We start from the raw sequence: 69,060 nt of genomic DNA, 5'->3' as shown, positions 1-69,060 counted from the left end.
ACAGGAGGCGTGGCCAAAGTGAATAAGGGGTCTTTGGAGGCAGCATGGCATGGTAGTTAAGAGAGTAGAATCTGCAGACAGCTCAGACCTGCATTCAAATCCCAGCTTTGACACTTACTAGTATCCTTAGCTTATACTTATCTCATTAATCTCCCTGAGGCTCCTAGGGCTGTTTTGACAATGAAATGAGAAACCGTGTTATGGGAATCCGTTATACTCACTCACAGAGGTGAGACACCAATGGGGATCAAAAGCCAGGAATGAAGGCCTTGGTGTACTTCGGGAAGTTTCACTTTTTCCTCAAATCCAGTAGACGGTGCTGTCAGTGGCAGCCTTTGCGCAGCGAGCTGCCATGCTGAGGCAGGAGGGCTGAGTCCTGAGGAACAGCACGGAGGTGTCGGGGCACTCGTTTGGCTGCCATGGAGGGGAGACCCTGGGGAGGAGGCTGTGTGACAGAGTAACCTTGCTTGGGGGGCAGCTTCTGCAGAAGACCCTCACTGTGCAGGAGCTGGGCAGGACACTTCTCAGCCCCCTCCGTCCCCATTCCCTCTTGAGTCATTCCCATCCACAAACCTGCCCCAAAGCCATGACCTGAGTCCTCTTCCGGCTGCTGCCCCCGCCCCCCCACCCTCCACCGCCCCGTGCTGCCCCTTGCACACTGGCGCCATTTCTCCCAGTCACCTTCTGACCCAATTCACTGATCTCGTGTCTCCATCTCCCACGGCCTCCACGTGGCCATGCCCAGGGACCTTCTCCTCCACCTTGTCCTCAGCACAATCTGCCACAGTTAACACTCCTCCACTCCTTTACTGGGATCTGTGAGCGCACCCTCTCCTGGCTTTCCTTCTCTCTGAAGGCTCCTCTACGCTGGTCAGGGTTGCTCCTCCATCCAGTCTCTAAATGTTGAGGGTCCCTAGAGCGCAGCCCTAGTCCCAGGGTTGTAAATTCCATCTGCAAGTTGATCATTTACAAAAGTCTGTGTTCACTCTTTTTTTAAGTTTCAGTCTGGTACCATCAGACATCTACTTGATGTCTGTGTGGGGGTGTCACACAGAATACAGCCAAAACCAAACTCTGAAGTCTGCCTGTTCCAGAATGTGCTCTTCCATCTTTCCCATCTTGAATGCCACCATCTATTGTGCCCCAAACCCCGGCACCATCTTTGATCTCATTCCCAAAGCAGATGCTGACATCTCTCGCTTCAAAACAGCTGTGGATTCCATCCACTCTCAGTCTCCACCACTACCGGAAATCACCACCATCTCTCATCTAAGCCACTTCACGCCTAGCTGGTCTCCAGGCTCCCACTCCTGCTCCCCTTAAATCTGCACGCCACACATCATTTTTAAAACATTAACCAAACCCAGCCCCTTCCTGTCTCACACCCTCTGCTAGCTTCCCATTGTTTTGAAATAATACCCACTAGCACCCAGGCCTGCATGATCTGGCCCCTGCCTAGCCCCTCAACAACATCTGAAACCACTCTCTCCCTTCCTCAAAATGCTCAGACGTATGGCATTTCTTTCTGTTCCTCAAATGTGCCAACGACTTCCTATTTCTGTGAATGACATCATCTTCTCTGTCACCCAAGCAGGAATGCTCCGCAGCATCTTGGTCCCATTCCTTTTTCCAGAAAGGCCCAAGTCCAGTCTGGCCCAAGTCCTGTGGACTTTCCTTCTGACCTTTTTACTCTTCGTCCCCATTCCTCAATGTCTCAGCCACAGGCTCCATCAGGCCTTGCCTCTCCAGCTTGACTTGTCACGACAGTCTTCTAACTGGTCTCTCTGCCTCCAGATCGATCCCTGACCCCTAAGCTTAACCCCAGTCCCTGGTAGCCTGGTATCTGATTGATATCTGAATCCTGCTCCACCCTCTGGAGACTGGGGCTCAGTCCTCGCCGGGTGTCTTCACATGCCCCTGTATCCTAGTGCCTGGTGTAGAACTGGTGCTTGGTACATATGTGTTGGATGAATGAGTCATGGGGAGGACTACTCAGTCTGTCCTGCTCAGAGGCACTAGCTGAGATCACAAGACGAAAGGCTATTTACCTGCCTGCCAGATGGCACACCCATGTGGGGTGTGGACAGAGCCGGACATGAATAGCCTGCCTGTCACCTGGGGTAGCTCTTCCTTCTCCAGGACTTAAGGGACTAAGGAGAAGAACAGGGCATGCCTGAGGCCCTGGGCAACTCACCTCCTGGCCTACCCAAGTGAACTGGCAGGAACTCACACCCCTGGAGCCTAGAGTATCCAGGCCAAGGAAGGGCAGGCATTTCAACGGACCAGCTCGAAGGGTACAGTATGAGACTCCCAGGAAGGCCCTGGGTGGGAGGATACACAAGCTTGAACAGACAGGCTTGCTGCTCCCTTTTGTTGAGCAGCTTCAAATCTCTGGACACGGTCAGGGTCCCTGATTCAGATTTAGCAAGTTTGCAGGAAAAATCACATTGAGCTACCAAAATTTTATTGCATAGTTAGTCTCTATGTCAGGCATGTGTATGCTAGCTCATTCAATTCTCCCAGCAACCCAGTAAGATGGGTTCTGTTGTATGTCTATTAGATTCTATTGTGTGCCTATTTTACAGATGAGGAAAGGGAGGCAAAAGGGAATTAAGTAATCTACTTAAAATCGCATATCTAGTAAGTGGTAGAGCTGGAATTTTTTCCTATCAAAACAGACAAACAAACAAACAACTTTTGATAATTACTGAGAAAGTCCAAAAAAAAAGCACACATTATGTGTCTATGCTGTGAAAGAGCCCACTGTCCTCACAAGTGTCAGTGTTAACAGTGATGGGAATGTAGTGTCTTCTTAGCAGCCAGCACAGTGCCTGTATAGGATTTGTGTACAATTGCCTTTTTTCCCAGGACCCTGGGATCATGACCTGAGCTGAAGGTAGGTGCTTAATGACCGAGCCACTCAGGAGCCCCTAAAAGTGATCATTCCTAAACCCATAACAATAGTTAACTATTGTTAATTTTACCTAATATCTCTCTGTATCTTTCTTCTGAACCATTTGAAAATATGATGCAAACATCATGTCATGTCACCTCCAAGTATTTCATTTAGCCTTCAGCGCCTAAAAGGAAATATTCACTTAATGGCCAAAAATTCTATTATCCCACCTAAGAAAAACTGTAATTCCCAAATAGCCTCTAATATTCTATCCAGATTCACATTTCCTCAGTTTCTCAAAAATACCTTTTGTAGCTTTTCTTTTCAAACCAGAATCTTGTCAAGATCCACAAATTGCAAGGATGCCTTGGTGGCTCAGTCGGTTGGTTAAGTGGCTGCCTTCAGCTCAGGTCATGACCCCGGCGTCCTGGGGTCAAGTGCTGCATTGGACTCCTTGTTCAACAGGGGGCCTACTTCTCCCTCTGCCTGCTGCTCCCCCTGCTTGTGCTCCCTTTCTCTCTGACAAAGAAATAAAATCTTAAAAAAAAAAAAAAAATTCACAAATTGCATCTTGTTATTACATTTCTTCAATCTTTTTAAAAAAGATTTTATTTTTATATAATCTCTACACCAAACATGGGGCTTCAATTCCCAACTCTGAGATCAAGAGTCCTATGCTCCACTGACTGAGCCAGCCAGGCTCCCCTACATTTCTTTCTTTGTTTTTTAAAGATTATTTATTTATTTGAGAGAGAACAGAGTGAGCAAGTACATGAGCAGGGGGAGGGAGGGAGAGGGAGTTACAGGCTCCCCACTGAGTGGGAAGCCTGATGCAGGGCACAGTTCCAGGACCCTGGGAGCATGACCTGAGTGAAGGGAGACACACTTGGCCGACTGAACCACCTAGGTGCTCCACCCCTACATTTCTTCAATCTTTTAAAATATAAAACCCTGTCTACACACATATCTTTTTCATGGCATTGGCCATTTGATGGTAACAGTCACTGTCTTGCAGACTGTCCCTGGATTATTTCCTCATGCTGTCATTTCACTTGTTCTTCTACTCCTTTAATTACTGTAAACTGGAACTTAGGGGTTTTTTTGTTTTTTTAAAGATTTTATTTATTTGATAGAGAGAGGGAGTGATCACAAGTAGGCAGAGAGGCAGGCAGAGAGAGGAGGAAGCAGGCTCTCCACAGAGCAGAGAGCTGATGCGGGGCTCGATCCCAGAACCCTGGGATCATGACCCGAGCCGAAGGCAGAGGCTTTAACCCACTGAGCCACCCAGGCGCCCCTGGAACTTAGTTTTAAAGGTAGATTCAGGTTAATGAATTTTAGAAAAGATATTTCCCGGCTGATGCTGAGTTTTATACCCCATTAGGAAACATAACGTCAGGTTGCCCCGCTGTTGGCAATACTAAGTTTGATCACTTGGTAGTGACAGCAGTAAAGTGCCTTTCCCTCTCTGCGACCAGCAGGGACCTTCGGGATGATACTGCAGTGTGTGGATATCCTGTCACTCTCCAATCTTTCATCTCATGGTTTTGGCATCCATTGGTGACCCTTGCCTGAACCAGCTATTACACTGGGCTTAGAAAAAGGTGATTTTCTAATTCTATCTTTTCTTTTCTGTTAGTTTTCTGACATTCTTCTGTAAAGAAAAATTTTTCTTTATCGATTAGGATTGAACAATAGTTTCTTCCAAAGAGGCAAGGTAAATTATTTTAATTGGTTCTGGAATTGTTCCATATTTGGGTGGCAGGTGCCCATTCAAGTTGGATCCTGGATCCTTCTTTTTCCTCTTTTTTAAAGGAGTTCCATTAAAAATTTTTTTTTTTTTTTTAATTTAGACAGAGAGCACGAGCATCAGGGAAGGGCAGGGGGTAGGGAGAGAGAGAATCTCAAGCGGATTCTGCACTGTGTGTGGAGCCTGACTCGGCTCAATCTTATGACCCTGAGATCATGACCTGAGCTGAAATCAAGAGTCAGACTCTCAACTGAGCCACACAGTTGCCCCAGCTCCTGAATCCTTCTGACAAATCCCAGTAGTCCGAGCACTTCCTTGCTTTCTGGGAAAAAAAGATGTCTCCAACACACCTATCTGTATTTTCTTTTCCTCTGCCCTGTGATCCAGCTATGGGAACTTGGATGTGAGAAGTCTGCCCCAGAGCTCTTTTGTTTAACTGCAGGGGCCAGTCTCAGCACTGACCTTGCTGTGTGACCTTGGGCCAGTTCCTTTCCCCTTTCTGAGCCAGACTTTCTCCATATGAAAAATGGGGGAGCCAAATCCTACCTTAACCCTGTATCTCTCTAAGGATGTGTTAGATACCAAGCCTTTCTACTTTCTATTACTTTGTCTCCTTCCCCATGCAAGGAGAGACGGGTGGCACAGAACTGTACTGGGCATTGGGGCCTTTGTGACATTTGGGACTTCTTCCTTTAGAGAAGATGCAGGGAGCCCTCTCCCACCCATCCTGGGGAAACTGGGTCTTGGGGTCCACCCTCCTGGCTGGAATTAGTCTACAGCCTCTTCTGGGCAAGGCTAGGTTGACCTTTGGGGTCATCCTCCGCTTGACCTAAGGTGGTTTCACAAGGGCAAGTGTTTAGGCTGCCATTTTGCTGTCACAATCAGCTTAGAATCAATTGACTTTGATGCATTTTTTTTTCTTGATTTTAAAATTTAGTTTTACTTTGTATCCAAGCTACAAATTTACATATTTAAATAATCAAATACTTCTATAAGGCTTGCTGTGAAAAATAACATTTCCTCACCTTCCTCTTTATACTGCTTCAAACTTTTTTAGCCAGTTCCTTTGGTATTTATCTCTGTATCTCTGAATAACTTCTGGTATTACTTCCCGATTTTTCGATTTTAAACAATATCTGGTTGGTTTTTCACAGTGGAAGAGGAAGATTGAGCCCTCTTTCCTCTTCTGTCCCTCCGTGTCACTCTTTCTGTCCTCTCATCCTCCCTTACGTCTCCGTGGTGTGGATGGTTACGTATGATCAACTTTCAGTGTTCGCCGTATTAGGTCTGTGTGTATACCATTCAATTTGAACCACACAGTGTACGAGGATTACTCTACATTTCCTATATAACTTTTGTTTTCCCAAGACTTAATAGTTGTCTTGATTTTTCACTTATTTAATTTCTTTCTTTTTTTAAAATTAGGTTTTTTATTTTAATTACAGTATAGTTAACATGCAGTATTATAGTAGTTCCAGTGGTACAATATAGTGGTTCAATAATTCTGTACATCACTCAGGGCTCATCCTGATGGGGTACTCTTTAATCCCCATAGCCTCTTTCACCCATCCCCCACCCACCTCCCCTCTGGTAACCGTCAGTTTGTTCAAGAGTTAGGGGTCTGTTTCTTGGTCTGTCTCCCTCTCTCTTTCTCTCTTTTTTCTTTGCCTTTGCTCATTTTCATAGGTTTCTTAAATTTTACCAACAGTGAAATCATATATTTGCTTTTCTCTGATTGACTTATTTGCTTAGTATTATATACTCTCTAGCTCCATTCATGTTGTTGCAAATGGCAAGACTTCAGGTTTTTTTACGGCTGAACAATATTCCATTGTGTTCCATTCCATCTTCTTATCCATCACCTTTTGATGGACACTTGGTCCTCTTCTATAGTTTGGTTACTGTCAATAATGGTGCAATAAACAAAGTTGCTTGTATCCCTTTGAATTAGTGTTTTTGCCTTTTTTGAGTAAATACGTAGTAGCGCAACTGCTGAATTTTAGGTTAGTTCTATCTTTAACTTTTTGAGGAAACTCCATGCAGTTTTCCAGAATGGCTACACCAGTTCACATTCCCACGAATGGTACATGAGTGTTCGTTCCTTCATTTACTTAATTTTCTATGAAATTATCATAATTTAATCGTATACTCTCCAAAAATGATCTAAATTGCCTCTCAGTACATCCAGGCATATTAGATATCTATCAAGTTTGTCTTGCGGAGTTGTCTTTCAGAACTTTTGGGCCTGATCCAATGTAAATGTTTTGTTTAACTCCTAGAGTTTCTGTGCGCTACCCTCCTGGCAATCCCGGTTCCCTCTCCCGAACTGAATTTCAGTTTCCCCTGTCCCAGGTCTTCTCTTATTTTTAGTCAACTTCAGTTTGGTAGAACATTACTTCCTGAAGCTTTCTGAGAAAGGAACATTTTTGAGATATTGAATGTCTGAGAATATCTTAACAACACCCTCCTGTATTTGATAATTTGGCTTAGTAAAGATTCTAGGGTGGAAATCATTTTCCCATAGACTTTTGAGGGCATTGCTCCATTATCTTCTGCTTTCCGGGGTTGCTAAGAAGTCCAAAGTCACTGTGATTCCTGGGTTTCTGTATTTTTTTTTTTTTCCTTTTTGGAAATTTGGAATTTGTGGAATCCTTGTCTTTATTTTTCTGAAACCTCAACCATGATATCCCCTGGTTTGAAACTATTTTATGCCTTTTCCTTGGTACTCATTGGGCCCTTTCAGTTTGGAAATGTATGTCCTTGAGTTCTGGAAATGGCACTGAGTTATTTCACTGATGATTTCTTCCCCCTGATTTTCTCTGTTCTCTGTTTCTTAAACTCTGATATTTGGCTGTTGGGCTTCCCAGATCGGTTTTAATTCTCTTTTCTTTTCTTTTAAATTTTTCTTTTTATCCTTGTGGGAAATTTATCTTTCTGAGATATTAAAAAAAAACTTTATCTTCCGTCTACTGACTTTAGTGTCTTCCTTTGTACTTTTAATCTTCAATAGCTGTGTTTCTCTTCTAACAGCACCTATATCTTTATAGCATCCTATTCTTGTTTCCTGGGTACAGGAGCAGGAGCATCTTTTATATCCCTAAAGCTATTCATGCCCATTTGCTTTCCTCCATGGTGCTTTTTTGAGGTCTGGTTATTTGTTTAGTTCATTCTCTTTTATGCTGGAGGCTTTCTTCAGATGTTCCATGATCTTTGATTGTCTAAAAAACCAAATGGAAGCTGTGATCCATGAGTAGGGCTTATCGAGGGCTTCCCTGTAGCATTATCTGTCCAGTGGGGAACCCCCAATGTTAGTATATTTAGATCATTCCTCCTGGTATGGTCATGTTCCCCAAAGAAGGATCTTTCCATGTATTATCTTGAGGGAAAGACCCTACCTTCTAGCATTCTGGGAACTGGGAGGGAGAGAAGGTTGGGACTCTCAGCTTTAGTACCAGCCCATGCCCTTTACTATGCCTGGGGATAAACTTCCAGTCCTCTCAGAGAGGGAGGTGTACTTGGGGAGGGAGAGGAAGTGGGAATATCCAACTGTTTCATAAACCGACCTGCAACCAATCCTCTTCTTTTAGCCCCACCTTTACGCCCACCCAGTTGCCTAATAACCCAGTTCCTGAGCCTGTTCTGCCATGTAAATAGGTAGCTTCTCAGCTTTTCTAGCTGTGGCTTTAGGATTTAGCTTTCTGGGGTCTGCTGTGGGATCTACCACTAGTCTATATGCTCTACAGCTTCCAAAATTCTGCTGCTGTTTTCTCTTCTGTCCTCTTTGTCCTTATAGTTTACATAAAAAAAAGTCATTTGAGAGAGGAAGCAAAGCTATATGTGTGTTCTAGCCATCCTTACCAAGAAATCTTTTTTTAAATTGAGCTATAATTCACACACCACAATATTCAAGCTTATAAAATTGTACAACTCAGTGGTTTTCCATATATTCACAAAGTTGTATAACCATCAACACTATCTAATTCCAGAATATTTTCATCACCCCAAAAGGAAACCCTGTACCCGTTAACAAGCATTCTCTATACCCCCTCCCCTGCCCCCTCCCCACCCCCAGCCCCTGGCAGCTACTAATCTCCTTTCTGTCTCTATGGATTTGCCTATTCTAGACATTTCGCAGAAATAGAATCATACAATATGTAGCCTTTTATGTCTGGCTTATTTCATTTAGCATAATGTTTTCCAAATTCAAACATTTTGTGGCATGAATCAGTACTTCATTGTTTTTAAAAAACAACAGTTCTGTTGAGATTTTCACTCCTCTTTATGGCTAAGTAATATTCTATTTTGTAGACATGCCACATTTTATTCACTCAGTCATCAGCTGATGGCTATTGGGCTGTTTTCACTTTGGGGCTACCAGGAATAATGGCGCTATGAACATTTGTATACAAGTTTTTGTGTGGGGGTGTATGTTTTCATTTCTCTTCTGTAGATATCTAGGAGCAGAATTAGTGGGTCACATGGTAACTCAGTGTTTACCTTTTTGAGGAATTATCAAATTGTTTTTCTTTTCTTTTTTTTTAAAGATTTTTAAAATTTATTTGTCAGAGAGAGAGAGAGCAAGAGCGAGCACAGGCAGACAGAGTGGAAGGCAGAGGCAGAGGGAGAAGCAGGCTCCCTGCGGAGCAAGGAGCCCGATGTGGGACTCCATCCCAGGACGCTGGGATCATGACCTGAGCTGAAGGCAGCTGCTTAACCAACTGAGCCACCCAGGCATCCCTCAAATTGTTCTTCAAAGTTGTTGAACTATATTATTTTTTAAAAGTGAACTCTATCCCCAGCATGGTGCTCGAACTCACGGCCCTGAGATCAAGAGTCTCATGCTCTACGGACTGAGCCAGCCAGGCACTTGGCTGCACCATTTTACATTCCCACCAGCAATAATGACAGTTCCATTTTTTCCACATCTTGGTAATATGTGTTATTATCTTTTTGATGATAGCCATCATAGTGGGTATGAAGTGGCCCTTCACTGAAGCCTTGATTTGCTTTTTCCTGGTGACTAGCAATGGGGAGCATCTTCCCACGCACTTATTGACCATTTCCACATCTTTGGAGAAAAATCTGAAATCCTTTGCCCGTTTGGAATTAGGTTGTCTTGTGACTCTTGAGTTCTAACACCTCTTTCTATATTCTGGACATTAGATCCTTTTCAGATATATAACTTGTAAGTATTTTCTCCTATTTTATGTGCTGACTTTTCACTTTCTTAATAGTGAACTTTGAAGCACACACACTATTTTTCTTTGGCACTTGTCTTTTAAGAAACATCTTTCAAGGGGTGCCTGGGTGGCTCAGTAGGTTAAGTGGCTGCCTTCAGCTCAGGTCATGATCCCAGGGTCCTGGAATAGAGCACCGCATCGGGCTCTCTGCTCAGCGGGGAGCCTGCTTCTCCCTCTCCCTCTGCCTGCTGCTCTGCCTACTTGTGCTCTCTCTCCATTTCTCTAAAAAATAAATAAAATCTTTAAAAAAAAAAAAGAAATGAAACAAGATGGGATCTGGAGGGAGAAAAACCATAAGTAACTCTTAATCTCATAAAACAAACTGAGGGTTGCTGGGGGCGGAGGAGGAGAGGGGGGTGGGGTTATGGACATTGGGGAGGGTATGTGCTATGGTGAGTGCTGTGAAGTGTGTAAACCTGGCGATTCACATACCTGTACCTCTGGGGATAAAAATGTATTATGTGTTTATAAAAAAATATTTTTTTAATTTTAAAAAAAGAAAATAAAAAAAAGAAATGTCTTTCAAAAGTCTTACTTTAAAAATAGCTTTATTGAGTTATAATTGACACGTACTAAATTTTACATATTAGTGTGCACAATCTGGCAAGCTTTGACATATGCATACATCATGAAAATAGCTCTACAATCCAGATAATGCCCCACGGTTTCTTTCTGCCCCTTAGTCCTCCTTCCTTTTTGTCCCTTCCTGTGCCATCCGACCTCCATCCTCATCTCTTTTCTTACTGTATATTAGTTTGCATTTCCTAGAATTTTATCTAAATGGGATCACATAGTATATACTCTTCTGTTCTGGCTTCTTTCGTATAGCACAATTATTTTGAGATTCATCCAGGTAGTATGAGTATCAATAGTTCATTCCTTCTTATTGCTAAGCAGTATTCCATTGTATGGATAAACCACAGTTTATCTAGTCACCTGTGGATGGACATTTGGGTTGTTTCCAGTTTGGGGCTGTTATGAACATTTGTGCTGAAGTTTGTTTGGATACATGATTTCACTGGTCTTGGTTATCTAGAAAATACCTGTTAAATATTTGAGTAACAGTTTCATTTCTTGAGCATCTCTGGTAGTACCAGGCTCTGGGCTAAATGCTTATTTAATCTAACATCTCTGCAAGGTTAGTGTTAATAGTCCTTCCTTTCCAAAGACTATAACCAGTACAGACAGGTCAAGGGGCTGACTCAGGTCATGGGACTAGGGTCTTTCTGACTTGGGATTTGAGCTCGGGTCTGGTGCTTTGAAGGACATGTCTGCTTTTTCCCCCTCCCCTCAAAATATGTACACTATCTCCCTTTATTCTTGAAATCTAAGACTCATTGAATCTTCAAACCACAAAGTTTTTTTTTTTTAATTTTTTGAAAAAGATTTAATTTACTCATTCACGAGAGGCAGAAAGAGAGAGGCAGAGGCAGAGAGAGAAGCAGACTCCTCTTGCAGCAGGAGCCTGATGCAGGACTCAATCCCAGGACCCTGGGGCCACCACCCGAGCTGAATACAGATGCCCAACCAACTGAGCCACCCAGGTGCCCAGACCACAACGTTTTTAAATTAAAAACTACTATATATTACTAAAAAAAATTAATGTAAATTTTGAAATACACAAAAGACATAAAGATTAATAAAACAAATATGGTAGGTAAGCCACAAGATAGTAAGAAATGAAACCTTGCCAACGTAGTTAAATCTCCCTTGGGTACGCTTCCCGGGCCCTCTGTAGAGGCCCCCACTGCCCTGAATTTGAACCACATGGTTTGGACTTCATGCGTAAGAGTAGAGTGGTTAAAACCAGGGATTCCCCACTTCTTGGATGCCTGATCCTGAGCAAGCACAGAGCCTCTCAAAGCTGCAGTATCCCTACCTATAAATGTCCCTACCTATATATAAAATATAACAGGCTTCAAAGGGTCGCTGTAGAGATTCAATGAAACAAACCATGTAAAACAATTAATACGGTGCCTGGCACAAAGGAAAGTTTAGTAAGTGGCAGCAAATGTCAGTACCAGAGCCTTAGAACCGTGGACGTGGGTTCATAAAATCCTCAAGTTAGAAGGGAGCATGGGGAACATGGAGCCCATCACCCCCCTACACGTCTGCACCCACTCATCAGTGGGGGAGCAGGGGAGACAAAGGCATTTTCTGTTTCAAAGTGATTTCCTGTCTAGGGAGTGAATGTTTGCCTATTTCTCACAATATCCAAAGTGCCTTGTGAATCCACAGGTCTGCCCAGAAACAAGTGATGAGGGCCCTGAGCAGCCAATGAAAGTATGCTGGCCTTTCTACCTGTCTGGGGAGCCCCCGCCTCCCCATCCTGCCCTGTTTAAGGCAGCTTTGCCCAAGTGGGGGGTATTTCCAGCTTTGTGGTTTTCACTTCCACTTTTACCAGGTGGGCGGAGTAGGCTCCGGTGGACAAATCAGATTCCTCCTCAGCTCCAGCTTCAAGAGGTAAGCTAGGCATTCAGGGTCCCAGACACCCAGGCACCGGTGGAGGCAGCAGCAGCAGCAGCAAGAGCAGCAGGAAGTGTGGGGAAGTCCAGAGGCCAGAACCATGGAAGACCAGCGCGACCTCATCTCCAACCATGAGCAGCTGCCCATGCTGGGCCAGCGCCCCAGTGCCCCAGAGAGGTACGTGTGAGCTGCAGGAGAGAGCACACAAATCCTGGACCACACAGACAGGCCTGGGTGCTGCAGGGGGAGCACTGGACAGGGAGCCATAAGGGGATGGGTCCAGGCCCTGACTCTGGGTGGTTTTCAGCAAGTCTCTGGCCTGCTCTGGGCTTCTGTCCTCCCTCCTGTAAAATGGGGGCGCTTCTCCAGGGCAGTCGTTTTAAATTTCTTTGCATGATACACTTTTGTTCTCAAAATCTCAAGACAGCCGCAAATTCTCCCCCTAGACTATCACACAGTATCAGCGGCTTCACAAACCGCCTGAAGGTGAACTGTGAATCCTGGGTTTGAAACCTTGGACTAGATTTGGAAAATGTTATGGATCCAGAGTTTCTCAAAGAGGATGGTAGAAGCTGCTCATCACAGTGGAGTTTCTCCCTAATCACCACGGATAGGTGTATGGGTTTTTATCAGGGAAGTGTAGTTGCCGGTGTTTGTAGAGTAGATGGACATGTCTGCCATTACCGGAGAGATGCTGGGGGGAGGCAGGAAAAGACAAGGGTGGGGGAGGGCTTCTGGCTAAATTTTTAGAAGGGATTGAAGGTTGACATGGGTCATGCCCTGCCTGTGTCCCTCTCCCTTGTAGCAAGGGGCCAGCACAACCATCCAGGGGACCCCAGGACCCCTTTCCCAGCCCCAGCATTGTTTCATCCAGGTGTTTCCCTGAAAAAGAAAGAAAAGAAGGAAGAAAAGAAGAAAGAAGAAAGAAAGAAAAGAAAAGAAAAGAAAGAAAGAAAGTTAGAATGCAGCTACCCCATAGCCCTACTCTCCCCAGTCTTCAAAAAGTAATTTGCAGATTGGGGCAATTGGCTGTCTCAGTCTGTAGAGCAAGACTCTTAATCTCAGGGTTGTGAGTTTGAGCCCCATGTTGGATGTAGAGATGACTTCAACATCTTAAAAAAAAAAAAAAAGTAGTTTACAAATTATAGGGACTCAGAGCTGTGATGTCAGCTGTTGCCAGGCAGAAAGGGCTTTGGGAGAGACACTCAGAGATATCATGAGGAACTGCATTCTAGGGGACAGGGGTGACCAGATATAGACCTTAGAGCATGCCTGTGAAAATCCCAAAGAATTCCAGGGCTAGGAGGGCTGACTCTCCTGTGAGGGCTAGATTCTGGTCTAAGTTCTGCTGTTGTCATATGGGACTTAGACAATTGCTACTTCTTATTGGGTCTCAGTAATAATAAAAGAAATGATGATACTAGACATGCTAATGCTAATAGTTCCCTTTCACTGACCACCTGTCCCCAGTCCTCAGCCAGGGTAATTTCTATGATGAGTTACGTGCTAAATCCAACCCTAACTCTTATTTTTTTAATTTTTTTTAAAGATTTTATTTATTTATTTGAGAGAGAGACAGTGAGAGAGAACATGAGCGAGGAGGTCAGAGGGAGAAGCAGACTCCCCATGGAGTTGGGAGCCCGATGTGGGACTCGATCCCGGGACTCCAGGATCATGACCTGAGCTGAAGGCAGTTGTCCAACCAACTGAGCCACCCAGGCGCCCCAACCCTAACTCTTATAAGTCCAGTACTTTTATTAGCTCCTTTTTACGTAAGAGAAAATTGAGACGTTGTTAGGCTTTATTAGTTAGCAGCTTGCCGAGTTATGACAGCTAGTGAGTATTGGAGTCAGAATTTGAATCCAGGACTAGCCTGATTTCAAAGTGTGAGCTGGCTCTACCGTCTGGCCTCCTTGTAGAGGCAGGACTTTCAGAGAGGGCTGGGAGGGCCACCCAGTAAGTTGCAGACCTTGTGCAAGCTCAGTGTACAGAGAGGGTGCCCCCTCCTCAAATCCTTGCCTGGTTTCCCTTTCCTTCAGGGACTGCTTCTAAAAATGGCCCCAGCCCTGTGTGCTAGGTCCATTCCAGCTTGAGCCTGTTCCTCAGACCCCTTTGTGAACTCTTCTGCCTCACAACATTTGTATCATGGTTCCTGCTAGCTCTGGTTGGCTCCTGACTTCAGCCAATTATTATTATTATTTTTCATTCAAGAAGGAGGCAATGGAAAGAAGGAAATGAAGAGAGTGGTGGCAAGAGTTGGCAGTCAGCCAGAACCAGGGTATCCACATTCAAGAGGCAAAAAGAGGAAGAAAACCAGATGCTAAAGTTAACTATTAACTCCTCTGAGAATACTCAGTGCTAATTGTCCCTAGGTATGGAGCCAAGAGCTTTACTCTCATGATTTTTTTTTTTTTTTTTTTTTTTTTTTTTTTTTTTGTCTTGAGACTTTATTTATTTGAGAGAGAGAGAGTGCTCGACAGAGAGAAAAGGAGAGCAGGCTCAGGGAACCTACGACAACATGGGACTCAATCCCACTACCCTGGGATCATGATCTGAGCCAAAGACAGAGCCTTAACCTGCTGAGCCACCCAGGCGCTCCTACTCTCATGATCTTATTTTATGTAGCAATTCTTTAAGTAGCTATTCCTACCTCAAGTTCCTCAGAGGGGTTGACTTGCCCCTGTTCCCTGAACTAAGGGGGTGGCAGAGCCAGGATTCCACGCCAGGTCTCATCTCCAACATGACCGTGTAGATTCTTTGGCCTTCTGAGAAACTGAGGTTCAGAGAAGGTACAGTGGAAGGAAGAACTGGGACTGGATTGCGTGTGGGGTTGTGGAAGGGGTGAGCATGGAGACGAGCTGGAGATCTTGAACCAGGCAAGACCCATCCTTGGGTGGACGTTCACAGAAGCCAGGCCACCCCTGTTTCTGGAAAAGGCCAAGAAGCAGTACTTGTTTTCCACTCCTGTCTGGTCTCCTCCTTTTCCCCACATGGGGTTTTTGCTTTCTCCTAACAGAACAGCAATCTTTTGGGCTGGACCTTGGCCCAGAACATAGAGAGGACTGGCAAGCAAAGAGCCAATGAAAATGAACTATATATGTGATGTCATCAGTTACTAGGCAGAAGGGTCTCCTGGAGTTTCCTAAACTGTCCTTGTTGGTTCCCAGAGTAAGCAGGGTACAGTGACAGACTGACAGTTTCTAGTGGGGTTCTGGTAGTCCCACCCCAGTGAGGTGGGAGAAAATGGGCCAGGAGCTCTCAGGGTCCTGAGGCAGAATCCTTACATTCCCTAAACTGTGACATGTTCATGTGCTCCCAAAACCAAGCCCAACAGCTCCAAGGACTATCTGAGGTCTGGCCACCCAGCCCTGTGCAGCCAATTCGTTTAGAGAATGTGAGACACTCTCCCAGTCACACAGGCTCAGGCACCGTACTCCTACTGAAATCTACCCTGGTGGATAGTGCCATCTGAAATACGTAGGTGGTCACAGATCTTACCTCAAAGAAGAAACCACCAAATCCTAGAATTGTGCAGGTGAGAGGCACCCACATGGCAAGCCCAGACAATGGCAGAGACTTGCTCAAAGCCAAGGAGAGTGTGGGGCAGAGGATGTGTCCCCAGAGGGGGTGGTCTGACTCTGCTCCTGTCTGACTTCCTCCACTGGCCCCAGCCTGCTCCTAAAATGTCAAGGCTTCGGGGGGTGCCTGGGTGGCTCAGTGGGTTAAGCCACTGCCTTCAGCTCAGGTCATGGTCTCAGGGTCTTGCGATGGAGCCCCACATCGGGCTCTCTGCTCAGCAGGGAGCCTGCTTCCTCCTCTCTCTCTGGGCCTGCCTCTCTGCCTACTTGTGATCTCTCTCTGTCAAATAAATAATAAAAAAGCTTTAAATAAATAAATAAAATGTCAAGGCTTCACTTCTCGTTTTCAGGTGGGCCACATGCTCTGCTGTCCAAGGCCCACTTCCTTCCCTTTTCTCTGATTTCACTGCAGGGGTTGGGTAGGTAGGGGGGGTGTGTTAGGGGTAGCTGAGGGGGTGGCGGAGCTGACGGAAATGGGGGGCATTCCTCTGCTCTCAGTCAGTCCTTGGGCCAGCCACCTCTGTGGACCCTGCCCTGACCTATCTCCTTCCCCCCAACAGCAAGTGCAGCCGAGGAGCTCTGTACACAGGCTTTTCTGTCCTGGTGGCTCTGCTCCTGGCTGGCCAGGCCACCACCGCCTACTTCCTGTACCAGCAGCAGGGCCGGCTGGACAAGCTGACCGTCACATCACAGAACCTGCAGCTGGAGAATCTGCGCATGAAGCTTCCCAAACGTGCGTGCGCCACCTCCATCCTGACCTCTCCCACCCACCATCCTTCCCTCAAGACCCCATCCCTGCCCCCACCTGGGCCCACTCTCTTCTCCTTCGGGTCTGGGATTCCAGCCCCTTCTCTCTAGGTTGGAGATCTCGGTTCCCAAGATGAGTACTCTCTTCCCTGGGCACCGGGACCACACCCACACTCTACCTCCTGTCCCCACAGCTCCCAAGCCTTTGCACAAGATGAGGGCTGCCACCCCCATGCTGATGCAGGCACTGCCCATGCCAGACCTGCTCCAGGAGGTAAGGACGACCTTAGGGCAGTAGAACAGGGAGGTGTCATCTAGCATGGGGAGGGCAGGTGCTGAGGGACAGGGGACGACAGCTGAGCAGCAAAAGCCCACTCAAGGGGGAGGAAAGAGCCTCATCAGTCCATCCCTGGGATGTTTACGAAAGGCTTCTCGTTTCCCAGCGCATCTCACAGCCGCCTCCCTTTTGTCATAAGTGGGTGATGTTTCTGTCACGAAAAAATCCGCTGCCCACAGTGCCCTGGGCAGAAAAGCTTATGCAGATCTGACCACTAAGGACGTTGATGCAGTGAAGTGACTTGTTTGAGCTCTCCTACTTGGGCTCCTACTCGCGGGGTGGTGGAGACAGGCCTGTTCCTGTGGGGCACCTGGAACTCCCGCCTCTTACCCAGACCTGGAGCGTTGGCTCTGTTCCAGGGCCCCTCCTCTGTGGGTCAGTACTGGTGACCCCCTTTTCTTTCCTTCCACAGCCCTTGCAGAATGCCACCAAGTATGGCAATATGACACAGGACCACGTGATGCATGTGCTTCTGGTGAGTGCCTGGCCATGGCCCTGCCTCCCCACCCAAGTTCCCCTGACACTGCGCTCCAGGGCCTGCACCATTCTGGACTCACTGGATTAGCGAAAGAACGCCAGTGTGGCCCTTCAGCATCATCTGTAGTCTAGCCCTGCCGTCCACTTTTTTGAGTGTTTGAGATGGAGGATCTGAGGCCCAAAGCCCAGAAGTGACTTGCTCAAGATGCCCGTTTTTTCCTTCCCAAGTTTCTGCTGCATGTCTACTCTGTACCAGGCACTGTGCAAGGCTCTGGGCTCACACTGGGAAGAAATCAGACTCTGCTTTCGACCCCGCGGGGGTCCCAGGCTAACATGGGAGATAGACAAGTGACTAGGTGATAAGGGACAGGCAGGAGAAAGCAGCAGAGGACCCAAATAAGTGGGGGTAGTGGAGGGGGTGTTGAGGAAGGGAGACCCGGAGGATGGGTAGGGGTCTGCAAGGAGTGGAAGACTGGGGGTTATGGGTAAGACCAGGCCTGGAATCTGGGTCTCTGAACTCCCGGCCCTGGGCTCGTACAGCTGTGCAGCTGGAAGGCCCTTGCTGCCTCCCCTGTCCTTGGCTCCATTATGGCAGAGGTCCAAGGGAAGGTGGGTGGCACGTTTCACCTTGTCTGCCAGAGAGCTCTTTAGACCTTCCTTCCTGTCTTGCTACCCCACAGGAGACCGACCCCCTGAAGGTGTACCCGAAGCTGAAGGGGAGCTTCCTAGAGAACCTGAAACACCTTAAGAACACCATGGGGCCCCTGGAATGGAAGGTCAGCAGCCACCCCCTGCGCTGGCTCCCTCTCATCCCTGACATCTAGGACAGGGCTGGGAGAGGCTCCACGAGGGCTGGGCCGGGGAGGCCACCTTAGAAGCTAGAGGTGGGGCGCCAGCACCAACAAAGCCATAGCCATGAAGAGAGCTTGGAGCTGAGGAACCACCTCGACCAAACTCCATGGGTCTCTAAGCAGGAACTCAGCTACAGCTGGACTCGGCTGCTGGGTCCCTCTCGGACCCTCCACATCTGTCCCCAGGGGCAAAGTTGGGTAGGGTTGGAGGAAGCTATGGAGCTTGACCCCTTCCTCGATCCTGTCAGGTCTTTGAGAGCTGGATGTATCAGTGGCTCCTGTTCGAAATGAGCAAGAACTCCCTGGAGAATAAGCCTGAGGTTCCACTAAAAGGTATGCGGAGCGCGAGCCTTGGGATGCCAGGGCTTCTGGAAGCTCCCTCGGGGCTCTCTGGGAGCTGCAGAGGTTAGGACCTAGAGCACTCCCAGATCCAAGCCCTGGCACTCTCCCAGTCTCTAACTCTCCCTCCTGTCTCTTCTGCCTGTTCCTTCTGGGCTTGGCTGCTTCTCTGCACTCCCCTTAGAGGATGGCCTCCGTCATGGGGGACGGCACTGCACACGTGGGCCTGGAGCAAAATGACCCGACACATCCCATCACATATCATCACAGTGACCTTCTCCACTCGACCCTGCACAGGCTCTCATGAGGGGGCTGGGGCAGGGCTCATGAGCCCAGCTGCAGAGGGACCTCCCCGAGCTCACACAGCCAGTATGGGCCGGACGATTTTCTAAACCTAGATTTGTAGAAGGCACTTTGATGCCATTGTGACCAGCTCTCAGCTGATGTCTGAAGCCCTCTACAATGTGCTCAAAGAAAGCCCATTTGCACTTGGATAACTCAGTAACAGAGGCTCAGACTTCCTGAGATGCCCATTGCTTTCCTCAGAAATAAGAATCATAGGAGCAATTCCTAACTTTAATAGGCATTGAGTGTCCGAAGAAATCACCAAGTTCTAGGATAAGTGTGCCACATGGCCCTCTTCGATCTCACACCTTGTTGGTTCAGGCCTCAGTTTCCCCCATCGGTGCCAGGGGTAGAGTGAGCACAGCCACCTGGGCAGAAGGCATTAGGCCCACAGCAGTGGTTATGTGGATTCTACTGAGACTCTGGCCCAGGGTCTGCTCACTCACTATGTCTTCACCATGCCTGTCGCTTCAGCACTGACCCAGTGCCAGGAGGAGGTCAGCCGCGTCCCCGCCGTCCACCCTGGCACATTCAGGCCCCAGTGCGACGAGAACGGCAACTATAAGCCGCTCCAGTGCTATGGGAGCACCGGCTACTGCTGGTGCGTCTTCCCCAACGGCACCGAGGTCCCCCACACCAGGAGCCGTGGGCACCATAACTGCAGGGGTAAGCAGTGCCCACTCAGCCGGGGCGTGCCCAAGGAGCAGAAGGGCTGAGAAGGCTGAGCGTGAGAAGGGCCTCCTGGCACACCTGGGACAGGCCCCCAGCTGCCCTTTTATCCACCTACCATGCACTCGTCATCGGTTTGTCCATCGGTCCTTCCTTTCCTTACATCCACTCATCTACTCACTCACCTGTCCTGTCCTTCTGTGAACGTCACACAGCTGGCCATGGCCCATGGTCCACCCAGGGGTCCTACAGGTCTACCCATCTCATGTCATCACTCCCTCCCTGGGCCTGCCCTGAGCACACCCAGCAACAGTCCTGCTCCACCAGGCACGAGGCCGGTGGCCAAGGCTGGGAAGGAGAACCCTGGCCCCTCGCCAATGGGTGTGGGAGGCTGGACTGTCAATTGACACACGGCCTTGCTGCTCCCTTGCAGAGCCACTGGACATGGAAGATCTGTCATCCGGGCTGGGTATGACCAAGCAGGACCTGGGTCAAGGTGAGGGCCCCTGCAGGGGTCACTCGGGCTCCAGCAGCTTATCCCCCGGGAGGCCGAATCCCTCAGGGCCGGCGGGCCGGCATAGCACGACCGTGGGCTGTCCTCCAACCTCCCCGGGACATCCTTTTCACACCTGACGACCACGGTTAGGGCCTGTAGGGGTGGAGACTCCTCACCTCTGAGATCCCAGGATGCTGGGAAGGGGCAGGGACGACAGGGGACCCCAAACCTAACCTGCTGCTGCTTCTCTGTAGTGGCCGTGTGAGAAGAGCAGACGCTGACGCCAGCACACAGCCCGCCCTGCATGGCCACTGCCTCCTTGCTCCCCTCCATCCCCCAACCCTAGCCCCTCTCCTTCTCTCCCAAACTGCTCCCACACTCACTGTCTCCCACTCTGCGCCGCCTTCCGGGACACCCTGGCTCCTGGCTCTCCATCATCCTTAGATACCAGTCACGTCAGGGAACACAGATTTAATGATGCAGGAGGGCCCTGTGGCCCGACCCATCGATCAGCAGGAATGTGTGGCCCAAGGCGGTAGACTAGGAGGTATGTGCTATGGGAGCTTCAGCCTCCAACATGGGAGCCCCAAGATCCAGGCCCAGGGATGACACGGAGGGTGCACGGAGAAGAGACAGTGCTCCCCCACACCCAATATGTCTGCCCTTTTGACCTTGCCTTTTTAGCCTGTTTAGCTGGGGGAAAGAGCCATCCTTCCCCTCTCCAGCAGCACACCCAGAAGAACCAGCCTCTTTACAACACCCCCACCCTGTCTAGCCCTTCCCTGTGTGCAGCCAAGCTTATCATTGGCCCTCAGGGCCACATCTCTGAGAATAAAAGTAGTAAGTAGGACACTTCTGGCTCCTGATTGTTGTTGGGATCTGGCTCATGGACCCCAAGGAGGTATCCGAGACCTTGAATCCAGTGGTCTGGATGGGAGGGCATAGCCCAGGGAGCCCAACCCCAGATGCCCGTGGGGCCTGGCCAGGCTGCGGGCATGCACTTTGGACACAGACGCTCTTGGTTTCCATGGTAACACACAGGCATACTCTACTTCCAAAAAAAAAAAAAAAAATAGGCTCTTACCCAGAGTTGTTTAAGTTCAAGTTCCTCTTGGTCCAGCTTCCATTTTTCCCCAGCTCTGTTTTCACTTCCCTACTAAGGACCGCGTGAGTGAGGATGGACCGCAGTGACACAGGCTGCCAGGAAGCAGGGGCTGTGGGGAACCAGGAGCTCATGCCCTACGTAGACCAGACCCCTGTTCTAGGCCAACACTTAGCAGGGGAGAGAAGCTAATGCGGGGCAGGGCCCTGAGAGAAGGGTGCAGACGGATGCCAACCCAGGTCTCTCAGATCTCTGCCCAGCTCTCTCCTCTCCTGCAGATCTTCTTACTCTCATTGGCAGAAGGCTTAAAGCCCTGAAGAGAAAGCTCCCTGTCCCCTGGGGCTCCACACTGCTCTGGGCAATGGCACTGCTGCCCTCACCACGTCCTGGAGACGTGTCACCCTGATGTAGCTATGGAGTTCATACATTTCTTGCCTTTGTCATTCTAGAACCTTCGTTATCTGAACACGAAGGCAACTCAATCCTAACTGGTTTACCTGCTCCTACTCTGCCCACGGTCCTACCTCTGGGGACCTGCCTCCAGCTCACACCCGAACTTCCAAAGGTGGTCACCCCCCACTGCCCCTCTTCTACTTCCTGCCTCTGGATCTTGGCCTGCCCCTAACCCAACAACCGTGACGACGTGCGAGGTCCCCCTCAGCGGAGAGGCCACTTTGGAGAGTCTCGTTCTCTGGCGACCTGTCCATTCCACTCACCACAGCGTCCCAGAGCCCTGGTGTGTAGTCAAGAGCCAACCCTGTGCTGTGGTTTGTTCACCTCCAAGTGTCAGCCAGACTCTCCCTTCTAGGAGTAAGTCAACTGCAAAACAGTTGTCGCGCATGCACTGGCAACTCACACCTTTCCTTTAAGCCTTTTATTTTCTGAGTTGTTACAAAAAACCACAAACAAACAGGGAAAACTGATAGAGGACAAAGCCTCTGCATCAGCCAGAGACCAGAGACGTGGAAGGAGCTGTAGGCTGGGCCTTGCTAAGTCTGCAGGGCCCAGAGGTGGAAAGTCCAAGGCCTCTGGGCCTGTTGGGTTTGAAGGGAGAGGGGCAGGTCACTTAAAAAAATATATATATACTGTACACATCTCTAGGAAGCAATCTGTGTCAGGACAGAAGTCAGACGTGGAGTCAGTGAGTGCAAGTCCCCAGAGCTGGACGCTTGGCCGCCACTCCCCTCAGGGCTCACTGCTCGGCCAGCGCGGACACAGTGGCTGGCGGGCTTCTTCTGGGGAGGAAGGGGAGTTAAAGATTCAGTTCCAGCCCATGGTGGGCAGAGGGCTGAGGCACAGGGCTGGTCGCCACTTGGCTAGGAAATCCCTGGGTGAAGGAAACACATCCAGATGTGAAATTTCCCAACCATTTTCTCCAAAGAGAAAAAAATAAAATCAAAACCTGGGGTCTCTGATGCAGGGGAGAAGCCTGAACCACAGCAGACACTTGCATGGACTGGGTCCCAGAAACGCAGCCAAGCGCTCTGGTGCCCCGCTTCACTCAATCCTCACTGCCAGCCAGGCGGGCTCTGGGTCCCTGCCATTTCCGGGAGGCTGGTGGCTGCTGGGGTCCCATCAGCCCATTCCCCACCACCTGGAAGCACAGCTCCATCGGAATGGCTTATCCTGAGGAAACCATCTTCCTCCCAACGAGGAATGCTCTCAAATGACAAGAACACAAGGAAGAGGAAGTGAACAGCGGTGGGGAGATTCCGAGCTGTACTTGACCTCAAGCCTCACCCTCCTCTGCAAAGCAGCACTACCCCAGTGCCCATACCCAGGGAGGGTTGTGTTGCTGGCTGCCATCACTATTCTGGATCCTTCTGATTCTGCAGCTCTGTTCCCGGCACCGCCTCAGTGGCCCCACGGACCTTGAGGTCCCCGCTCCTTCCCTCTGCCTGGGCCCTGCGACCAGGCCAGATGCTAGAGCTACGCTCCCACCCTCACCACAAGGGGAGGTCGGCAGGGATCCCCGGGCCCCAAAGCATACCTGTCGCCGCGGGCCCCTCAGACTGTCTGCTCTGCCGTCTTCTTCTGTGAGGAGACAAGCATGAGGCTCCTGTGCCTGAAGCAGCTCCCCGCCAACCCCGTACGCTGTCCACCCCCGCCCACCCCAGAAGCATATGTGATGGTTCTTTCTTGAGGACTCACAGCTCTCCCCAGAACAGATACTGGGTATACAGGAGTCCCCAAGGGCAGGGATGGGGCCCCATTTGCCCAGGAGGCTGAAGACAACAAATGCTCAGCTTTTCTGAACACAGCTGAGGCTCCACTGGCCACAGCGAGAACAGACCCGTGTGAGGTGTGGCGGGCCCTCTATTTCCGGTGATCAGCCTTTGGAACCCATAAAGCGGAGGGGTGTATTTCTGCAGTGGGGACACGATCCTGGCTGGGGTACACAAATCCTGGGGAATGTCTCCTCTCCCCTCAGCCTACCTGGCTGGCCTCCCTGCCCCCGACCTTGAGGCTCTCCTTTCTTTATCTGTCCCAAGAACATCCTTCTAAAAGACGGGGGTCACTCCCATGGCTTCTACACACACACACACACACACACACACACACACACACACAAGTCCCTTCCCTTCAGGGTGGCACCTGCCTTCCACCCATCTTCAGTGTGTCACAATTCACAAGCCCCCAACCCCTGGACCCTGAGAACGGGCATGGAGTGGGGACCAGGTCTGGCACACACGAGATGGGGCTGATCACATTCACCCTGGGGACTAGGTCTGGGTCCTTCTGGCTAGATACTGCTCAAGAACTCACGCTACCTTTTTCTTCTTTTTCTTCTGGAATGGCGAGTCAGGGTCTTTGGTTGAGGCCTTTTTCACTTTCTTCTTCTTTTCCTTTTTTTCCTTGTCTTTCTTTTCTAAAGAAACAAAGTAAACCCCCTAAGTAACAGAAGCATTGGTGGTGGGGGAGGTCAATGTCAAGAGATAGGGCTGGTCTCAAGGGATCCTAGAACCACTCTTTCCAATGCCAGGTCCCCAGTGCTGCCCACACTCTGGGGACCCATCAAAACACAGGCCCCAGGAGGTTAAGCCGCTGCCTTCGGCTCAGGTCATGATCTCGGGGTCCTGGGATCGAGTCCCGCATCGGGCTCTCTGCTCAGCAGGGAGCCTGCTTCCCTCTCTCTCTCTCTCTCTGCCTGCCTCTCCATCTACTTGTGATTTCTCTCTGTCAAATAAATAAATAAAACCTTAAAAAAAAAACACAGGCCCCAGGCCTGCAACCACCTACACTGGTCCAAGTGGCCATGGGCCTGCCTTATGGTTTTCGGCCCCATACACGGACCACCTGGACTATTACTATTTTTCTTTTACTCATGTTTTAAAACTTGTACACATTTACTTTAAGAAGTGACATTCTGGGATGCCTGGGTGGCTCAGTTGGTTAAGCAGCTGCCTTTGGCTCAGGTCATGATCCCAGCGTCCTGGGATCGAGTCCCACATCGGGCTCCTTGCTCAGCGGGGAGCCTGCTTCTCCCTCTGCCTCTGCCTGCCATTCTGTCTGCCTGTGCTCGCTCTCTCCCCTTCCCTCTCTCTGATAAATAAATAAAATCTTAAAAAAAAAAAAAAAAGAAGTGACATTCTACCGTAACGGGAATATCACCTATGGAAGAGACAAGGCTGGATGAAAGGAGGTTCCACAGTACACAGGGTCTAGCGCGGAGCTCAGGAAGGGCCGGTGACCGTGACTTCCAAGGGCGACCTGCTATCTAGGCGCCTGGGCCACGGAAGCAGGAAGCAGAAGCGCACGGCAAGCGAGCACCGGGGGTCTGCAAGTAGGCCGTGCCCTGTGGCTGCCTCTCTGCGTCTCCGGGCAGGCCAGCCCAGGAGCTCCGGGATCCACTCTGGCTCTGCCACTACCATCCCCTGGCCCCACACAAACCAGTCGGCAGTCTTTCCCTTCGGTGCCCGCTGCGCCCCTGCCCCCCCGCCCACGGCGTGCTGACTGGAGGCTCTTAGCCTGGGCCCAGGAGATTGCTCCGGGCTGCGGCTGGCCGGCCACTTACTCTTGTCAGATTTCTTCTTCTCCTTCTTGCTCTTTGGGTTGCCTTGGTCTCCAACCTCAACCTTCAGCGTCCCTGGCTCCCCTTCTGGCTTCTCCTTGGCTCCTCGGGAGCCGGAAGCCTCTTTCTCCTTCTCCTTGGTGTTACCACTTGCTCCATCTTTCTTGGCTTTCCCCTTGGGAGTCCTGAGGGCCTTTTCTGGCGAGCCAGCACCCTCCCCACCTTCCCCGGCCACCAGCTGCTTCTTCTTCTTGTTCTTGGGGGCTCTGGCGGCCGTCTGGTCCCCTGAGAGCTTCCTCTTGCGGCCCCCCCGGCCCTTCCTGCTGGTCTCCTTGGCAGTGTCCGCAGCCTTCTTCCTCTCCTGCTCCAGCAGCTCCGTCAGGACCTTCACCACCGAGGCCTGCACCTGGGCCTCATTCAGGGGCCAGGGTTCACTCAGGAGGCGCCGGCTGATGTCACTCTGCAGTGCCAGCACTGAGGCCTGGGGGTTCCCGGCCTCCTTCTTGGGCTTCCGGGGCTTCTGAGGCGTGGGATTAGCCTCTTTTCTGCCTGTGGAGAAAGGACATGGGGTCACCATCGGGGAGAGCCAGGAAACAGGCTACCGTACAAGGGCCAAGGAGGGGATCTAGGGACACAGTCCACCTCCTCTGACGATGGTACAGACAGGGAAAGGGCGGCCCAGCAGTCACTCTGCCCAACCTCTGGCCTCACACCTTTCCAGCAGCCTCTAACTTAGCTTTTTTAACTTAGCTCTTTCGTCTCCTTGCATTCAAGTCAGGCTGGAGATGGAAAAGGACTCCAGAATCTTAAGGAGGGGCGTGAACTCTATCAACAAAATGAAAGCTCAGATAGGAGGGAGACGGTATTGTCCAGTCAGAAGTCCAGAGATGGGAGACCAGGGACTTGGATTCCAGGTTTGCCTATCACCAGTGCGCTGGGGAACCATGCTCCTCCCACAGCCTCGGTGTCCCCATTTATAAGATAAGGGCTTAGATGAACAGTGAGGCCTCTGTTCCAAGTCACAGATTCATGGTAAAAGCTGGTCAGAGGACAAGGCAGCTTAGGGGGTGATGGGCATGGTGTATACACACGTGGCAGCTGACTAAGCAGGTTTGCTCCCTGCCAGAGTGACTTCTGGTGCAGCCTTTGTTTAGAATTTTCCACGCCTCTGCTCTCCTTTGATAATTGTGTGCTGACTACACGTGTGAAAAAAACCGACCACAGCCCCCTCTAAAATGTCTCCCTGTAGCACCCGCCTCTCACCAAGAAGGCTGGGGAAGAAAGTGAGCAATGACTCTTCTGCTGACCCAGCAGCAGCGAGCTGCGGCTAAAGCCAAGGCTGGGGCAGTGGGTGCAGGGCGACATGAGTGGTGTCCCACTGCTGCCCCTACCTCCCCAGGTGCCTCAGCAGGTTTCTGCTCCTTCTGGGCCTCACAGACACAAGAGTGCCTACATGCAGGCTCTGAAAGACGCCCGGGGGCTGTGCCCAGGGGCTCGGCCCGGCTCCCCGTCACAGGGCTGGGGGCTGTTCCCAGCAGCAGACAGTGGGCCCCCATTGGGAGCTCACGCAGCTCTGGCCCCAGGGCTGTGGTGGGCTAGGGGAGGCGAAGACGGCAGGAGGCGGAAGGGTCCCCAAGGCAGACAGAGGCCCGATTCAGTTGTTTAGTGCTTTTTGGCAAGGACAGGGGGTGCGGGGAGAGGGAAGCTGAGGAGGGCACGGTTCGCGCTGGCAACCTCCTTCCCCGCAGCCCACTTCTCAGCTGCCTGTCTGCAAACACCGCAGAACACCCAAGCTGGGGAATGCCCAGGGCTGCTGCAGGCATGCCCATCACAGCTACCTGTTTCTCAGCGCTGGCGAAGTCAGAGCTGGCTGAAGTCCCTGGCTGGGGGACTTCAGCAACTCTGGTCTGCCCTCTCAACACTATGTGACGATTCTGTGTGCCATGCTTTGACACTCCCTGGATGGCTCTACTGTGCCCTGTGTGACTAGACACAGAGGCCCAGTGTGGCCAAGGTCCTGTCCAAGGCTTCACAAGAAGTCAGCCCATCACCAGAGGTCTCTGCCATGTGCTAGAGACTTCTCCAAAAGTGGCTCTTGCCTTCTGTCTGAGCTGCCCTGAGTTCCTAGCCCCCATACCACAAGCCCCTTTGTTAGGAAGCAAAGTTAACGGAGACAGAGAACCAAGACCACTTAGGGCAAGGGTCACCCTACGGCTAAACCAGAATCCCACAGAGATGGAAAACCTGACTTCCAGGCCATTCCATATCATAGAAGCCAGACACCTGCACCAGGCCTTGGTTGGAGATGCCCCTGCGACAGACAGGACCTTATCGGTAGGCCTGTTCCTAAGGCAGGGAAAGAAGGGGCCCACTGCCTTGTCCCTCCGGGTCCCACTCTGTTTCTCCTGTGGCCCTTGACTCACTTGTTTTAGGGGATACGGCACCTGCTACATGTTGGGGTTCCACTTCCTGCTTGCTGTCTGGGGCATCTTTGGTGGCAGAAGTAGAAGAAGCCGAAGAAGGGTTGAGGTCTGGCTTAGGAGTGGCCTTTGAAGCTTGGGAATTGGCCAGAGTCGGCCCAGGGGTCACATAACCTGAGAGGAGAGACTGAAGAAACCCAGTTTGAACAACTGAACGAGGCAGAACCCTGCTCCACCCTTGAGGGCAGAGCCTGCCGTGCGGAAGCCATCCCAGGAGCCCTGAAGATCAGGCTGGCTCTCAGGCCCAGTGGGGGGGCATGTTAGCCCTTTGAATGTACCTCCTGCACTATTTTAATTAATACAGACTTTCACCGGGTACATTTAAGAAGACAATCTCTTACTACTAACGAGAATGGAAAATCACTACTGCTTGCCGTGTACAGAAGATAACCTTAAAGAAATCGCATCTGTTCTGAAATGTCTTTTTTTCTGGGACTCAGCTAAAATCAAGGCAAGCCTTTTCCACAGGTTCTCGGAGTCCACCCCTCATGGCATGCTAAAACAGAGCCTTGGGGGAGAGAGAGGGCCCCGCTGTGGGGGACGGCCTCGGCCTTACACTGTAGCAGGTGGCCTTCAGCGCCCGCCCCCAGGCCCCCAAGGGGCCAGTCCCCTCCCTCACCATTACCTGAGAGGGTGCCACCACCTCTTCCTCGCTGGACTCTGCTGTGGTCTCCTCCACCAAGGTCTCTGTCGTGGAGGGGGCTGGACCTACTGGGGGAGCACAGGCCACCTGTTGGGAGGATCTGGGATGGCCTGAGCCTTCCACTGGTCCCTTGCCCTCCTGCCCAGGCTTTACCTGCTCCTATGACTCCCTCCAAGGTCAATGGCTATTTGTAGCCTTTTAAGCAAGACTTCTGAATGCCAAAACCTTCCGTTCTAATTCCCAACGCCCAACTTATGCTTCCCTGCTTTTCCGTGGGGGAAGCATAATCCTGGGATTTTAGGGGGCCAGCTATGGGAGCCTGATGGTAAAAAGCTGGCAGCAGTCCAACAGTAGGGCTGGAAAGTCTCTGGTATCATCTGGACCAACCACCTCGTGTGGCTGTATAGGTGGGGAAACTGAGGCCCAGCATGGGGATGACAGGGCCAGGCCACAGAACAGCTGGAGATACAGAGCTGAGACCTGAGCCTTGTACTCCACCACGCCACCACTCCCCTGCTCTGGGCCCACCTAGCCTTATCCTGGGTCCCTCACCTAGCCTGGGGGCCGAGGGAGCCATACGGGGCCTGTCAGCATCCTCCTCGCTCCCTGAGGAGCTGCCGCTGCTGTCATTGCTGTCACTGGAGGTGTCAGAGGCCTTGGCTTTGGTGTGTCCAGTGGGAGTAGCTGTGGCACGCTGGAGCGCAGGGACCTCAGGCTTTCTGACCTTGTTGGTCCCCTTGGCTGGCACAGGGAGTGTTCCCAGAGCATTATCAACCTGATTTGGTAAGAAAAAAAAAAAAAGGAAATAGAAGATAAACTGAAGGGAAATAAACTCGGTGCCTACCGAACACCCCAGTTACCTCCAACATAGGCGCCTGTTAGCTGCTTTGCACCAAGGCCTCACTTAGCACCCTTCCCACAAACGCTCAGCTTGGCAGCAGAGGTCAGGATGTATGTGCTAATCACAGGGTGGGTAAGTGCTGCTGCTGGGATTCGGGCCCCTGTCTGTGCCCTCCCTTCTGTGCTCTGTCCTCCAGGGTGACGCCTGGTCCCACCACCACCACCAGGCTCCCAGCTCACCCCACTGGAAGACAGGGTCCTGGCAGCAGGAGGCTGGGCCTCACTGGCTTTCTGGGCAAGGACTTTCAGGGCGGCCTGGGTCAGCGGGAGGTGAGCAGGGCTCCTCTTTGTCACCTGTGGACAGCCACAGGCAGCCCTGAGACTTGCTAGTCCCCAGGATGCCATCTGTGCTAGGCCCAGGTCAGATCCTGGCTGGGGGAGGAGGGGACCTGTACTTGCACAAAGAGCTGTGGGGCTGGAAGACGAGACTGAGGGATAGTCAAGACTGATGCCACCATGGGGGCAGGAAACGGGGCCAGGCTTCAGTTATCAGCTGATCATACTGTTCTCAGGGGATCCCCCCAGGGGAGGGAAGCAGCCTGGGTCCTACCCGAAGCCCCCAACTCAATCTGCGCTCGCACTGGGGAACAGTCCCCAGCCTGGTGGCTGCAGCCTCCCCACAGGCCTCCCGGGGGCCCTCCTGCCCACACACAGACCCCTCCTCAGGGAGACGGACTGGAAAGGAGCTGGGTGGGCTCTCCCCACCGTGGAAACTTCCAGCCCCACCCCCGCATCTCTGCTGCTGCGTGGCCCACACGGCCCAAACCATGGCCTGTCTGGCCTGGCCCCGCTCGCCTTACTGCTTCCTCCAGCTCTCCCTGCCCACGTGCTTCCCCAGGGGGCCCCAGCCCAGGTTCCCCGCCTGGAGTACTGGCTTGCCCTGGCCTGGCTGCTTCTCTAGCGTCAATATTGCTGCCTCAGGGAGGCTGCTCCCCCATCCTTCCTAAAGCCACTCACCGCCTTATTCTCTAGTTTATACCCAATTTCTCTTAAAGTACCCACTAGTTGGCGAGTGCTTTACTTTCTGGCTTCCTTGTTTCCTGGCCCGGCCCATGAAGGAAGGGACTTTCCCCCATTGCTGTCCCCACCATGGTGTCTCCAGTGCCCGGCGTGCAGACGCACTCGGCAACCCCGCTGGCTGAACGGCGGTGGGCTTTCCGGCTGCAGTGACCAGTGACCGGTGTGCAGCTACCCAGCTCCCATGTTCCCAGGAAGCCTCTCTCGGGCCGGAGCTTGAGATGAGCCCCTCTGGGCTAAGGGTGCCTAGCTCCTTCCTGTCCTCTTTGGGGGGTGACATGCAATGGGCTGGGAAAGCTGACCCGCAAGGCGCAGGAGTGCAGTGAGGAGTGAAGAGGCCTGGGCCCGGGCCCTGCCTCATCCTGTACGGGCCTCTGTGGTCCTGTTGAGGGGCAGCCCTCAGCTTGTGCGCCACGAGCCGCTAAATCCACCCTGCTCAGGCGGCAGGTTCAGGCCAAGACCCAAAAGAAACGCACCACAAATGGTTAAGGCCAGGAGATCACCGTTATGCCCACTAAGAACAGGCAAGATTTGTTCACAGCACTTCCAAACCGGGAGGGAAAAAGAAAACAAACCAGAAGTGCAAGGGTGCTCGAAGGGCTGCCGCGGGGCGTGAGCTGCACCCTGGCTCTGCCTGGAGGCCATGTTCCCATGCTACTCCTCCTCCTCAGCCCAGGGGTCTCCAGGAGCCCAGTTGGCACTGCAGCCAAGCCAGGGAAGGTGCTGGTGGCGAGGAGGCGGCTCCTCGCGCGGGGCTGGAGGAGAACAACGGCAGTCCCACCCAGCAGTACCCGTGGAGCGAGGGAGCCCCCCATCACCCCTGCCAGCTCGCACGGCCCACCCCTGCCCATCCGGTACCTGAGCAATGGGTGTCTCCTGTTTCTTGCCTTCTGACATCCGACCAGACACCGCGCCGCTGCCGGTCCCCACGGCGTTGGCTCTGACGGCTGGCCTTGGCTGGGCCGTGAGCACACTTGTGCTGGTTCTACTGGCTGAAACAGAGCAGGGCGGGGTGCAAGTCAGGGTACACAAGTCATAATCCCCAATTATCAGCCCTTCCTGGGGACACGGCCCAGTGCTCACGGCACCTGCAGCAGAAGCCTGTCCAATGCCCTCCCCCTCGGGGCGCCTGGGTGGCTCAGTACGTTAAACGTCTGCCTAAGGCTCAGGTTACAATCCTGGGGTCCTAAGATCGAGTCCTGCATTGGGCTCCCTGCTTGGTGGGGAGTCTGCTCCTCCCTCTGTCCCCAGATTCCCCTGCTCATGTTCTCTCTTTCTCTCACAAAAATAAATAAAGAAAGAAAAAACAAAGCTCCCTCCCTGAGCCTCACAGGCAGGAGCCATCGCTAGCTCCGTGCTGCAAGCTCAGGGGAATCAGCTGTGGCAGTGACCCCAGGACTTCACCCCGGCTCTTCCCACCCTTCAGTCCTCCACACCACCGCCCCTCAGCTGGCCGGGCCACCACTCTGAGCAATGCTGGGGAGCACTGCTACGGAGTGGACTCTGCATTTAGAAGAGTCTCCGTAAGAATATCATGGTGATCTACAAAGGCTCAGTTCTGTGTGTTCTAGTGCTCCGTGTATGCCCCAAAGACCATGCACGAAGCCCATAGCTTCCTCCAGCATGGCACTGCCCACCCAAAGGACAGCTCTATGGCCGGCAGGAATCACATGGTAAACGCGTAATGTCACTGTCGGTCAGGTAAAAACTATGGCGCATGCATGCACAGTAGGAGCTCACTAAAAACACAGATACAGCCGCGGTTCCTGTAAAGTGAACAGTTCTAAAATGGCAGTAATTATTCTAGACAGTGGAATTATAGTGACATCTTTTCCTCGGAGCTATTCTGTACTTAATGAGCCTACCAAAACCAAGTCTTCTTATCATCCTTGTGGAGTGTCATAATAACAACATTAGCCATTTTCCTGATGGCAACGGGAGTATCACAGATTCTCAGTCATAGAAACCTCAGACAGGGTCCTGTCTCCTACCGAGAGATGGAATCTTTGCCTACGATGTCTCCTTTGGGATTACCTAACCCTTTATACATGCCACCAGGACTGGGAGGCTCACTACCACCTCACAGCCCTCTCCCCGTTCAGTCAGTCGTTACGAAGCTTTTCCTCCATTACGTAGAAATCTGCTACCTGCAGCTTCTGGCCACTGGCGTGGGTTCTAGCCCTTGGAGCTGGTACAGAGAAGTCCCGGCAAACTGTCTCTGGAAACAGAGATCAGGACGAACCAATGTCGGGTGCAGAGACCTGGCCTCAGGCCCCTCCGGACCCACAACTGTGTGCCGTGTGACTCAGCCAGCAGCCTCCCCTTTCCGGCCGTGGTGAGGTCTGTGCGTGTGCTGCATGCGTGCACACGTGTGTGTGTGTGCGTGCATGCATGTGCCGGCAGCTCCTGCCGGGTGAGCCTGGCGGCCGCAGCACACAACTCAGCCCTGCATGGGACTCAGTCCTGCACAGCAGGCCTGTGCTCACCAGGAGTGGAACACTGCGTCGCGGGGATCACATCCTCATCCTCACTCCCAGAGGAGGAGCTCCTGGCAGTGCTCTCCGAGGCCCGGGCCTTCCTTGGGGTGTTTATAGCTGGGGCGTGCGTGGCGGTAGCAGCTGGGCCAGCTGGACTACGGTTAGGGTCGACAAAAATCAGAGGGGGTTTAATCACCTTGAAAAACAAAAACAAAACATATCCCCCCAGTGATTAAAGGCTTGGCCAGGCAAAGGGGAGGGCAGGTGGGGGGCTGCCAATGCAAGGGGTCCAGAGCACTCAGGGCCACCGGGCAGGCAGAGGCCACCCCAGCCGCCCGTAGCATTCTTCGCACGCCCCCGGCCCATGCACCTGCTAAGACCAACACAGCACCTCACAGCCCCTGAGGGGCTGAGCCTGAGCCCCTGAGGTCAGCAGTGCTAGCTCTACTGCACAGCTGGGAGAACTAGAAGTCCAGAGAGGAGAGAAGAGTTGCCCAAGGCTGCACACCTTCCCTGAACTAGAGCCAAGCGCAGAAGAGCCAATTCAGCCTGCCTTCCTCTGGCTGACTCCAGGGCCAGACGCTGGCCAAGCCGGGTGCTCTAAGCAGCGTGCTCCCAGCAGCCTGGCTGTCATCCAAGATGCCCCTGTGGAGCTGCGTACAACCAAGCTGCCCCTGCCCCAGGGACACTGGCGCGGCCCACTAAGTTGTGGCCCGGGGTGCCACAAGCCATCTACTCTGAGCCCACATCTTCGGCAAACCACCTGCACAGAGGAAAAGCCAAGGCGAAGATATTAAGGGACCGAACACCATGTGAGGCCCTGTGTGAACTCTTATCCGAACACACCAGAGATAAAGACCGCTGTTCGTGAGACACTCTGGGAAGCGGGGATCCCCAGCGCGCAGGCCAGTTTCTTAGGGTGACGTTGTATGTACGGCGGCTGTCCTCTCAAAGAAAGGAACCTGGGGGTGCTGGGGAAGGAGTGGAGGGTTTGCACAAAGTGGGCCTGGTCACGAGGGCAGCCCTGCTGAGGCTGGGGAAGGCTCGTGGGGGTTCTTCACGCTGTTCTATCTTTGGGCAGGCTTTACAGCTTCCAGCGAGGCAGCACAAGAGAGAGAAAGAGGCTGCTCCCTGGGATCCTGTGACCAGGCCAAGGTCACAGCTCCAGTGGATATGCCCACGGCATGCGAAGTCACTTCACATATTTGGAGCCAGCGAGCCGGATGAGCCCACACCTTCCATCCCCAGAGATCAGAGTCTGTCTGAATTCCATGCCTTCTTTGGCCTGGGGGAAAACACAAGGCAGCCGGAGGAAGCTGCCCAAGGCCAAGGTCTGGGACCCCATCTCACCCATTACCTTTGGGGCCCAGGGTGAGGTGGGAGAGGCACCATGAAAAGTCAAGAAGAGAGGGGCCCGCCCAAGGGTGGGAGTTCTGCTGGGCTGGGGCCCTTCCCACCCTTGCCAAACAGCCTCCCCCGCGGCTGCTCTGATCTGCCACTTCCAGAGCCTGCCTTCCCACATGATGAAAGAGAGAAGGATGGAAAGTGGGAGAAGGCTTACAGTTGAGGGAGGGGGGATCTATATATATGTGAGAAGACAGAGGAACAGATTGTCGGGGACGAAGAGAGGCACCGAACCCACCGAGGCAAACAATAGCGTCTGGGATGTTAAAAGCAGCTCAGCAGCAAAGCCTCCTCCTCCCTGTTGCACCTGCCCACACGGCCTTGGCGCCGTGGGCGGAGCAGGAGGGCAGGGACTCGAGGGGTCGGGGGCTGAGCCCAGGACCCGACAGCAGTGCAGTGCCAGCGCACCGTTGGAAAGGTGGGTCATGGGACCCAGGGAATTGAGGAAACCCGTCTCTGATCCCACCTCTGCTGGACCTCATCATGTGCAGAGGCCCCTGAGCATTGAGGGCCTCAGTTTCCCACCTGTTAACAGGGCTATTAGTAATCCCAGGCTGGGCTCGCTCACCAGAGGGGCTCTGATGTGCTTTGAAACTGCACAGCACAACACACAGAGGTGACAGATTCACGGGAAGCTGATGCAGCCAGACACTAGCTGAGCCTCCCTGCAGGTGCCGGGTAGCAAGGGCCTCCAGGGGAGGCAGGGACTCTCTTCCTACCACAGAGCCAAAGTTGGGGGCCTTTTGTCACAGCTGGGGCCGACTGGGGTTGGGGGGCTGACCAGCCCCGGCTGTTAACTATGGGAATAAGGGACAGAGCTGAGAAGGCACCCAAGAGCCCCTCACAGAACTGACCGGGGGCTAGTCAGCAGGTCCTGGGCCAGCCCCACACGAAAGGGCTGGGAAATCCCAGTCTCCAGGGGTGGGCCTGGAGCCTCGTGGTTCTCCAGCTCCCAGGGAATGTCACCCCACGGGATGAAAAGGCTGAGGCTCAAGAGAGGGCAAGTGGCCTCACCCAGGGTGACCAGCAAACTCTGCCAGAGCTACACTGGAAGTCCTGGAGCACCAGACAGGAACTCCTTCTGGGACCAACCATGCTGAGGCTCCGACTTAACACTCTAATTCAGTTTTTTATGGTCTTTATCTCAGACTCGACCCAAAATGTTGAGGAAAGAGCTCAGGTCTTTTTAATATGGTACATACCCTAGCACAGACCCTGGCCTGGGGTTCATTATGCCAGCCCAAGAGGGCGGAGCCACAGACCTTCCCCTTTGAGGTCTCTCTCAGAAAAAGAGGCTGGGGTCCATTAGTGCAGGTGGGGAGACTGGGCACAGTGAGGGAGCCTGGGAATGGAGCCACAATCGCCCGCCTCCCAGCCTGAGGCTCTGTCCTCCATGGACACTGGTCCCTTTTCTCCAGACAGGACAGTAACAAAAATAGAGGGAAACGTGTCAATGGAGAAGTACCTGACAAATGCATAACAGTGAGACTAATCATGCTCTGCGAGCTGGGGATGAAGGAGCTAAGCAGCCCCCCGCAGGGAGGAGAGGCTGCAGCTTCCTCAGGCTGTGCCGTCTGCCCTGAATCCTCCGAGGGAAACACATGAAATGCCAACTTTTTTCCTGCTTCTTTTTTAACAGGGACTCCAGAACCTTCAGGACTAACACACCAATTAAATGGTTGAGCTTAAGCATGATGTTCATTTTAATTGTGTTGGCCCCCGCATTGCAGGGCGCAGCAGCCCCCTCCTCCCAGCTGTCCCGATCTGCTCAGAGAAGGAGGTGGCCTCCTAAGGGTGCCGGGACTGCCCGACAGTAAGGCCCGGCGGCCCTGCTCTTTCCCTGGTGAGAGGCCAGCGCACGCAGTGCCAGGCCATGGGCACAGTATGGATGGCCTGGATTCAAACGCCAGGTCTGTCCACTTGTTCTGGCCATGGGACACCGGGGTAGGTCACTCAACTTCTCTGAGCCTCACTCCTTCCTCCTTCAAACAGGAATAAAAGGACTACCCTCAAAAGGCTGCGGTGGGGACCGAGCAGGATAACAGAGGATGGGGTTTGGCCCCCAGAAAGTGACCGGTAATGGCAGGTGTAGCTGTTCATCAGGATTCCTGTCACCTGTGCTACAGAGCAGGGAACAGCAGCGAGCACCCCACCCTGTCACTGGGGGTGGCACGTGGCATCTGACCTCCCCGGTGGGCCAATCAGCACATGGTACGGCAGGTGTACGAGGGAGTGGTTGAGGAGAGGGTCTGGTAACAGTAGGACTCCAGGGCCCCTGAGGGGACCTGGTGGAGGCGTCCAGGCAGCTGGGGCTAAAGGACAAGGGCACTGCCGTCCTCTGGGAAGGCTGGGCTTACACAGAGGCCTGGACTCAGCAAGCTGGGGAGACAAGGTGGGCCTGGTCCCAACCTTTGGGGGTGAGTCTGGGGAAGCTGGCGGGTGCAGCAGAGAATGTGAACGTGCACCACGGGCACCGGAGTGAGATCCCAGATGTGCCCATCGGTTTCCAACAAGCCCCATGGTGAAGGCTTTCAATTCCAAGGAGCAAGCAGGGATATACAGGGAGCAGGGGGCCAGCATCGCCCCTGCCCTGGCTTCTTACAGATCATGAGAATGTGGGGAACGGATTTCACCTCACTGGGCTCTGAGTCCTGATGCCTCAAGTGGGCCACAGCATAGGCCCTCCTGGAACCGGCATGCCCCATCAGGCAGCACGCTGTGCATGGACGCAGAAGGGAGGTCCGCCACCCTGCCTGCTGCCAGGGCAGACACCTCGGCCTCAGACGGGGAGGGTGTGCCCGGGGTCATGGAGTTGGCAGCTAGGAAAGCCAGCCCGGTTTGGCTCTGAAGCCTGGATGTTCAATGATGTTCTGCGGCCTACCTCCCGGGGTCACCGTGAAGATAAACAGATCAACCAGGAGACTGTGAGGTGCTGTTTAAATGGCAAAGGTCTGCCCTCACTCTCCCCCAACCCCTAGCGCCTGCTGCCCTGAGTCTGTGGTGTCCAAAGCGAAGGAAGGGCCTACCTGGCTGGACGGCAACTCCTCGTCACTGCTCTCCGAGGACCCCTCTGCATTCTTCTCTGGGGCTACTGGTGCCAGGGGCTTGTTTCTGGCAGCTTTGGAGATGCCCTCCTTCTGGGGGAACAAGCACACAGGCAGGGGAGAGGGGGTGTTAGCCAATGGGGAATGCGACTGAGGGACTGGGGTGGGGAAACCCCGGCCAGGGAGCAAGGACTTTCCCATATGCTGGCTGTCCACGGGTGGCAGCATGGCCCCCCTACTACATGCACGGGAGGATAGCGGCTGGCTCGGCATGCCCCGAGGCCCCCGGAAACCCAGGCCTGCACTCTGCCGATGCCCCCTCCAAGGCTGACTCTGAACTTGAAAGGGACGTAGGAGTCAGACCCCACTAAGACCCGAGGACTGGAGTGCTATTGGCCAGGTGTCCAGAGGAGAGGAGACAGCAGTCCAGGACAAGGTTGCAGAGGTGAGCCAGTGGTCCCAGCATGTTCTATCTGTCTGTAACACCCCCAGGTAAAAAAAAATCAGGAGCCAGCCAGAAGTGTCCCGAGGCTCCACCCCCTCCTGCCAGACCAGGCATTAAGGAGAGGGGCTGGCTGGGCAGGAGCCACAGTCGGGGGGCCAGAGGAGGAGAGCACGGAGCAGCAGGCACCAGTGGTGACCAGCTCAGGGGATCCCAGGGCAGGGGCCAGAGTCCCCCACCCCCTTCGCTACTCAGTCCGGCCAGGCAAAGCAGTAGAGCCATCTACACTGTCCAAGTCCGGTTTCTCAAGAGCAGCTATGAGATCCTGAATTGTGTCACCTCCTACTTTTTAAATGGGTCGGCAACACCGCACACAGCAACAGCTGTGCCCCATGCCTTCCTCGCTATCAGAAACCCAACTCTGCTCTGCTAGGGCTGGTGGCCCCCTCTCCCAGCCGATCGCAGAACCATAGGCCCCTCATCACTGAGCAGGGGAAGCCCATGCCTTAGATCTGGACAAGGGGGTGAGGGGAAGGGAGGTCAGCTAGTGGACGTCCTAGCTCTTCTGGGGACGCTGCGGCCCTGCCATGACAGCGAGTGGAAGGTGGAAGAAATCTGGGTCACCCATGAGGCCGAGCTGAAGGAACCACCTCTGGAGCAGCTTTCCCCTAAAGCCTTGTGCTCTGTGAGGTAACCAATCCCCTTTAAGCTCTTGGAATTAGGTTTTCTCTCCCAAATTAGGATGTCCTGATTCAGGAGCCCACTTAAAACTTTAAAAACAAACCAAAATACTGCCGTGTTTGAACAGGCCTGGGACCCTTGTGTCTCAGTCTGGCACTTAGGCCCCCATAGACGTGACAAGCAACTAGAAGTGACTACTGCCTACAGGACGGCTGGCCCTGGTGGATCCTGCCTGGCTTCACATTGCCTCCCCTTGGCAAACCCCTAGCCTGGAGTGCCTGGCTCTACTTTTTTGTCTGGTGAACCCCTGGACTTCCTTCAAGCTCTGCTCAATCATCTCTTCCAGCCGCTAGATGCCTGTTCTCCCAGCTCCATTGGACAGAGCACTACCAGAATATTCTCCAATAATCCAGCTACTTCATCTTGCCCCACTGACTATAGGCCCCATGAGGGCAGGGCCAACACCTTTCATCCCTTTATCTCTGCCAGTGAGAAAGAGTGTTCGTAGTTGGTCTGATGCACTGAAGACAGTGGTCAGTGCTAGAAGCATTTAACAGACTTCTTGGTGCTTGTTTAGCTCCTGAAAAAAAAAAAAAACCAAACAAACCCAGAAACCTAAGAGAGGAGGAGCTCGGCCTGGCACAAGGATTTCCAGCTTTCCTTAAGAAACAGAGATGTGGCCACACAGAGGTACATTTCGACAAGGTCATAATCGGCTGCTGGAGTTGACAGGGACCATCTTTCTAGTTGGCACCAGAGCTCTCCAGTTTGCCCTATCTGCCACCACCTTCTACTGCCTCTTCGGACACCAACACTCAATGTTGGCTACGAGGCCATCACACGCACGAGCCCTCTCTGTCCTGGAGTCTGTTTCCCTGAACTTTGGCAGGACGAGGCTACTCCTGCTGCCTTCTGCACAGACAGAAGGGAAACCATCCACAGCAAAGTCGGTTCCTCATTCCCTCCCCCTCCCCACTCCCCAGGCTTCATCCGGTTAAACTTTCCCTGGGATCCCAGGTGAGGGAGGGGCTCCTCTAGCTCCCTGGTGCCTCCTGGTACTTGCATCACAGCCCAAGCCTCAAGATGCCCTGTGACATCCTGGTATTCTCAGGCTCATTTACCTTGGCAGGAATTGCTGGTCTCGTCTTCTGTGGGGCTGGCGTGTCTCCTCGGGCTACGGAGGCCTCAGTGGGTACAGGAGTGCCCGGGACACCTTTCATCGGGGAGGCCTTGGTTTGGGGGTGCTTTATAGCAGGCTTCGCCTAAAGAGACAGAGGACGGCTGCTGGGGTAAGGGTCCGGGAGTCATGGCTTTCATCTGGTCTTCTTTCCTCACCTGGCCCTGAACCCAAGTCCTGAGTGCGGAGAGGGCGGTGGCAGCTCAGAGGCCTGGTGTTGCAGCGGCTTCCTCGTTAGGCCTCACCTGGGCTGGCGCCTCCTCCTCGCTGTCAGACTCCTCCTCACTGCTGCTTTCCGAGTCCTCCTCTGGCTTCCCTGCCTGGGTGGCTATGGCTCCTGTCTTCCTGGGAGGGGCCACTGCAGCCCCTTTCCTGGAGAGCTCCTTGCTGGGGGCTGAGGCAGTTCTGACCTGGGGACTCTTCCCTGCGGGCTTCACCAGGAGTGAGAGAAACAATTAGGGGAAAGAGCCAAAGGAACTGCAAGAGCTGCTCTCTACTCTCCCCGGGCCTCACCTGAGTGGGGACCTCTCCATCACTGTCCGACTCCTCCTCGCTGCTCTCGGAGTCCTCCTCCTGTGGGCTCTTGACTGGCCCTGGCTGTGCCGGGGCTGCTGTGGCCACTGCCTTTCCCACAGCTGGCATGGACCCCTGGCTCCTGCCTGAGACAGCATTGCTCTGGGGAGTTCTCGCTGGTGGCTTTACCTGCCTCGTGAGAAGGTAACGGCATTAGGGAAGGAAGCAGACAGCACAGCTCCGTTTAGGTTAGCCCACTCACGGTGTGACTGTGCAGAAGTCTGTCCCGCCTGCGCAGAGCCCTGGCCAGGCTGAGCCAACTGCGTGGTCCTCCTTTCCACCCCACCTCTGGCGCCTCCTGGGCTTCTGGACCCACTTGCCTTGGCTGGGGACTCCTGCTTGGCTTGAGCAGCTGCCATGACCCCTTTTCCTGGAGCTGATGCTGCCCCTTTGGCTGAAGCTGCTCTGGTGGGAGCTGGGTTGGCTTTGTTCTGAGGAGTTTTCATAGAGGCCTTCATCTGGAAAGAGAAACAAGAATTACAGAAGGGAGAAGATGAGATGCAGTTAACCAAGAACTCTGATTCTGGAGTCAGATGCTGGACTTTGGATTCTTGCTCCTCCATTTAATAGCTGTGCAAACCTGGGCAAATCACTAACCTCTGTGGCCTCAGCTTCCTCCTCTGTAAAACGGGGCTAACAACAATGCCCACCCACAAGGTTACCATGAGGATTAAGTGGGAGAGTCACAGTGTTTAGCATGGTTCCTGGCACATAAACTCGTTATTGTGAGCACTTTTCTTAGTGTTAGCTAAGCATGAGTCGACCCAGAGCAGATGTACTTTTCCAGGCTCCCTTTTCAGCTAGTTGGCCGCGAGTTTAACTTCTGGCTAACAGAATAGAAGTCAAGTATACAATTCAACTTTCTTACACAGTTGAAAACATGGTCTTCTTCTTCTTAAGATTTTATTTATTTATTTGACAGAGAGAGATATCACAAGTAGGTGGAGAGGCAGGCAGAGAGAGAAAGGAGGAAGCAGGCCCTCTGCTAAGCAGAGAGCCCGATGTGGGGCTTGATCCCAGGACTCTGGGATCACGACCCGAGCCAAAGGCAGAGAGGCCTTAACCCACTGAGACACCCAGCACCCCGAAAACATGGTCTTCTTCCTTCCAGCTGGAAGAAATGCTGAGGTAACAGCTGGAGCTCTAGCAGCCATAATAGCATATGAGGCAGGAGCCAGGTACTCAAGATGGCAGAAGAAGATAGAAAAACATGGCCGTCTGAGGTTTTCTTCAGTTTAACCTAATCTTAAATGATATCCAAGGGATCCCCCCAAACTCTCTCGGGGTATCCAAGCAAACACAGACCTAGAAAGATGAGGGCAACAAAGAGTAAAACCTTTGATGGTTAGATTGCGGACAGGACTGTGAAAGCAAACTGGGCTAATGTGAGGTAGAATGAGGAATCTAAGTGTCTCTAGGCCCCTGACTCATTCAGAGATGTCATCTGATCAGTGACTTCCCCATCCACACGAGACCAAGTGAAACTAAGAATCAGTACTTCAAGAAAGAAAGCCCTCTCAAGCACAGACTGTGTCTGGCAAAGGTCAAGGTGCTCATCAGCATAGAAAAGTCCTCCAGAGAGGAGCAAGGTCTTTTACATTCACTTAATACAGACACCAGCACTAAGGTGACCTTACAAGTGTTAATACAGTACGAAATATGACTCAAGAAGCAAAAAAAAAAAAAAAAAAAAAAAAAAAAAACCAACCCTGAATAGACCCATAATAGTTTTTGATATTGACTTAATAATTAAAAATTCTTCCACACACACAAAATCCAGGCCCACGTATCCTTCTTGGTGAATTCTACTAAGAAGAAGTAATACCAATCTAACATAAACCCTCAGGAAACAAAGGACAGAATACTACCAAACCCATTTCATGAGGCCAGTGTCACCCGAATACCAAACCCAGGCCAACACATCACACAAAAACTACAGACTAATATTCCTGACGGATATAGATGCAAAAACTGTAGCAAACCAAATCCAACAACAAAAAAGGAGCAGACAGCATGTCCCAGTGGGATTTATTGCAAGAACGAAGGGTTGATTTAATACCTAAAAATCACATTTAAATATCACATTAAAGACAGGAAAACAAAACAAAACAAAACAGTAAGATCACTTCAAGAGAAGAAAAGCATTTGACAAAAATTCAACTCCAAACCTCATAATAAAAACTCAACAAACTAAGAGCAGAAAAGAACTTCCTTGGGGGCACCTGGCTGGCTCAGTCAGTGGAGCATGGGACTCTCGATCTTGTGGTTGTGAGTTTAAGCCCCACGTTGGGTGTAGAATGTACTAAAAAATAAAATCTTAAAAAGAAAAGAAAAAAGCACTTCCTCATCCTGATAAAGGGCATCTCTGAAAAACTTGGAGCTAAAAAGCTAAAATCATACTAACCAGGGAAAACACTGAATGCTATACCCTAAATGAGAAACAAGGCCAGGCTGGCTGTTCCCACCATTGCTATTCAACATTGTACCTGAGGGTCTAGCCAGGGCAGTAAGGCAAGAAAAAGAAATACACACTGTCTAAAGAGGAAAAAGTAAAACTGCCCTTGTTCACAGACAACATACTTTGTATTTAGAAAATCCCAAGGAATCTACAAAAGCCAAGAAAACAAGTAAGCAAATGTAATGTCGAAAGATGTAGTGTCAACAAGGACGCCTGCGTGACTTAGTTGGTTAAGTGACTGCCCTCAGTTCAGGTCAGGATCCCAGGGTCCTGGGATCGAGTCCCGCATCAGGCTCCTTGCTTAGTGGGGAAGCCTGCTTCTCCCTCTGTCTGCTGCTCCCCCTGCTTGTGCTGATGAATAAATAAATAAAATCTTAAAAAAAAAAAAAAAAGGAAAGAAAAGAAGAAAAAGATGTACAGTCAACATACAACGCAAGGTCAGGCCCTAAAGGCACTTATTCAGCCAATCATCACAGGCCAGCTGGCCATTTCTCCCACCCCTTTCACACAAGGGCTCTCTTCCTATGGCATTTCAATGGAGAATCACCTCCTTCTCTGTCTCTGACACATCTGGTTTTCCAGAACCACTCCTATCTTTGTTACTTTGTTCTGAACCTCAGCTCCCACATGGACAGCTTCCTTTGAGCTGGCTAGGGTCTCTGAGCAGACCAGAGACTGTGTGACTCACTTGACCCCAGCAGTACTGAGCATGCGGGACGCACTTGGTGTGCACAGATGGCATTCTGCGAGGGAAGCCATACAAGGATTCTCAGTTCATCCCCACCAGAACCCTGCAACAGAGGCTTGATTATCCTTATCCTTCAGACAAGACTCCTATCAGAACTGCCTGTCTCAGCACAGGCAAGGCAGGCCTCCTGAAGCTAGGGGTAAGGCACCATCTTCTGACAGGGCGTCAGGCTATAAAGCTGGGCCCCTAGAGAGGGATTAGCCGTTTTATTTTGTGCATTGGAAGAAAGTAAGGCCCCAGGGCATAATCATGTCTGTGGTTGGAAAAGTCTGGGCCAAGATGCAGTAGAAGGATGTATGAAAGTCAAAGGCTTTTGAGGCAGGCACGCTGGGGCATAGGCCCAGCTTGGACCCTCCCTGGCTGGGCTGAAGCAGGTCAGCAACCAACTCTTCTAAGCTCTAATTTCCTCCTCCAGAAACCAAAGCGAGCGAACACCCGTCTAATGGTACTGGTGGGAGGCTCAGACACTGAAGCAATGAGCACAACGAAACTTTTCAGGCACTGGGACGTGTCTGTAGCTTACAAACTGGATAGGAGCTGTTGGGCTAGGACTCCAACAGGGCCTGCACACAGGTCAAAACCTCACTAGCAGAATCACAGGAACCTGCGTCCCACAAAGCAAAAGGGAAAGGGAAACAAACAAACGAACAAAAATTATAGAAAATGTGTGCTTATGATATAGGGAAAAAAAAGAAATGACAATTACAAATAATAAGATGGTGAGTGAGAACAGGGCATGAGAGATCTTCACTTTCCCCAACTTCTCTCTTCCAGGCTGGGAGGGACTCCTGAGTTTGCTCCCCATCAGCCTGGCCCCCTCCCAGGGCCGATGAACGAGCCTATAGTGTGCAGGCCCCCTGCTGTGTGCAGGTGAGACCCCATTACCTTCTCAATCCTGCGAAGGCTGATTTCCAATTTACAGATGAGTAAAACCAAGGTCCTGCGTGGATTCCTCACTTGCTAGGACATGTTGCTAGGACCTGAACCCAGGCAGTCTGGCTCCAAACCCCCTGCCGTCTGCCCCTGCCCTACCTGCTCCCTCAGGGATCCCACCAAATGCTCTGCTTGGGGCAGTTCACTCAGGCCAAGTGCCCTCCCACCCTCTGGGCCTTCATACAGGCTAGTTTCTTTGTCTAGAACACTCCGCTTCACCCGGCCGGCTCTTTCAGCCCACAGTTCCCAATGCCACTTCCTCCAGGAGGCCCTCCTTCCTGGAAACCCCTAGAGGCCATCAAGTGCCATGCTGTTAGCCCACGTACAAGCTCTACTCTCAACCTTGGCACACCATGCTGGAGTAACCTGGGCACACGTCCATGCCCCCACCTACACTGGGAACTCCCGAAGGGAGACAGGACAGTGTCTGGCAGATGGGCTGCTCAACAGAGCTTGTGGAAGGCATAAGGACTCTCAACAGGAGCTCAAAAGGCCATGGGCAAGACCCTGCTGCCTTTGACAGGTGGAGGAGACAGAGTGAAAAGTGGGGAAGGAGGCTGGGCTGAGGCTGCTCTTAAGGTTTCTGCACACGCAGGGGGTGGGGGCAAGAACAGCCCAGAAAAGCCTCTCTTCAGCCCTGCTCCAGGTTCTGGTGTGGGTGGAATGGCCTGGCTCTTCCTTGGCCTCACCTGGGTGGGAGCTTTGGCTGTCTCCTCACTGTCAGAGTCCTCCTCACTGCTCTCTGAGGAGTCTTCCGGCAGCTCAGCTTTGACTTTGACTGGGGCCACTGGGAGCCCTGCCTTCCCAGGGGGTGCTGCGGCAGTCCCTTGGCCTGAGGGCCCTTTGGTGGGTGTAGAGGCAGTTTTCACGGTGACACCTTTCCCCACAGGCTTTGCCTGGAATGACAGGGGACAGAAGCGGGTCACAGGTGCCCCAGGGGCCATGTGAGCACTGGCCCTGAGTCAGCTGAATAAACTTGGCCTCACCTGTCCCACGGCTGGGGTAGGAGTGAGGTCCTCCTCACTGTCGGACTCCTCGCTGCTTGAAGAGTCCTCTGGCCCCTGGACGCCCCTGGCCATAGCTGGGGATGAGGCACAGGCTGGAGAAGTTGCTGTTCCCACCTTCCAAGGAGCTGGTGTGCCCACTCGCACTGGGGGGGCCTTGGCAGTTGCTGGGGTAATGGGGGTGCCCTTCCTTGGGGAGGCCTTGATCTGGGGTGTTTTCACAGCTGGTTTTGCCTGAGAGGAAGCAGAAGTCAGAAGCTAGAGAAGGAGCATGAATTCAGAGGCCCCATCTGCTCTGGGGCGGAGCCCCCTGCCATCCTTCCCCTCTGCTCCCTGGGGAGCTGACTGGTGGGGGTGGTTGGGCTGCACCAAGGCCTCTCCTGAGCCCCACCTGGGCTGGAGCCGGGGCTGCAGGCACCTTCTCGTCACTGTCTGACTCCTCACTGCTCTCCGAGTCATCCTTGGACACCTTGGCCTTGCCCTGGGTGGTCACAGACCCTGCCTTCTGAGGGGGCCCCTTGGCAGGACCTGAGGCAGGTCTGACCTGGATCTTCCCAGAGGATTTTGCCTGTAGTGAGACACACAAGATCGGGGAGGGGGTGGACAGCATGGCTATGTGCAAAGACACAGACCAAAAGGGCAAGCAGAGTCAGTGTGTGTGTATGTGGTCTGGGGAAGACGGCTCCTGGCCCTGAGCGGGAGAGAAGAGCCTTATAGGCAGGCGCCTCACCTGGGCCGGCGCCTCTGCCTCGCTGTCTGATTCCTCCTCGCTGCTGCTCTCTGAGTCCTCCTCCTGTTTCCCTACTGGGGTGGCTGCCGGCCCCAGCTTCTGAGGGGGCCCCTTGACAGGACCTGAGGCAGCTCTGACTTGGGAGTTTTGCCCCAAAGGTTTTGCCTGGGAGTAACAAAAGACGAGATCAGGGCAGGGGCCCACAGGGGACTGTGAGTGAGGGGAGACAGGAGGAGAGGAAGGCAAATGCAGGACGCAGGGCCCCAGGCAAGGAGGGGGAGGACAAGCCAACGGATGGGCTCTCCGAGCAGCGGCACCTGTCTCCTCACCTGAGCAGGGCTCTTGGCTGGGGGCACAGCTGCTGGGGCCTCCTCCTCGCTGTCAGACTCCTCAGTGCTACTCTCTGCGTTGTCTTCCCCTTTCCCCTTCCCCACCTGGGCGGCTACAGGCCCTGCCTTGCCAGGGGGCAGTGCAGGGGCCACTTTCCTAGGGGACTCCTTGGCAGAAGCTGAGGCACCTTTGACCTGGGGGGTCTTCCCTGAAGACTTCGCCTGGAGGGAGACAAATGGAATCAGGGAAGGGAGCCGAGAGTGGACATGAGGAGGAGAAACAAGAGACCAGACAGGGAAGAAGACGCCACACAAACCTGAGGTGAGCTGGGGTGGGGCTCTGAGCATGTCTAGGGCTCTTGCAGATGGCAGAGCAAGTCCTCAGAGGGCCTTCAGGGGAGGGGCTAGGGCTGCATGGACCCTCCCCTCCCAGGCCTCACCTGAAGTGGTGTCTTGGCAGCCGGCGCTTCCTCCTCGCTGTCAGACTCCTCCTCACTGCTGCTATCTGAGTCCTCCTCTGGCTTCCCAGCCGTGGCCTGTGCAGCTGCAGGCCCTGCCTTCCCAGGGGGTGCTGGGGCGGCCCCTTTCCCAGAGGTCCCCTTGACAGGACCCAACGCAGCTCTAACCTGGACAACTGTGTTTGAGGCCTTCGCCTAGTAAAAGAGAAGGGGTGGTTTGTTCCTCTCCTCCTCACCCTCTGGTGGGCACCTCAGGACAAAGTGGAGGCCTTAGCTGGGGCTCAGAAGATGCCCCCACTACTCTCCTCACTCTCTACCTTGACTGGTGCTCAGGCCTGGCCTATCAGCTTCACTCTCACTTCTGGGGCCTTCCCAGCCCTGCCCGTCCCACTTGGCCACCACTGCCTCCTCCTCTGGGTCCGAGACAGACACCAGTTCCTTCGGCAGTCCTCTCTGATGCCCACACAGGGGTCAGAGCTGCCCTCGGCTGGACTCCTCCGTCAGCGGGAGAGCTCTGGGAGCACAGGCACCAGGTCTGGCCTGACCCACTGCTGCACCCTGTGTGTAACAATTCTTACTCCCACTGCTGCCTCAGGGCCTTGGCACTTGCTGTGCTCCCCACCAGAATGACTTCTGTCTAAATGTCCATGTGTACGCCCCTGCCCCCGTCCTGCTTCAGGTCCTCGAAGTCTCTGTAAGGCTTTCCCTGAGGACTCTATTTTAATTGCCATTCCTACAGCACAGCCCACCTCACCCTCCTCTTAAACACCCAGCAAAGTGAACCTTATTTACTGCATCTCCCCAGACCTGCGTGGGGACCGGGACCTCCCCTCCTGGGCCTCACCTGGCCAGCCCAGGGCTGCGGGGCCTTTTCTCACCACTGTCTGATGCTTCCTCCTCCTGGCACTCCAACCCCATCAGCCTCCCAGCTCCCCCTGCTTTCCCTCAGACAATCCAGGAGCCCGTGTCCACCTGCCCAGGGGAGGGGATCCCAGCAGATGGAAGTTAACAGGATTCCTGTTAGCTAACAAACCATGATTTGGCCAGAAAAACCAGATGACCAAGCAATTAAAACTTAAATCCCTTCACAACAAGACCAGCTGGCCACATCCATTCATTAGACAGGGAAACTGAGGTAAAGGGGAGTTACTGATAGAGCGGTGTTTAGGACCACCCCCTGGGAAGCAGCCCTTCTAAGCTGCCACTCGGGCAAGAAGGGCAATTTCCACGGATGGCTGAAGCAAGCCCAACTGTCCTTACCCCTCAATTTTCACACCCCCATCTCCTGCCCCCCAAACACCAAGGTGAGGCTCATTTGGTGGAGGGGCTGGTCATGCAGCCGTCTGGCTGGCCTCTGGGGGCCATGGAAGAGTCTCTGGCTGCAGGGGGGCCCGGGATGCCGAGGGGTAGTCTGCCCCAGGCCTCACCTGGCAGGGCGGCTCTGCAGGGGCGCCCTCCTCACTCTCAGACTCCTCTTCGCTGCTCTCCGAGTCCTCTTCTGGCACCTTGGCCTTGTTGGCTGAGGTCAGGGCACCTCCTCTGACTTGGGGGGTCACATCCCCTGCCTTCCCAGGTGTTGGGGCTGTTCCTCTTCCGAGAGAGTCCTTGGCAGGCACTGGTGAGGCTTTGACCTGGGGTGGTTTTACTGAAGGTTTCATCTGGAACAAGAAAATGCAATTAGGGAGAAATTACTCCTCTTTGCCTCTGAGGGGTAGGAGAGGCTCTATAGTTTATCAAGGCCTTTCCTTGTATACTCTGATTCTCAACTCCCTGAGACAGATGCCATCTTTACACTCGCGTTCCAGAAAAGGACAAGAAGCTCAGGGAGGTTAAGTCATTCAGGACCAAATGAAGGGCAAAATCATGACTAGAACCATGACTGTGCGGCCTTGGGGGCAGAACCCTCTAACACTATGCTCCCCTGCTGCCTGGAATGCACAGTCCACCCAGCCCAGAGGGGCAGTCTCTCTCCACCAAGAGGCTTACCCCATCCCTACTTCGACTGCAGGATCTGATCATGGTGGCTATCCCAAGGGCCAGGAGCCTAGGATTTGAACTCTGGTCTTGCTACTCGCTTCCTGGGGCACGTTTCTTTCCACTATGGGCTTTCTTATACTTCTAAAACCCTGACATTTCCAAGGCAGACAGTGCCCTACCTCCACCTCTGTCATCAGATTTCATCTGACCTTGGGTTCCTGGGGCAGCCATCTCCTCAAGTTGCCATGGCCTCTAGCCTACCAAAGCTGTGAGTCTGGCTGCTGGCTTTCCAGGGCCAGAAGTGGTCCCTTTTCCCGTGGCAGGGCTGGGAGGGATGGGAGCCTGAGGAGCCCTGATGGCTGTATCCGGGTGGCAATGGGATGTGGGGAGTGGCCTTTGGAGGAAGGTCTCCACCTTCTCTGGTGAGGCGGGAGACAAGGGAGAAGTACTCTGGGCACCAAACCAACTCCCCCCGCCCAAAATCCTGCTGGTTCTCCCTCCACACGCCTTTTCTAGTAGGTACCCTGGGGCCTGCCATCAGCCTCCAAGTTCACCAGCTGCTTCAACAGTCTTGCTGCTTTCCCTCTGCCCTGTCCTCCAACCCAGGCCACAACCAGCAACCTCCCTCCAACATAAATCAGACCATCTTACCTCCACTCCTGAAACCTTGCAATGGCTTCTCACAGAGCCCAGAGTACAACCCAACCTCCTCCTGCCCATCCTCCTGGCCTGGCAGCGGCCTGTGACCCCGCCTACTCTGACCCCTCTTCTGTCCCTTGCACCTCATCCACAGTGTCACAGCCTTGTTGCTGCCCCTCGCGGCTCTGTTTCCCCTAGCGACCTGCGACACTGTAGTCAAACGTCCCAGAATGCCTCCATGTCCTCTCCACGTCTCTCCTGCCTGCCCCTATATCCCCAAAGTGTGGATGCCCCCTCAAGAGTGACTCCCTGGCCACAGCTACGAGAGGGGTTAACGCCACAGACCAACACCTGACCATCACTGACCACGCACCTAGGCCTGGCATTCACCAGCAGGCCCAGAACCCCTCATCCAACTCACCTGACCATACCACCTGACGGCCGCCCTCCTACCCCGGCCCTTGGCTCATGCAGCTCTTCCTGCTGAAACACTCTTTCCTCCCCCACATCCCTTCCTGGTGAGTCCCCTATGCATCAAGGCTTTGCTCCAGTGCCACCTCTCCCAGGAAGCCTTCCCTTGTCTCACAGACAGGTTGGCGTCTCTCCCTGCCAATCTGAGACCTCTTTCATGCCCAACGTATGACAAGCAGCACCTGGCTCCCCTCCCCAGGCCTCGGCCTTTCCAGCTCCCAGTCTGCCTGAAACACTAGAACTGATTTGGCCCCACTGGTGTGTGAAGCTCCGGCCAGGCTGCTGGGAAGGTTAGAGGTTAGACAGCAGCTCCTGAGGACAGTGGCAATTACCTCCACGTATGTCTCATCGCTCGAGCTGGAGGTCTCCTCGCTGGAGCTGTCAACCTGGTTGGCTGAGGCCATTCCTGAGGGAGGAAGAGGGAGAGGACTGAGGAACTGCCCTTCCAGACCGCCCTCCCCTCGCCAGCGCTCTGCCATGTCAGCCAATGAGAGGCAGGGGCCCTGTGCTCGCTTCTTGCGTGCGGAGCTTCAGCCCCACCTATCCTGAAGCCCCACAGCTGAGGCGCGGGCCACCTATCTCCCTGTGTTCCCACACACTGTGGCCCTGGGAAGGGTCAGAGACCAGGTCCTACTACACACATGCCAGGGTCTGATGGCTCGGAGATGTCCTGCCAATATCACACTGAGGCAGGCAGGCAGTCTCTCATTTGACATGAGAGACTTAGGCAAATCCAGGCTCTCACTTGAGTCTCAACTTCTACAGTGGGCACCGGACCCACCTGAGAACAGTAAACCAGAAAATGCTCCATCACCCCCCAGGGCTGCTCCAACTACCTTGGCAAAGCCTGACCTAACCCTGCAGCAGACCCTCGCTCATCGAGGTGTGGAGCCTTGGAGACACACCTTTAAATTCCAGAAGGTCCCACAGCCTGATAAAGCAGTGCCCGGGGCCTACCTCCCCAGCCCAAACTCAGGGGGCTTGGAGTCTAGAGGTCAGCACCGCTCACCAGGCTTGGCTGTGGTTCCGAGGGCTGGGACGCCACCCTCCTCTTCAGTTTCTGAAACCAGAACGGTATTTGCCGAGGGCTCTGCTGACTTCCTGGGGGACCTCCCAGACAGAAGGTGGGCCACTGCCTTTCCAGAGGCCGGATGTGGTGTGGAGTTCATCATCTTGCTGGCTTTCTTGGTCTTCGCCTACAAAGGACGGGGTGACAGACACGCTGGGTACAGCCTGGTGAAGGACGAGCCCAGACCTCTTCCCAGCCATGCGACTTTGGGCAAATTCCCTCTCTCGGTCCGTTACTTCATCTCTAAGGTGGGGCTGACAGTGGTACCCGCCCTCATGGAGGCTTGGAGAATGCCCAGTGGCAGTTCCTGGGACACAGGAATTACTTGCTAAGCGGTACTGAGTGGTCTGCTGTGGTTCCTAGCACTACTTGGCATGGCTGAGAGCGCACCCAGCAGTCGGGGACGCGTCCTCGGTTCTCTAACGCTGCCTCCTCCACTACCAGTGCATGGTCTTCCACTCTGAGTGGTTTCAGTCTAGAAAATGAGCTTCGTGCTTTCAGAACCACAGGCGTCTCATTCACTGTGGTGCCCCCCACTGCCTTCCACGGTGCCTGGAAAATAACTGGATGGGTCACAAGTTGTTGGCTGAATAGGCGACTGCAGATACGACGGGGAAAGAAGCTGTTACAGGTGCATGCTGTGCCCAGTGGCCTGGAGCAGTGTGCAATGTTTCCACCTTACAGGAAAGGAAACTGAGGCCCAGAGAGGTGAAGGGACGTGCTAGGGTCACACGACTAGTGATAAAGGCTGACATCTGAATCCAAGTCAGACTGTTATCCACAACCCTATCCTTGCCTGACACAGGAGACTGTCCCCCTGTAGGGCACTTCACTCCCACAGGTCACAGCTTCAAAGGTGGTCCTACTCACCTTGGCTTTCTCCTTTGCGCCTGAAGGCAAAACCGGCCCCGCCGCTGAGGAGTTGGTAGCCGCTAGTCTTGGGGCTGCAAGACAGAAACACCCTCCGGCTGAGCCAGGTGAGCTTTTTCTCATTGAGAACAGACAATAGGTCTCAGCTTACCGGATGGTTCAACTGGTATGGCTGCCTGGTGCTGGCACGAGGACCTGAGGCTGGGCCCAGACTTGTGGGAAAGAGCTCTGGGGTGCAGGAGCCACAGCCAGAAGGAGCAAGAGCGCAGGGGGACATGAAAGCCACGGATCTGCGTCCCCCAGGGAGCCCTGGCTGGCATGAGACACTGGAGCGCCCAGAGCAAAGGGCTGGCTCACAGGCGTGCTGCATACTACCTCGACGGCAAGGCCCCACTTCAGGGTGGGCCAGCCCCGCAGGTGACCACGCTGTAGCCCGAGTCACTCAGCAGGACAGGGACGGTGGTCAGCCCACCCTTCCTCGGGCCACACAGAAAGCTGCTCAGGATTTCAAGGGTTTCTAGTGGAAAGGCAGCTGAACATGGGCCCAGGAACTGGTCAGATGTTAAGACTTAGAGATTCCTGGTGCTCTTATACCAGGGGACTGTCTCCCTACAGCTCAGACAGGACAAGATTTCTAGGGCATGCTGTGAATGCGAGAGGACACTGAGGAGATAAATGGCATGGTCTAACTCCCTTCCTGGCATTTAACTCCATCTCCCTCTCTTTTTAATTTTAGATGCATTTGTAAGTGGAGAGGAAGTAGAGAGAACCATACAGTACCAACCATTACCAACTTGTGGCCAATGTGATGTCAACCAGCCTCTCTGGCACCCTTCCCCATCAAGTATGATTCTGAAGAGAATGCCAGACATGTACCACGCTGCCCACAAATATTTCCATATGCTTCTCTCAACGGGGACTCGATTACAATTCCATTATCACAGGAATATTAATAAAATATCACTAAATAAGACTCACTAAATAAAAATTCATTAATATCAGATATAAGTCAGTATGAAATTGACCAGTTTTTGTGTTTCACAGCACGGAGCTATGGATGTATGCACATACGGACAGCTTTCTGTAGGCTCAGATGCAAAGGGGACAGCTGGAAAGCCACCCGCTAGGATACATATGGGGGAGAAGGGAACCAGGATAGGAGATCAGAAAACCACTCATTTTTCTTCCACATGCTTTTGTATGATTCAAAGTGAACCTGTTCTGCATTTATAATTTTAGAAGATTAAGAAAGATATAAGATATATTCAATACGATCTTGAATATTTTTTAAAACATGCTCAGGAAAAATAAATGGAAAAATAATTTGCCAAACTGTAGGCGGTAGAGTATGGGTAATTTTTCCCCCGTCTTTTTAACCATTTTCGTAAATCCTGTAACGAACAGTCCACAGTGAATCCTGAATTTCTTTTATAATCGGAAAATATACCTAAAATCAAGAAATTACCTTCTTTGTAAGCAAAACCCAATAACTTTGCAGAGAAAAAGGACGATTCCTCTGTGGAGTTCAGCTATGTTGGTTAAAGCACGAACCGTCCTGAGGACTTGGGGAGAATGGGCTGGGCAGGCCTCACGGGGTCATCCCGTGAAAGCTCTGAGACCAGAGTGCCCAGGAGAGCCTCCCTGTGCTACCTGGTACTCTTTCAGAATGACAGGAAGCACAGCCCCTCCCCTGGCAGCCCACAGGCCAAACAGAAGGGATGCCTGTCAGCTGCCCTCTGAGATCCTTCCAGCAGCTCTTCTATAAATGTGGGCTTCTTTCCATCTTCATCAGAATCACCCGGGGGTGAGGGGGGGCTTGCAACAATGTAGCTGTTGTACCTCAAATCAGACTGTAAGGGCCCAGCTCAGTTTTTGTTCACCACTGGATTCCCAGTATCTGGGACACGATGTTTGGCACGAGAAGGGGCTCAACTAAATACTGCAAGAGGTATGTGAGATGCTTCCAATCTTCTCTCTAAAAGGTCCTGGTCTTCTCAGGGCTCACTGGAGGAGAAGCTGGAGGTGGGCTCTCTCCCCAGAACAACCCAATATTCAAATGCCTGCCCCCCGAAGCTGCAGGGCCCTGGGCTGAGCCCCTACAAACACACCGGCCGGAGCTCTCCCAGAGGGCAGGGTGCTTACTGGCTTTGGCGGCTTCAGCTTCTGCCTCCTCCTCCTCTTCCTCTTCCGAGCTCTCAGAGCTGCTAATGGGGTCTGACACTCGGGTCTTCTTAGCCTGCAGCGCTGCATCCTCTTCCGCCTTCCGCTTCTGGCCAACCTCTGAGGTTCTGCAGGACCAAGTGACTGGCTGTACCAACCAGGTGGCAAGGGCACTTCCAGGAGATTTGAAAAGAAAGACATGCCCCCGCCCCACCACCCCTTTGCTCCCCAAGGAAATGTGCACAGAGGGTTTGAGAACATGGTGTAATACACTTGTATTCTGCATTTTTACACATTTCATAAACTATTAGTCTTCAAAATAACCAGGAAAGGTCAATAACATTACATAACAATGGCCAACCATCACTGAGTATGATGGGCCAGCATCTGTAGGCTGTTCCTAGGACCATCCAGACTCCCCCACTCCTCCAGAACTTGCAGCACCAGCACTGCCCTCTTTCTGAAAGACCCTGCTCAGCTCCTTCCTGTGCTTCAGGCCTCAGCGCCAATATAGACTCCTCAAAGGCCCACCCCTGCCAGTCTCTGCCCTGCCATCCTGTTTCGTTTTCTTCAGAGCACTTTTCTCCCTCCTGCTATTCTCCTGACTTCCTGCCTGCCTCCCCAGCTACATCATCAAACCCTGGGGCGGGGAGGGGGTGCTGGCCGGAACCTCGGCTGGCTCACTATGTATCTTTGGCACGTCAGCTTACAGCTAAAAAAAATGAACAACTGACTTGCTCAGGGTCAGAGAGGAGGAATTTTGGAAGTCTGGGGCATGGGCAGGACATGCACCCAGATGGCTGAGCCCCTGCAGTGTACAAGGACCATCTCCTCTGACCTCACCCTCCCATCCCGACAGTGTCACTGTCTGTGCCCTGTGTTCTCCAGCTGGGCTAGCTGTGCTGTCACAGTTTGTGGGCCCCTGTTCCCAGGAAGGCCACTTGTTGGGACTCCCCTGAAATACAGGTTTCACTTATTATACTTATCAATTCATTCTGCTCCTTTTGCCCCAACAGAATGTAAGTTTCATAAGGGTGGGGATTCTTCTCTGGTTTGTCCCAGTATATTAAGAACAGTTCTGGCTCATAGTAGCTGCCACTCAATAAATACTGGGCATGGGGGAGGATAAACCTCCAATGGTCAGGTTTGGCACCTTACTTACTATTATTGTATTTTACAGATGAAGACATAGACTCAAGGAAGCCAAGTTTGCCCAAGGTCACATAGCTAGTTCTTGGGTTTGAACTCTGCTGAGAACCATTAGACTAGGCTGCCTCTGGTGGGTGTAAGGTCCTCATTCAGTACCCCTCACCCACAGAAGGGACCAGTGACAAGGGGCTCACTGAAGCGGTTCTCTAGGGAAGTGCCAGACACCCGACATGCTGAAGGGGGTGAGGGAGAGGAAGTGCAGGGAGGGAACTGCACTCTGACCTTACCTTACAGCAGAGGGTAGCTGAGAACCGAGAGCTGATAGGGTCTTCACAGACCTTAGCTCTCCACTGGAAGCTGGGATCTCTTCCACATCATTCTCGCCCTTGCTTACACACCTCTGATGACAGGTAGCCTACCTCATTTCTGGATAGCTCATTCAGAAGCTGAAGCCTGTCTCCCTAAAGCAGTACCTCTGGGTCGCACTTCAGTCTCTCAGGACCCCAGACAACAGCCCACTTCCTTTGTCCTCAGAGATGTGCACACCTATCACCTGCCCCTTTGCCATCTCTTGTCCATCCTGGACAGTTCAGTATTTTCTATTCATTCAACATGGGACATGACTGCAGGTCCTTCACTCCCCTGGATGACTGTGGTCAGGCCAGTTCACAGAGAGGATGATTACCCCTTCCCTCCCTCTCAAACCATTCCTCTGTTGATATGCCTTTGGATTACCCCTCGCCTTTCCTGTTTCTGCATGTTTCACAGACATTTCACATGCAACATGTCCTCCCTCTCCCTCCAAACTGGGCTTGCTTCTTGCTCCATGCTCAAGCCCACTTTCCATGCAAGTGCACAGACCAGGCACCAGGGAGTCAACGAGCCCAGCCCTCTAGACCATCCATAGCTCTCGGTCTCATCCCCTAATAATCCTGGAACTGACTGTCTGACTCTACACTCCCTCTGTTATTCCTGTCTCAAGCCCCATCAGCTCTTGCCTGATGATGGTGTCTATAGCCCCAACCAGCCATGCCATCCTGCAGAGTGATCACACCACTCTCCACTGCACACTTTCATGGCCCCCACTGCTCTTGGGGCAAAGACGCAACTTCTCACCACGGACGATGAGGCCTTGCATGGGTCAACTCTGCGAGCCATCCAGCCTCCTCTGCCCTGTGGCTGCAGCCACAGGCCTCAGCCCAGGCAGTTCCTTCTGCCAGTCCCACTCTACCTGCCTCCTTCCCCCACTCCCTGCAGCCCTTACACCAAAGGTCATCACAGGGAAACCTCCCCAAAACCCCTAAATGAGGCCCAGCTAACCTGTTTATGGGGTCTTGGCACCAGGTCCTTTTTCATAATCGTTACTGCCATTTTAATTTTATATTTATTTGTTTCATTCTTGAGGCATGCCTACATGACTCCAGTGTCAGCTCCAGGAAAGAAGGAACCATGTCTGTCTCACTCACAACAGTTATCTCCATACTTAGAATAGGACCTGGCATTTAGCAGGTAGGTACTCCATAAATGTTTGGTGACTGAATGAGTAACAAGCTGCTGAGAAGCTGTGGTCCTTGGAAGCACTGAACACAGCTCTCAATGTCCTCTCTCACTATCAGACACCCATAGCTGTGACCTGGCTTCTCAGGGGCAAAGCCAGTGTCCACAGTGGGCCATGTAGACAGACTGCAGATCAGATTAGAATCCTAGCTTATTTCAAGCTGATGGCTTGGGGTGTCCCTATTCCACTCTTCCACCCCGTCAGACTTACTGTTGCCAGTGAGTATAGATGTCCATAAGGGTTACAGGCTGAGTCAGGAAACTTTTCTGCAGAGAAGTAAAGAGAAAGCAGCAATTAACTCCCAGCACAATATGAATCCTCCTTGGGCCCAACTCTCCACGACCTCATGGGAGACCTTTTGTGCTGGGAAGTATGTCTGCTTGCCTCAGTCAGTACCACTCAAACCTTTCAGAAACAAGGAGGGCAAGTACTTCCAGCTAAAAACTTAAGACAATGTTGTTAGCAAGAGGTACCTCTGAAAGACTGGAGTTAGAATGTTCCAGGCTAGCATCTATCCAGCAGCCCTGAACCTTCCAGGCACTCTCCATGCTTAGAGGTCACAAGACAGAATTTTTTCCACCCCGAGCCTTTCAAGAGTCTCTGAAAGGCCAGGTGGGTCAACCTTCCCAGGGAAGTACAAACCACAGCCCAGACATCCAAGGTGTCCAGTGGCATTTCCATGGTCCACTCCTCTGCTGGGAAGAGACTGATGCCAGTCCTTGGTAGAAGCAGAGGGAACCGGGTGGAATCCAGCCCTCTGGAGCCAAGGCCAGATGGCCCACTCTGTAAATGTCAAGAACCCAGGGTGTCAAGTGCCCCAGAGAGGTCAAGTGAGCAATGTGAGGTGAGGGAAGCATCAGGAATCCGGGCAGAATGGCCAAGAGGCTGCATCTAGAGTCAGGTAGAGCTCCTCCACTAATTGGCTGAGCTAATCGCTTCACCTCATCAGACTCTGGGCTACTTCTTTATAACACAGGGATAAGAGCAGAACCCCCCTAGCAGGATGCTATCAGGCCTGAACAAGATATTCTAGTCAGTGTCCAGCACAGGGGCTGGTAACACACAGACTCCAACTGTCAATTTCACTCTGCTCTGCCCAAGGCACACTTGTTTCCTTACTGGCCCTCAAAAGTGCTGCTATTCTTTCTGCCTGGAATCCTCTTTCCTGATTACTACAAAGCTCAGTCCCTCACTTCCTTAAGGTCTCTGTCCTCTCAGAGGTGAAATGTCACCTTCCCAGTGGGGCTTCCTGATCACCCTATTTATAACTGAGCCCTGATATTCCTTATCCTTCTTGCCTGCCTTACTTTTATAGTTAATACCTATGATCACTGAACACACTGTATCATTAACTTTTTTTTTTTCAAATATTTGTCATCTGTCTGCTCCTGCTACATTGAGCTACATTGAGCTACATTGTATGCTCAGGATACTTTGGCCTAGACAAATGCCCCAGTGAAGATGGGTACTATCTCTTACCCCACTTACCTGTTAAGTGATCTACATGGAATAGAAAGGCAATCAAGGTCCAAAGAGGGTTGAGAAAAGCTTGGATAAAGTCTTGGCCCATCACACTTTAGGGAGATCCCAGAAGCAAGCATCAGAACCAGAGCCCACACCACAGCCAAAGGCAAGACTAATCAGGCCAATATCCACTTATCCAGTTTAAAACCCTCCAGTGACTTACCACTGATCTTCAGATGAAGACCAAACCAACTAGAGCAAGGCTCTAGCCAGCTCCCTACCCCCTCTGTCACCTTGTACTTCACAGCCACAATGGACTTTCCAGAGGCCAGTACAAATGCAGAAAGTTCCCTCCCACCACAGGGCATTAGCACCTCTGCCTGGAATATCCACCTCCCTTCTCTCAGGTCTCAAATTAACTTCCACATCCTGGCGAAAGCAGTCCTGAATGTCCCTGACACTGGCAATTTGCCATTCCTGTCTTACCACCCTACACCTCTCATTCTTGGCACCTAACGTGTTACTTTTGTGATTCTTGATTTATGTCCACCTCTCCTACCAGATTTAGATTATAAAACCTAGGAGGGCTGGGGGACCTTGCTCAACATTCTATCAACAGCACCCTGAGTACCAGAGTGAGTTGCTGAAAAAAAATGAATGAAGTAAGCAATGACTCCATCACAAGCTCGCATTCCAAAGCTGTCTGACTCCGTACCGGTGGGACGAGGGCCAGAGTTTCACCTCAAGTAAGGGGCCACAAGCCTCTTTCCTCGGCGCTCTGTGTCCTCCTCACCCTTCCTGGGGTCTGCTCGCAATTCACCCCTCAGACTCTGAGCAACCCTCTAGCCCTCCAGGGCCGCGCTGAGCCACGTGGCCCGAGACTTCGGAAACTTTAAACCGCCACTACCGGGAAGGCAGTGGAGGTAAGGGGCGCGGGAATTACAAAGCCCTGAGCGTCGGATCTCACATCGGGGCCCGCCCACTGCACAGCTGGAGAAACTGAGGCCCAGAAGGACAGGGAGCCGTAGCGAGGGCAGAGGCTGTGGCTCCTTCACTAGCCCCGGCCGCCTCCTAGAGCACCGCACGGTCCGGCTCTAGGCGCCCGCCAGGCCGCTAGGGGAGGGGGCACAGGCAGTCGCTCTCCAAATGTTGCACGCGGCCCAAGCACACGGCCCAAGCACGCTTACCTGGCCACTCTGCTCCTTCACTTCCCGCGCCGCGCGCACATAGCCCGCCTGTAACAGATGCTGGTAGATCAGGGGAAGCAACTCCCGACGTTTCCTGGCCTCGGCCATGCCGACGAAACCGGGCCGTCCGCTCACCTGCACGCCCCCCTCAGTCCCCGCCCGCCACTTCCCTCGTGCCCTTAGACCTCACGCGCCCCACTTCCGGCTCCTCTTTCGCCCGCGTCGCGCGGCGAGCCGGGAAATGTAGTCTTATTTCCTGGAGTGGCCGGCTCCGCCCCGGTGGGTGAAAGGGGCGGAGGCTTGGAGGATAATGAGGCCTCCCATTGGCAGGGAGGGCGTGGGCAAACCTAGTCCCGCCTCCTGGCCTTGATCTGAATGACTCCTTAAGCCCTCCAGACTTGCTCACCGCGGGTATTTGTCTTCCCTGTTCGCTGTGACGTCTGCGATAGCGTTTTGCTCATCTCTGTACATCTTAATCTGCATGTCTCTAGTCCCGAACTTCCAGTTACCCACTCATTTATTCACTTCACAGAGTTTTTAGGACCCATGACTATTTGTCATTATTCATTCATTGCCTAAATAGTTTTTTGAGCACTATACTTTAGGCTAGTGCTCACCTGGAATGGAGGGATGAAAAGATGGATAAGAAACGGTGGCTACCCTCAAAGCTCACAAGGAGATTTGGTAACCAACAACGATGGTTCAAGGTCTTGAGTGCACTGTCGGGGACAGACACAGCCTATGGGAGCCGGGAGGAGGGGCGCCTAACCCCAAAGAGACGTCTAATTTCAGGCTTAAAGACGGAACAGGAATTTCTAGGTGCAGAAGAGAGGACTGGCATTCCAGGCAGAGGACACTGCCTGTACACAGAGAGGAGAAACCACCGCTATAAGCTGGGAAGCCCAAACATAGAACCCAGTCTGTGCTGGTGGGCTGTGGTTGTGGGAAGCAGAGGATGAGTAAGGCCACGGGGATGGAGAAATAAACAGGCCCCTGCAGCACCCTCTCCTGCCGAGCAGAGCTGGCACTTTGTTGCAAGGGTGATAGATAATCTCTGACTTGTTTTATGTAGGAGGGTGACCTGGGTTTGTGTTTTTAAGAGATTGCTATCACCGGAATGAGGAGGACGTATTTGTGGAGAGCAAACTAGATGTGAGGCTGTTGTACTTGTTGAAGGGAGGCTGGCAGAGAGAGGATGAGGTAGGCTGGGGAATATTTGAATCAGCTCTTTTTAACTTCACGGACCCATTGAGAAACTGAAGATAGCATGAACCACCTAGACTTTGTTGCCGAAAATTTTGAATGTGCACAGACGCATAACGTTTCACACTGATTTTAGGACGTGGATAAGCACATAACTGAACCTCCTAGAGTTAGGAACTACTGCTCCAGAAGAAACAGGGATAGGACCTGGTGACTGAAAGCAGCGAGTGAGGAAGAGGGAGGAGAGTAATCTGCATTCCGCTATTTAGTGAAACATTTATTGAGTACCTACTATTGGGATAAAGTAGTGTTCACCCCAGTAGAGTTTGAAGTCTAAAGGGGGAGACACATGCTAAAAGTTATACGAACACTTTGTTACAAACAGTGAGGTCATGCAGAAAGGAAAAGAATAGAGTTTTCTTATGGAACAGTAAATACCGTGTGGGAGTCACACAGCTAGGGTTCAAATTCTGCCTTTGCTTCTTGTTAACTAAGGAAACTTGGATAAGTTACATACATAACTTCTCTGTGCCTTGGCTTCTTCATCTGTAAAATAGAAATAATTGTAATATCTACTTCACAGGCTTGGGGAATAACTGAGGTCTAAGCAGAAATGCTCAGAAGCTTCTAGCAATAGTGCTGTGCCTAGATGTATGTTAGCCATCATTGTGAAAGCATTTAACAGGAAGGAGGGATCTATGCTTTCCTGGGGGTTAGGGAAGGAGCCCCTGAGAAAGTGACGTTTGTGAGGAAATCTGAACTGTGTGTAGGTGAGGATGGGGGGGGGGTATTCCTGGTAAGAGGGAAGAACCTGTGCAAAGGGCCTGAGGCAGAAGGTGCAGCTGAGAGGAGAGATGAGAAAAGGCCTTGGGAGCAGGCCATAGGGGAAGAGCAAGGGGATTGGGGAATGTGGAAGGTGGGCACAGACAGATTCCACATTAAGGAATCTTTGTTTTCATCTTAAGCATGATAGGAAGCCACTGACAGTGTAGGCCCAAGAAGGACAGGATGGTTTTTCATTTTAATGTGGTCTGTGTGAATGCCCAGTGGAGAGTGGAGTAGGGTGTGTATGTGTCCATGCCAGATGACAAGTTAAGCTTAGGAGTGCAGGCAGGCGTTTAGGGAGAATATAATGGGACAATGCTGGTTGCAGCAGAGGTGGAGAGTGCTGGAAGATTCCAGGGTTGTCGAGAAGTAAAATCATCATAGGGATGTGTTGGAATGGAGGGCAAGGCAAAGGGAGCGTCAGGATGAACTGTGAGGTTTCTGGGCAGCCCAGCAGGCAGCCACTTTCCCCGAGAAAGGGAAGCCTGGAGAGGACAGGGATGGGGGCAGAGTGGGAAAGGAAGGATGACAAGGTGGGCCATGAAAAGTGCAAGTTCTGCTTTAGGCGGTTGGAGCTTGAAATGCCTTTGAGACACGGAGAGCAGGTGTCCGGTAGGCACTTGGGGGCCTAGGTTTGGACCCACATGAAAATGGGAAGCTGTCAGAAGAGCTGATAATTGAGGCTGTGGCTGAGGGCCAGGTTGTCTGGGGAGCAGAACACAGACAGAGGAGAGAAGGTGGCCCAGCAGGGAGACCTAAGGCTTACCCACAGGGTAGAACTGCACAGAGGAGGATGTGCCTGGCAAGGCAGAGAAGGAGGGAAGAGAGAGGCAGGAGAAGACCCAGGAGGGTGGGTGTAGGGAAGGAAAGCAAGGGACGAGCTTTGGGAAAGTGTAGTGAGCCCATGGGGAATGCTCCAAGAAGTCAGATGGGATGAGCATGGGACTGTGAGCTTTGGCTTAATGACAGCTGTGGCGACTGTTGACGGCTTTTGGGAGCACTACTTCCGTGGAGTGATGGAGAAGGTCAGGTGGCCGTGGTCTGACGATGAAGGAGGGAAGCAGGAGACAGTGTGTCTTTGGAGAAGTTTCTGTGCAAAGGGGAGGAGAGAGACAGTGTGGCAGGGTCGGTGTGTGTGCTGGGGGAGGTGTGTTATAAGGTGCAAGAGAGCTGGGTTTGTTTAAAGGCAGATCAAGGGGAGAGAGCTTAATTAGGGGTGTAGGGAACAGGGGAGATAATCAGCAAGTGACGTTCAGGAGCATATGCAAGAGGGAATGGGTTCAGGCATGTGGGTGGAGGGGTTGGTCTCAGAGAGGAGGAGGGATGACTTCTCTAGAACCAAAAGAAGGAACAAAGAGAGGATGGGTGCAGATGTAGATGTAGGTTTGTAGTGGGATGTTAAGGGAGATTTCATCTTGAGCTTCTATTTTTTCTGCAAAGTGGGAGGCAAGGTCCTCTGCTGAGAGCGAGGAAGAGGTGGTGAGGAGTCTGGAGGGAGGAGAATGAGCATTCCGACTTGGGAAGCAAACTTGCCCACAAAATCCCCAATTGCCTGATAGTGTCGACAACCCAGTTTGAGGCTGGTGATCGTTAATATACGCGTGTCCTTCCCGTCCCACTGAGAGATTTCCCTCTTTGTAGCTCACCTACCCAGGAGCAGGCCAGGGGAAAGTACTTAGTGGGGTTTATCTAGAGGCCTCCGGTTTTGCCAGATGCGTGAGGGAAAGAGGCACAGGGATTTAAAGTGTTGGCAAGAGAGGTGCTCAGTCTCTGAGCTCTGGGATCTACACTGGGCAGGGAGGGAAGTGGAGACAGAGGGAGCCAATGTTCAGGAAAAGAGTGGAAGCCTCCGGGGACTGGGCCACCTTGAGGATGATTAACCAGCAGCCTGTGCTGTAAGACAGTTGGCAACTCCACCTGACGGCAATGCCCGGGTTCCTGACTGGGGGCAAGGTGGGGGCCTGGATGGGCCACTGACTGAGTTAAGTCAATAGGCCGATGAGCATAAAATCTCTGGGCAAATCAAAGCTCTTTTTCACTACTCCAAGCTCTTATTTTCACCCCCATGGGGTATCATCATCCTTGTTGAGTGAACACTTTTGTAGATATAAATTTCCTGAGGGCTGATCTGGGGTTGTTTTGTTGGCTATGATATCCCCAACCCCAGTCAACAAATATTGGTAAGTGAAGGGGTGGTTATAGGCTGACTCCTGAGAAAGAAAGGAGGGCAGAGCAGGCAGGGCAAACATTGTGAGTACAAGCCTAGAAGCAGAAATGTGGAAGCTTCTAGAAGTCAGTGGAGAGGATACTAGGGCGTGAGTCTTTGGCTGACCCTGGGAAAAAGGAAGAACTGATCAAAAAAAAAACAAAACAAAACAAAAACAAAATAAAACCAGGATGGTCTAATACCTTCTGTCTGGCAACAGGTTGTTTTTGTTTTGTTCCTAATAAAATTCATTTTAAGCACTTAAGCACTTATGCTTTGTCCTTGGCTCCTGGGAGGCTGCCTCTTGTGTGGACATTTTTTTTTTAATTTCCTTGATTTTCTAAATCATACCCTTCACTGAATTGCCTCAGGGCCCAAGCACAAAATTAAAACATTAAACTGATAAAATACAACATGGCAACAATTAAGACAGCAGCAAACAAAACAGTGCATTAAAAAAAAATTAGCCTCAGAGCAATTTTTTTTTTAACAGTTAGAAAAAGATGTCTTTGTTAGCGGTAGAAGCCAGAAGCTTCCAGACCACTCGACTGTGAGTGCCTCTCGGGTAAGCAGCAGGCCTTAGTCATCTTGAATTCTCAAGCAGGGCACAGTGAGGGCACTCAGGAAATGAGAGAAGGAGGGACTGTCAGCAGAGGGGAACGAAGTTAAGCAGGTGGGACACTATACCCTTCTTTTCCCAGCAGGAGGACTCCTGCACACAGTTGGAAGGTAGCACAATATAGGGGAGAGGTTACTGAGCCAGGAGTCAGGAAACTGCTTTTTGGCCAGGCTTTGCTATGTGACCTTGGGCCAGTCTCTTGACCTCTCTGATCCTCAACACCTCTACTGGTTGGACAAAAGCCCCTCTGGCCTTGGAATTCTACAGAGGGCCCCATCTGGAAAGGCTGCCTTTGCCCCTGGAACCTGAAGATGGCCTCATCATCTATGGTAACAATGGGTTCTCCCTGGGCCAAGTCACTTGGGCCTGTAGGTTTCCCACAGTCTCCTTCCCGCTCCCAGGATAATAATTTCTCGCTTTCTTTTCTCTTCAGTCTTGGAGATTTTAAAGATTTACAAAAGGTTTAAAAGTGATTACGGCAGGGGCACCTGGGTGGCTCAGTGGGTTAAGCTGCTGCCTTCGGCTCAGGTCATGATCTCAGGGTCCTGGGATCGAGTCCCGCATCGGGCTCTCTGCTCAGCAGGGAGCCTGCTTCCCTCTCTCTCTCTCTGCCTGCCTCTCTGTCTCCTGGGATCTCTCTCTGTCAAATAAATAAATAAAATCTTTAAAAAAAAAAAAAAGTGATTACGGCAGTCAGCAGTCAAACAATTCAGGGATGTACAAAGATAAAGTTAGACCTTCCCTCCAGGTCATCCACTCCCAGCTCCCTTCCCCACCCTCCAGCACCACCAGTCCCCCACCTCCACACCCAGCAACCCCTAGGGGGCTTGGTGTCAGGTCCCTTCATGTCATCCCTCTGGACTCAGATAGACACAGATGACCTGCACCAGGTTTTATAAGGTTTTAATCCTCCCTTCCCAGTTCCCTATTTTCATCTCTCTTTTCTTTCTTTTTTGCAAAAGGAGATCATCCTAAACACATACTCAGCAACTGGCTTTTTTCACCGAGGGTCAGATCAGAGCTTTTTCTCCAGATGTTGGGATCCCGGCAGCCTTCTCGGTAAGCGTGGCAGCTCATCTACCAGGAGCCCCCCACAGTTGTGCTGTGAGGCAAACCAGTGTTTATGGCGTTAGCCCTCAGAGGCCCCCTATGGAGCATGTCCCTGGTTCTCTGCCCCTTTCATAGAGGAAGAAGTCGAGCTCAGCGAGGTAAGGCCCCAAGCCATGAGCTTTGAGCTAGTGAGGTTGAGGGCCAGCTGCAGGGGTAGTGTGAGGAGGGGGGACTTCTGCTGACAGAGGTGGAAGATAGCTTGGGACAGCTTATTTACTTCTTTTTTTCTGGCTAATAGGACAGCGCTGCTCTCAACGCCCTGGCAAATACATCCTTGCGGACTGGAGCTTTAATTTTTGTAGAATGGAATGAAAGTGGGCCAGAGGGGATGCTCTGGTTTATGTTAATAGCTAAAGCCGGATTAACTGCCAAAAAGGGTGTAGCAATTCACAACTTCATCAGCATAATTTCCTATTTATGTGGTTTTATTTCTCAGAGCTGGAAGTGTCCTTGGAGAGCATGAAGCCTGGCTCTCTCGCTTCTCACTGATAAGGAAGCAGGCTCCGATCAGAGGCAGGAATCAGCTTGGTGAGGTCCCAGCCAGTTCAAGGCTGAGGTAGGTGCCCTCCGGCCTCACACCTGCCTTCCTTCCAGCTGTGTCTGCCCCATTCTCTCCTCCCCTGTACACCGCATTCCGCATAACTTCTCTCCCCAGCTTATCAAACCTCCCCCAGAAGTCAACCACTAACCAGGAGAACGAATCACAGCTTCCTTACAGGCATTCAAGCTCAGCCCTGTCCAGTCACACTTCAGACCCAAATGCAAATACCACCTCTTCCGTGGTGTCTTCCTGGACTGCCTCAGCTTCTCAACAGAGCACAGTAGTCTCTGCTCTGCAAGGAGCCCCTCTCTTCTGGCCACTCCTGCTGGAAGGAGCCACATCACAGAAGGGCCTACCAGAAGGGGGCAGTGCACCATCAAAGAAAGGTCTCCCTAAAGGTCAAGGTCACCAGGGGACCAGAGGCTGGGCACAAGCCCTTTGGTGTGCTCTCCCTCATCTCCAGTGTGCATGCCTGTAGGAATACGGGGTTCCACCCCAATGGTGTGGTCTTTGGCAGCGCCCCCATCCCGCCTCAGTTTGCATTTCTCAATGGAGAGGGTTGGACCAGCTCCGCGTTTCTGAAAGCGCCGTTAAGCACAAAGTGACTTCAGGAGATAAATAGAGGGACATTTTAAAATGGAAATCATTATGTATTTATTTTAATGTGTATTAGACAAAAAATAACTAGCACATCAAACCTGTTATTTCACAGATATTATTGCTTAGGATGGGGCTAAAGTAGGCATTCAAGTAAAAAAAAAACAGTGAGTCAATGTAAAAGAAAGTAGCAATTAAATAATAGTACAGGTGGTAAGACGGCGGTGAATGGCTTCCGTCGAGAAAACATTGGTCTGCTTTTGATGTTCTAGAATTCTGTGATTTGTGGTGATCCATGCCAAGGATGGGGGCCGGAAGGAAGGCGCTGCCTCCAGGAGCTGGGGTACTGGGCCTTAGAGCCGAGGGGTAGGAATCCAGCAGATGGGCCATGTCCCCACCACCAGACCCTCCTCCACCTGTGGAGGGGTGCACGGGCCCGCTCCTCCTCCCCGCCTTCTTTCTCAGCTTCCCTGCGGTTACTAAGGAGTGGGAGGCTGAGAGGGGCCGCATTCTGGAAGCTCATCTGCTCCCTCATTCTCACCCAGCACCCTGCTTGGCATCAGCTCTTCAGGGTGATGATTAACAAAGATTCAGGAAGGCACTGGGGGTGGGGAGAGAAAAGAAGGTGACGTGGACCGAGTTCTCGGACATATGTGAATGTCCGACCTGGAATGACCGTCTGATCCCCAAATGTGCCATGCAGTGTGATCACCTGGCAATTCAATAGAAATGTGATTCTCGGGTCCCACCTCAGGCAATTCTGGTTATGGAGCCCCAGCATCAACCATTTAAAAACCTTGCCGCTTGATTCTGATGCTTCTAGGTCTGGAACGGCCACGGTGGACCACACATTTTAATCGGTGCACCTGGGGAGAGACCGGGGCTCAGAGAGGTTTGTCGCTTACCCAGAGTCACCCAGCATATCAACAGCAGATGTCCTGACACCCTGCTCCGTGCTTCTCACTGAGCATCCCTTGTTGAGCCTAGTCCCTGGTTAGCAGAGAGAGCTCCACTGACAAATGTGGTGGGATTTCTTTGAGCCTCCTTTGCGTCTGGGCTTCTCAAGGACTTTCCACAGAAAAGAACATGCTGTGTGAAGAGCCATCTGCTTTAAAGACTGGAAGGGGTGGCGAGGGGCGGAGGGGGTGGCGATGGAGGGGGTGGCTGGGCGATGCAGCCTCCTCTCTGCTTTTGCCAGCCTGCACAGTCACACAGGATCCTCAAGGAACAGAATTAGGAGCCCTGACTAGGGGGTAAATTCCAGATAGAATTTTCCAATAGCGATCAGTGACCTGGGAGACAATTGACCTTGGAGCCGTTGTCTGGTTCCCTGCTTTTTTTCTTTTTTTAAAGAAATTAAACATTCAATGTATGAAAAACATAGGAACACGTGCATATAGCTTCCATGTTCCCGGGCCAAGGTTGTGAAATAAGACATCACAAATAAGTAGCAGCCTCTCAGCCTATTTCCCTCCGTCCTGCCCGGAGACAGTCACCACCGTGTTCCTTGACGTTGGCGTGAATCTTTCTTGTACATATTTTTATGTTTATGCTATATATGTATACATCCATAAAACATGTAAAGTATTGCGCTGCAGATTTTTAAAGTTTTTGTCGGCACTATAACATTGCACATAGCCTTCTGCAACTTGCTCGTTTCCTTTCAACATTTTGTTTGGAATTTATCTGCCTTGTATACGGAACTCAGGACAGGCATTGCCACTGTTCTAATACGTTTCATCGTAACTGTGTGCTGCAACTTACTAATCTATTCTCACATCCGTGAGCATCAGAGCTAGTTGCCGTTTTTCACAACCCAAGCCTCACAGCCAGGAAGGTCCTTGCACAAGTTTCCCATGTGTGCCTGGGAAGGGGTCGCCGGGCACACGAGCGTCTCCCAGCCCGCCATCGCCTGGCTGCATCTGAAGGGCTGGCTGGTTTCTGTCGCTCCCCATCCAAACTCACACTGGCAGTTGTCAGACTGGAATTTATGCCGCTCTGATGGGGGCCAAATGCCTCTCATTGGTGTTTTTAATTTGTATGTCTCTGATCAGTGGGGCTGAAATGTTTTCATCATTTGTCTGGTCGCTTGCATTTCCTCTCCTGCGAATTGCCTTTGTATCCCTGGCCCATGTTTCCAGTGCACTCTCTGGTCATTTTTCCTGATTTGTGGGAGCTCAAAACCTGGGCCTGTTCCTACTACCTCCTGCCAGTCGGTGGCCTGTCTTCGTACTTTATTTATGGCGTCTTTTGATGCACAAAGATTTTATATTTTAGTATAATTACAGCGTCAATCTCCCTCTGTGGCCTGGGTGGCTGCGGTCTGCAGAAAGCAGAGGCCGTTTCGGCCGCATAGCGCCCTCCGTAGGAGGCCTGGTGCTGCAGTGGAAAGAGCATGGGCTCCCGGGCTGGGCTAGCTTGGACTGAGTCCTTCCTGAGAGATGGACAAGTGAGGTGAACTTGGGAGTAATTTGTTTTACCTCTGGGTTCCAGCTTCCTCTCTTGTAAAACGGGGATCAGGACAGTCTGGAGCTCCAGGGATGCTGTGAGGCTGGAAGGAGGAGGGCAGGGCAGAAGGTGGGGGAGGACTCACTGACCAGTCTCCAGAGAGGCTG

The 69,060-nt window shown here is 52.3% G+C and overlaps 2 protein-coding genes and 1 long non-coding RNA gene across 12 annotated transcripts; 2 read left to right on the top strand and 1 right to left on the bottom strand.

The window, feature by feature from the left end:
- The first annotated feature begins 12,274 nt into the window (after positions 1–12,274).
- CD74 (CD74 molecule) lies at positions 12,275–21,040 on the top strand. Of its 2 annotated transcripts, XM_004737824.3 has the most exons (9): positions 12,275–12,526; positions 16,488–16,660; positions 16,869–16,948; positions 17,424–17,486; positions 18,169–18,264; positions 18,588–18,672; positions 19,498–19,689; positions 20,126–20,188; positions 20,443–21,040. In XM_004737824.3, exons 1-9 carry the CDS (start codon positions 12,450–12,452, stop codon positions 20,451–20,453), a joined length of 840 nt encoding a protein of 279 aa, XP_004737881.1. In that variant the 5' UTR covers positions 12,275–12,449; the 3' UTR covers positions 20,454–21,040. The 2 variants fall into 2 exon arrangements, with proteins under 2 accessions (XP_004737881.1, XP_004737883.1); XM_004737826.3 differs by lacking the exon at positions 19,498–19,689 and having other exon boundaries at positions 12,285–12,526.
- A 1,109-nt stretch (positions 21,041–22,149) lies between these two features.
- Positions 22,150–59,531, bottom strand: TCOF1 (treacle ribosome biogenesis factor 1). Of its 9 annotated transcripts, none has more exons than XM_045079566.1 (28): positions 59,345–59,531; positions 56,904–56,959; positions 53,969–54,114; positions 51,827–51,900; positions 50,897–51,083; positions 50,220–50,293; positions 48,228–48,458; positions 46,783–46,995; positions 46,343–46,564; positions 46,014–46,178; positions 45,675–45,851; positions 45,266–45,517; positions 44,969–45,175; positions 40,461–40,598; positions 40,081–40,269; positions 39,813–39,998; positions 39,512–39,652; positions 37,250–37,360; positions 32,829–33,015; positions 31,201–31,334; positions 29,506–29,619; positions 28,978–29,200; positions 28,408–28,493; positions 27,726–27,909; positions 25,306–25,851; positions 24,062–24,159; positions 23,281–23,324; positions 22,150–22,617 (listed from the first exon to the last, which is right to left on the bottom strand). In XM_045079566.1, exons 1-27 carry the CDS (start codon positions 59,450–59,452, stop codon positions 23,298–23,300), a joined length of 4,476 nt encoding a protein of 1,491 aa, XP_044935501.1. In that variant the 5' UTR covers positions 59,453–59,531; the 3' UTR covers positions 22,150–22,617; positions 23,281–23,297. The 9 variants fall into 9 exon arrangements, with proteins under 9 accessions (XP_044935501.1, XP_044935502.1, XP_044935503.1 ...); XM_045079567.1 differs by having other exon boundaries at positions 22,150–22,525; XM_045079568.1 differs by having other exon boundaries at positions 22,150–22,522.
- LOC123391933 lies at positions 51,693–52,799 on the top strand. Its single transcript, XR_006606619.1, has 2 exons — positions 51,693–51,933; positions 52,563–52,799. It is a non-coding gene; the product is annotated as an uncharacterized LOC123391933 (long non-coding RNA).
- Positions 59,532–69,060: the final 9,529 nt, after the last annotated feature.

The sequence above is a fragment of the Mustela putorius genome, unplaced genomic scaffold, assembly GCF_011764305.1.
Source record: "Mustela putorius furo isolate JIRA1106 unplaced genomic scaffold, ASM1176430v1.1 tig00000407_pilon_pilon_pilon, whole genome shotgun sequence".
NCBI classification, from domain to species: Eukaryota; Metazoa; Chordata; class Mammalia; order Carnivora; family Mustelidae; genus Mustela; species Mustela putorius.
The sequence above is the reverse complement of the archived record's forward strand: the minus strand, read 5'-3'. Positions and strand labels throughout refer to the sequence as shown.

What these genes read in the sequence shown, in the direction of transcription:
- TCOF1 (XM_045079566.1), bottom strand. Translation starts at nt 59,452, where the DNA reads ATGGCCGAGGCCAGGAAACGTCGGGAGTTGCTTCCCCTGATCTACCAG. An exon ending in AGGAGACACCCATTGCTCAG is followed by an intron (nt 29,620 to 31,200) that starts GTACCGGATGGG and finishes GGCTGTCCACAG; the next exon opens with GTGACAAAGAGGAGCCCTGC. An exon ending in TCCCTCGGCCCCCAGGCTAG is followed by an intron (nt 28,494 to 28,977) that starts GTGAGGGACCCA and finishes GTGCTCCCCCAG; the next exon opens with TAGGTCCAGCCCCCTCCACG.
- CD74 (XM_004737824.3), top strand. Translation starts at nt 12,450, where the DNA reads ATGGAAGACCAGCGCGACCTCATCTCCAACCATGAGCAGCTGCCCATG. An exon ending in CGCCCCAGTGCCCCAGAGAG is followed by an intron (nt 12,527 to 16,487) that starts GTACGTGTGAGC and finishes TCCCCCCAACAG; the next exon opens with CAAGTGCAGCCGAGGAGCTC. An exon ending in TGGGGCCCCTGGAATGGAAG is followed by an intron (nt 18,265 to 18,587) that starts GTCAGCAGCCAC and finishes CGATCCTGTCAG; the next exon opens with GTCTTTGAGAGCTGGATGTA.